General features: G+C 43.1%; 1 pseudogene; it reads left to right on the top strand.

Moving 5' to 3' along the window:
• The first annotated feature begins 24,999 nt into the window (after positions 1–24,999).
• LOC113271008 (BOS complex subunit NCLN-like) lies at positions 25,000–26,973 on the top strand (annotated as a pseudogene).
• The last annotated feature ends 36,927 nt before the right edge of the window (positions 26,974–63,900 follow it).

Raw genomic sequence — 63,900 nt, 5'->3', positions numbered from 1 at the left:
TAACCATTATGTTACACTGTCTTTCCAAACTGAGAAAACCCATCTGTACTCTGTATCAAATATGTGTGGTCCCCATGGCCAATGCCATATCAGTTCTTGTCATAGTCTAGCCCTGGATCGTGGTCCTCCTCCCCTAATAATCTATAATAATCTAAAAGATCCTTTCACAGGCACAAAAGGAAAGGGAAAGGCCCTTGTCAGTATAAGCCACAAACACTAAGGGGCCCATACTTTAAACAGCAGGCAGGGCTCCAGAATCAAGGATCAGATATGAGTCCAAGGAGCTAGATATTAAGCAGGACCAGACAGGTTAGTGTCCGAGCAGCGAGCTTTGCCCAATCAGCAGGAAAATAAACTGCCCTCCTCGGCTTTATGCAAAAGGGTTTAACTGAATGCAAACTTGGGAGAAGAAAAAGAGTCTTTGTGTGATAACAGTCCAGTTGGGACAAGTACCCAAAAGAGTCACTTCAGCTCTCAAGGGAGTTGATTCACTCACCTTTAGCAATACCTCAGATCGGGAGGACACTAAGATGTATTCTCTACTTTTCCTAGAAAGAAGTGTGAAGGCTAATGCACAAAACTACCTTCATAGGATCATAGGACATAAGGGCTGCCACGGGAGATGGCAGGGGACAGCCTCATCTCTATTTTCACTAATTCAGGAAAAGAGGAAATGAGGTGTAGTAGAAATAGAAAGGCATTGCTTGACAATATTATAAAGCACTGTAATATAAGCTGTCAAAGGAGGCTGTGGAATCTTCTTCCCTGGAACTCATTAAGAGCAAGAGAGATACCCACTTGGAATCCAGCCAGGAAGAGAGTCAGAGGAATGCCACTCGGAGGCACAGAGAGAGGAACGAAGCGTGGTCTGCAGCAAGGGCTGGCTGCAGTCAACCAACTGGATCGCAGCCAGCTGTACGGGCTAGCCAGCCCGAGAGTCTGCAGGGATCGCTTTCCTCCAGCATGGCCAGATAGTCCCAAGAAGTAGTTCCTAGAGAACTGGACTCTATGCTTCCACTTCATTTCATCTGCTTCTTTTTTCTGTAAGAGCATGGCCACACCAGCACCTCTACTACAACATTTGGAACCAGAATATGATTTAGTTTAAGCCTCCAGGACCTTTGGTTGGAAAATACATATTAGACACAGAAATAGCAAACGATGCTTCAAATAACAACCCTGAAACATGTGGACCCTGGTCACTACAGGCAGTATCCATAAATATTAGGTGTGGGGGGGCGGTGAATGGACTAGACACAGCTCAAAACAAATGACCCTTAATTCCTGACCACGGCTCTAAGGTCATCCATAAGGGTCTGACTCCAGTCTCTAGAGGCCTCCTCCACTCAGAGCTGGAACAGCAGTTTGACCCCAGCTATAGGCTCAGTGCTAGCTCCAGACACAGCTTCGTCAGCAGAGTTGTAAGAAGCTCCACTCCAACACCCTAAGGCTCAACGTCACCTTGCTGCAAGTCCTGTGCTTGTGGCCCAGTTTTCAAACATGGGATTCCTTCCCCACTGTCCCTTGCCTTTACTTCCTCCCTCTCTGCGCTCCCTCCTTCTTCCCCATCATCCAGCAATTCTATTCCCAGGTTGTTACCCAAGAGAAATGAAATCATATGTCTACAAAAAGATCTGACTCTCAATGTTCATAGCAACTTTATTTTTATTTTTTTAAAGATTTTCTATTTTTGTGGGGCTTTTAAAATTTTATTTATTTTTTGAAGTAAACTCTACACGCAATGTGGGGTTCGAACTCACAACCCTGACATCAAGAGTCCCATGCTCTACTGACTGAGCCAGCCACGTGTCCTTACAACTTCATTTTTAATTGCTAAAAAACCTAAAAACAGCCCAAGTGTCCATCAACAGAAGAACGGATAAACTTCGGTACATCCATACAGTGGACTACTACTCAGCAATGAAAAGGAAAGAAGAACCAATATATGCAACAACATGGATGAATTACAAAAACGTGCTGAGAGAAGCTAGACACAAAACAATATATACTACATTATTCCATTTCTATGAAATTCTAGAAGCAGCAAAATCCATGGTGGGAAAAAAAATCACAATAGCAGCTGCCATCTAGGGGCGTGTTATGGGTTGAAGTAGGTCTCCCCAAAAGATACGATGAAGTCCTAATCCTCAGTACCTGCGAATGTGATCTTATCTGGAAACGGGGTCTTTGCAAATAAAATGAAGCTTAAATAATGTTGTTAGAATGGGCCCTAATCCAACAGGACTGGGGTCCTTATAAGGAGAGAGACAAAACGGACACACACAAGGAGAATACCATGTGATGAGAGGAACCGAGATTAGAGTGATGTGTCTATAAGTCAAGTCACACCAAAGATTGCCAGTAACGCCCGAAGCTAAAAGAAACAAATGGAACAGATTCTTCCCCTAGAGCTTTCAGAGAGAGCGGGGGCGGGGGGGTGTGGGTGTGTGTGTGTGTGTGCTGCTAACACCTTGATTTCGGACTTCTAGCCTCCAGAACTGTAACAGAATAAGTTTCTGTTGTATCAAGCAATCCAGTTTGTAATAATTTGTTACAGTAGCCCTAGGAGACTAATACAGGGTGGGTGGAAGGGATTGGCTAGAAAGAAGCATTAGGGAACTCTTCGAGTGGTAAGAGAAATGTTCTATATTTTGTAGAGGTCTGGGTTACATGAATGTATACATTTGCCACAACTCATGGAATAGTATACTTGAGATTTGTGCATGTTACTGTACGTAAGGTTTACCTCAAAAACAAAAAGTACCATAAATAAACACTGAATTCTCGTTACTGGGATGCATGTGGAAGCATTTAGGGGTGAAGTGCACGGATGTCTGGTGGGTAGAAGGATGGGCAGACAGATGATAAGCAAAGACAGCAAAATGTTCACCGCTACAGAATCTGGGTGGTGGGCATTTGGTGTTTGCTCTGCCCTTATTTTCACTTTCTTATGTGTTTGAAAGTTTTCATAATAAAACAGTGGAGAGAAAACAAATTCCGCTGGCTCTGTGAAAGCATCTTTTGAACCAGTTCCTTAGCGACCACATGTCTGCTTCTTCCAACCAGACTGGAAATTCACAGGAGCCGCTGCAGCCTCAGAAACATTTTATAGTCGAGGAAATTGAATCAGAAGGTAGTTCTGTGACTTGCCCAAGGTCACACAGCTAGTAATAGATCTGAGACCATTTTGATTACCCAACTTTCCAAAGCTGGGATCACCCTGTCCCAGTCATCATTACATACGCAGCAACTAACACATCACCTGCGTCTAGCACATGGTGGGATCTCGAGATGAATGAAAGGCAGCACAGCTGTGCTTTTACTGCTCTGCACACAGCCTGTCCTGAGGTCCGGGCCCTCCTTGTGCCCCAGTTCTGGTCCCTGGAACTATGCCTCTTCCCTGGGCTTAAGCCCTCACTCTGGTGTCCTACGAAGTACCCTGATCCCATGATGCCAGCCTTGCTGGCTCCCCTTCTGGGGACCAAACTCTTAATCACCTCCAGGCTATGGGACCTGTTAAAGTTTCCTACTTTCCAAGGTAGGGAGTCAGCCTACCCTGACTTCTCACGTTATCTACCATATTCCTCCCTGCAACAGTAACCCAGCTGTCCAGTGGCACCTGCCACTGTTTTGGCACAGATATTGACCACTCCTTCGAGCAACACTGATCTCCTATTGTGGTCACACGTTGCCTGCTGGTCTGGCCTTTGCAATGGAAAGAAAAACAGAAAGAAAAAAAAAAAAGCCTTTACATCAAATACTTCCAAATGGGACCTGCTTCCTGGCTGTCTCTGGCCCTGTCTGATCCCAGTGTGATCAGGACCTCACAGCCCTGACAAAGTGCCAACTGCCGAAATCCAAGCCATGGCCTGTTGTTTGAGGGACTGAGACAACCTCCTGAGCTTGAAGAGAAGGGGAGGAAAGCAGAGAGGGAAGAAAAGGAGAAAACACAACAGAAGTGTCTCCTTTCTCTTCAAACTGCAGGGTAGTATGGAGTACTGCAGGCTTGGGGTTGAAGTGCATTTTTTCCAAAAGGGAACAAAACACCAAAATCACTCACCCAGCATTTGGGAGAGGGGGCAGAGGCAAGTAAAATGCAAAATGGGACATAAAATGGGAAGAGATCAACAAAGGTTGTCAGCACAAAGCCGCTGAGGCCCATGAAGGAGCTACAGAGAAACGTCCAGACTCCTCTACTTTTCATCAACTCATTGTATCCTTCTAAGCGGTACTGAGCCTCCATGGGTACCTTATACAGACAATTTCTCTGAAAATCCTTTGGTCCCCAGGCTCCTTCAAATGAATGCCTATATTCATAGACATGCTATAAACTATATATATATATAATTTATATACATTTTTGTATTATATTATATATATTACATATGCTATAAACTATATACTATATAAACTATAAAAGTATATGGTTTATAGCATATGTGTAATATATATTATTCATTCATAGACATGCTATATAACATATAATATCTATAATATATATATTATAGATATATATATTATAGACACAGTTTGCGTGTGGCCTGCATGTGACCAGCCTGACTGAGGTGGAGACAGGGCCCCAGGAAAGCCACACCTCCAGTCGGAACTGCCTCACCAATCAAAGATAATTCCACCAAAGAATTCTTTTCACTTCAGTTCACTTCAGATGAAATTAGCCAGTGACTAATACAAGATTGAGCATAATGAGTCCCTTTACCTTACATATGCATACAGCAGAATGAACAATGTCTCCCGCCCTCCATAGCCCCAGCTCTGTGAAGCTTCCAACCTAGCAGCAGCACTGGAGGGAAAGCACAGGGAACTAAGGGAGAGAGCAAACCAGGCTACAGGCTGAGAGAAGATGTAAAGAAAGTAACCTATCTCTGTCTGGTTGGCATGACACTGACTTATTTTCTTAGCGGTTGCTCTGGTGATTACAATTAGCATCTTAATTTACAACAATCTCGTTCATATTAATACCAACTTAATTGTAATAGTCTACAAAAACTTTGCTCTCATAAAGTGCATTTGCTCTCTCTTCCTTTTTGCTTTACGTCTTGATACATTAAGAGCCTATGAACACAGATTTATAATTACTGCTTTATGCAGCTGTCTTTTAAATCAGATAGGAGAAAAACAAGTTACAAAGAAAGATACACAGGTACTGCCTTTTATGTTTATCTGTGGAGTGAACTTGCTGAGGTTATTTCTTCATGTGGATTCAAGTTACAGTCTAGTGCCCTTCCAGGTCAACCTGAAGAATGCCCGTTAGTATTTCTTGGAAGGCAGGGCGGCTAGTGAAGAATTGTTTTTATTCATTTGGGAATGTCTTAATTGCTTCTTCTTTTATGGAGTACAGTTTTGATGTATTTAGAATTCTTGGTTGACAGACTCTTTCTTCCAGCACTTTGAATAGGTCATGCAGCTGCCTTCATACAAGTAATATGGCCTCCATGGTCTCTGATGATAAGTCATTGCTAATCTTATCGGGGATCCCTTGTTACGGTTGGGATCACTTTTCTCTTGCTGTCTGCAAGATTCTCACTTTGTCTTTATCTTTCAACAGTTTGACTCTGATGTGTCTAAGTGTGGATCTCTTTGAGTTTAATCAAATTAGGGTTTGTTGAGCTTGTTGGGTGTGCAAGTTAATGTTTTTCATGAAATTTTGCAGGGTTTTTGGCCATTATTTCTTCCAATATTCTTCCTGCCTTTTGCTCTCTTCTCTTCTTCTGGGACTCTCATTATGTACATGTTGGTACATTTGGTGGTGTCCCACAGGTCTCTGAGGCTCTGTTTATTTTTCATTCTTTTTTCTTTCTGTTCCTCAGACTTAGATCATTTCAATTGACCTATCTTCAAGTTGTCCGATCCAATCTGCTGTTGAGCTCCTCTAGCGAATTTTTCATCTCAGTTATTATCTTTCTCAACTCCAGAATTTCCATTTGGTTCTTTCTTTCTTTTTTTTACTTTATTTTTTTAGGTAATCTCTCTGCCCCATATGGGGCTTGAACTCATGACCCTGAGATCAAGAGTCACATGTTCTACAGACTGAGCCAGCCAGGTGTCCCCATTTGGTTCTTTTTTTATGAATCAAAGTATAGTTGACACACAACATTACACTAGTTTCAGGTGTACAACATAGTGACTCAACAACTCTGTATGTTATGCCGTGCTCCCCACAAGTGTAGCTACCACCCGTCACCATACAGCGCTATTACAACACCATAGAGTATATTCCCTATGCGGTACCTTTCATCCCCATGACTTACTCATTCTGTAAATAGAATAAATATCTCCCATGCGTCTTCCCCCGTTTTGCCCATCCCCCCATTCCCCTCCATCTGGCAACAATCAGTCTGTTCTCTATATTTATGGATCCATTTCTGCTATTTGTTCATTTTGTTTTTTAGATTCTTCATATAAGTGAAATCATTTGGTATTTGTCTCTGACTTATTTCACTTAACATAATATCCTCTGGGTTGTCACAAATGGCAAGATCTCATTCTCTTTTTCCATCTGGTTCTTTTTATCATTTCTATCTCTTACTATGCTCTATTTAATGAGACATCATTCTTACACTTTCTTTTAGATCTTCTGACATATTTTACTCTAGCTCTTTGAACACAGTGCAAGTGACTGAGTTAAAATCTTTGTCTAGTAAGTCTAATGTCTGGGCTTCCTCAGGGACAGTATCTGTTTATTGCTTTTTATCCTGTGTATGGACCATGGCTTCTCATTTCTTTGCTTATCTTGTAATATTTTGCTGAATACTGGGCATTTTAAGTAATATAATATAAAAACTTTGGAAATCAAATTCTCTCCCCTCCCCAGAGGAAGTTGTTTTTGCTGTCTTTTGTAATTGTTGTTGCTTGTTTAGTGATTTTCCTGAAGTGGTTCTTTTAAGTCTGTATTCTTTGTCATGCATGACCATTAAAAATCTCTCCTCAGTTGGCTTGGTGGTCAGTTATCCATTGAACAGGAATTTCTTTTTTTTTTTTTTTTTTTTTTTTTTTTTAAGATTTTATTTATTTATTCGACAGAGATAGAGACAGCCAGCGAGAGAGGGAACACAAGCAGGGGGAGTGGGAGAGGAAGAAGCAGGCTCATAGCAGAAGGGCCTGATGTGGGGCTCGATCCCAGATCGCCGGGATCACGCCCTGAGCCGAAGGCAGACGCTTAACCGCTGTGCCACCCAGGCGCCCCTGAACAGGAATTTCTTTAAACTACAGAAACCAACAAGTCTACTAGTCTTTGCTGAGGAGCTCTGTGTGTGTGTTAGGGCCCACATTCAATGCTCCAGCAAGCAATTTAAGATTCTGCCTTACTGCTCACTTTCTGCTTTTGCAGAGCCTCAAGTCAACCAGAGGTGAGAGCTTAGGGCCTTCTCGGGTCTTTCCTGAGTATGTAAATAACCCTGAGCATGCACATGGCCTTCTAGATTCCCAGGAATATATCAGAGAGCTTTTCAAAACCTCATTCCCTAGCTTGATTTTAAAAGTTTTTGGTTAGCTTGTTGTTTTCTACAACTGTTATCACCTTCCCAGACAGCCAGGAAGTTAAACAATTGCCTCACAAATTGCTTTTGACAAGTGCCTCATGGGGAAAAGTTTTTCACACAAAATAAGCTTTGAGTCAGGTCAAATACAGACATACTTGCAAGTGGGGTCTTCCAGGGAGCCACCAGATAGATCATTCATGGGGAATGAGTCTTTGAAAGAGCGCCATACTGGTTTTGCTCCCTCTATTGGCTGCCAAGATGAGAAGGTCAGCTGTTGTTTTTCAAGGCTCCCAGGGAGCTGGGGAGTTGGGGACACGACTAAAGCAAGTTAAGAGGCCACAAAGCTCACTGTTCTCACCTAGCCAGGCATTTTTTTTCTTATAGAAACACTCCCTGATTGCTGCAAATATTTGGTTAATTTCCAAAGTTCTGAAAAAATTCTGACATTTTTTCCAGCACTTTCTTTCATTTTATTATGTGTACCAGTCTCTCCTATACTCCTTTTTTTTTTCTACACAGATTTTTGAAATTTCCTTAATAATCACTTTTTCCCCCATCCCCCCACCCACCTCTCCCCTGGTAACCATCGGTTTGTTCTCCATAGTTAAGAGTCTGTTTCTTGGTTTGCCTCTCTCTCTTTTTTTTCCTTTGCGCATTTGTTTTGTTTCTTAAATTCCACATATGAGTGGGAAATTATATGGTATCAGTTTTTCTCTGACTGACTTATTTTACTTAGCATTATACTCTCTAGCTCTATCCATGTTGTTGCAAATGGCAAGATTTCATTCTTTTTTATGGCTGAGTAATATTTCTGTGTGTGTGTGTGTACCATAGCTGACATTTTTCGACAGTTGTCTTATTTTTTGATGCAGGAGGGACATTTCAGAGGTCCTCACTCTGCCATTTTCACTGGTATCACTCTCTCAAGGATCACGTTGGGACCTCTTTTCCCCCCACACGTTTTCTTGGGACATAAACTCGGTGACAGAAATTATCATGGCCTTTGTGAACTTGAGGCATCTAGTTTTATAAATAAGCTACCAGGAGTGTTCTCAAAACCAGAGTTACACATATACCTGAAGGATAGGATCAGAGGCAGAGAGCAGCAAGACCAGTGAGGAAAGATCTAGTGTGAACAGGGCAGGTTCTTTTTCACCAATGTTTCTCAAATATTGCAGACTGATAAGCAGAGGTGCCTGCTTGAGTATGACCTCTAAATTTATATGTAAGCAGCCTTCCATTGCCAAAAAGGAAAGGATCTGTCACGATCCATTTACCTTAAAACAACCACCCCATTTTTTTCCTTTTTAACACAGACAAACTTCTGAGAAAATGGAAAGGCTGATAGTAGTTCCTCCCCAACCTCTGTAAAGGCAGAAACACAGCTGTTCAGTCTCAACCTATCAAAAAAAGAGGAGAAGTGGTATTGTGAACTGAATTTGGTGCCCCCCAAATTCATGTGTTGAACCAGTATCCCCCCAATGTGACTTCTTTGGATATAAGTCCTTTAAAGAAGTAACTAGGGTTAAAGGAGGTCATGAGCGTGAGGCCCCAATCCAATAGGACTGGTGTCCTTATAAGAAGAGGAGGAGACACCAGGAGTACATGCCCACAAAGAAAAGGTCATGTCGAGGACACAGTGAGAAGATGGTCCATCTGCAGGCCAAGGAGAGAGGCCTCAGGAGAAACCAACCCTGCTGATACTTCGATCTTGGACTTCCAGCCTGCAGTATTGTGAGAAAATGCATTTCTGTTTTTTAAGCCACCCATCCATGGCATTTTGTTATGGCAGCCCTACTACCAGTGGTAGCCTTGATGGGATCCTGAAACAGAGAGCAGATTAGGGGAAAATCAATGAAATCCAAATAAAGTGTGGAGTTCAGCTAATTGTACTGTATCTATTTTGATTCATTATGACAAATGGACCAGAGCAATGTCAGATGTTTACAACAGTGGAAACTGGATGTGAGTTACAAAGGAGTTCCCTGTACTTCCTTTGTAACTTCTCTGTGTATCTGAAACGATTTTAAAATTAGAAGCTTATTTTACAAAAACAGAGAAAGGAGACCTCTCCAAAGCCCCCAGGTGCAGGGCATCAGAGGTTTCTCCACCACGATTCCTCTCCATAGACATATACCAGAGCTCCCCCTAATTCTCCTTTTGGGCTGCCTTCCAGCAGGGGAAGCAAGGTGTGGGTCACTCCTGATCTGGCCCCCTTGCAGCCACCGTGTGGTTGTTTCCATCAGAAATGGATTATGCTGTAGGAGGATGGAAAATCTGATGGTGTTTCCAGTCCCCAAGCTCTGTGAAAGCACTAAGGCAGCTGCTCTGTTTCAGTCTCTCACAAGGAGAGGAAGCAAGGTTGCCAAAACTCACAGGCCCAGGGCAGTAGAGGCTTATGAAGGAGATGCTGGTGTTAACAGAGAAAATGTTATAGACTAGCTTCTCTCTCTTGCTCCAAATCAACATAGATAGCATCACTCTTTGGGGACCCATCCCCCCAAAAATCTCCTTCTGTGAACTTTTCATTCTACCAATTAAGGCAAGATTCAGTCATGCCTAATTCCCCTCTCTATAGAGTTCCTTGCATGTGACCAGAGAACAGCAAGGGAAAGGGAGGCCATCAGGAACTCCAGGCCCCTCATGCTATAATCAAGCAATAGGATGGGATCTACCACGTGAGAAGCCCACAAGGGACCTGGTGTGAATGGGGCAGCTTAGATTTCACCCCTCATCTGCCCCACTGGGGACTAATGCCAGAGGCCCCCACCAGGGCCTCCCACTTTTTCTCCCTTTGGACTGACTCCCATCCCAATGAGCAAGTCTGGAGCCTTTGTTGATCTATTCCTTTTAAGAGCCACCCCCCACTTTCCCCCTGAAGAGCAAGATGGGGAGAAGACATTAGTCACCATGAGCTCCTTGCCTGTACAGAGGCACTAACACAGCAGTACTGGTAAAATGAGAAAGGAAATCGACAGCAGCCTGAGGCACAGAGCAGCATTGACCTGTAAAGCCGGAGCTGCTGTGAACAGGTCAGCAAAGTCACCTGTTCTCTGTCCCTGCTGCTTTTACTGTGGAGAAAGCTGTTAACTTGTATCTCAATTAGGTGCTACCAGACAGCCCCCCTCTGGTCCCCTTCCATTCCTGCAAGGCAAGCAAAGGTCATTCTTGACCTGTTCCTCATATAGTCTCTCCCTTGAGGGTAGGTAAAGCTGGAAGAGGAAAGACATTAAGGAACTGTGGTTCTTTATCTTTATAAAGCTCCATTACTCCAACAGCATAGAATAAACAAGATTTTAGGCATGGCAGGAGAGAAGCACGTGAAACTTCTAGCCTTTACAGGTCACTTTCTAAATAGCAGTAAAGAAAAGACCAGTAGCAGTGAGACTCAGATTGGCATCGAAGTCCACGCAGCCATCCTAAGCAGCCTGGAACACAGAACTGCCTCCCTAGGCCCACGCCGCTTCCAGAAGCAGGTTGGACCAACTTGAATCCTAACCAGGAAGGAAGAATACACGCTTGGGTTTGCCTAACAAAGCGCAATGGGAAGCCATCTCCTGGGTGAAGTGGGCTTTGGTGGAGGAAAGGCCAGTTGAGCGGTGACCCCCCACCCAAGCCAAAGCCGAGCCCTTCCTCACTGCCCCCTGCTGCTGCCGGGGCCCTGGGTTCTCCCCCCGGGGATGGACAGGGGCCGGGCCCCTTGCTTTTTACACACTCGAGGTGGTACAGAGAGGCATTTACCACAGCATTCTGCCGGAAAGAAAGCGGATGGTGTGAAACTGAAGGAATAACATCTTATAACTAACAAAGGAAAGAAAATGTGAATTGAAGCATAATTACCAATTCACAATGCCATAGCAGTTTCTAGATGCTATACTTAGCAGAAGCCCACAGTCTGCTCTTTGTAATTATTTGTATGCATCATCCAGACCTTCAAACTATCTGTATTATCCACAATTATTATCTCGGCTCATCTACACGTTCAGTTTCCCAGGAGGTGAAAAAACCTCTCCTGATACTTAGTTTATGAATTCTGGGGAATCTGACTGGGGGAGATGTGGAAAAGCAAACAATTGGTAAGGCATATAATTATCTCTTTCAAAGGAAACATTCACCTCCAGCTGGCCTACTTGTGTAGGTTCTAATGCCTGAAAAGAGAATTAATTAACCCAAGTAGGTCTCCAGTGCCTGCACGTCCTCCTTCAAGCCTATTTACAAACCTGCTTAGAAATGCTGGGCCTCTGCAAGCAGAGAGTTCACTGAGAAATAGAGCTGCGTATGGAAATCTTTGAAAATGGAAATGGAAAATTCGGAACAGGAATAACTTGACATTTGATTCTGGAACAATGGGAAATGTCAACATCTGCCATGAAAATATAGGACCATAAAATAATGAAAAGGGTCCTTCCAGTTTTTTAAATCTGTAGCACTGTTTGGGTCTGGTTGTTTTACAAAGCTCTACGTGGTTATCACTTGGCTTCGACAAACTTATATTAAAGTAATATTATTTAAGCGAATGATTAAACAGGCATACTGTAGACTTTTAATTTCATTGGAACATAGTGGTAGCCTCATTCTGTCAGAGCTGTGGTCCATCCAGGCCAGAAGTCTCTTTTTTCCATGCACCAAAAGCTAGGTTGTTAGACAGCCTATCATCCTCTATTTAGTGATCTTTTTAAAGATCTGGATTGTCAACATCCCAAATTCTGTTAAAAATCCATTTTAATGTTATCACTTATAATTATACTTAAACCTTTTTAAAACTTATTTACAATAGGAACCTCTACCAGCTCTTGAGTGACTAATTAATCCTTGAGTTTGCTGCCTGTTGTGTAAAGTAGCACCTCCAGCATTTCTTTCTGTTTTAAACTTTTTAATCGTGGTTTTAAAAAACACACACACAACAGGGGTGCCTGGGTTGCTCAGTCGGTTGAGCGCCCGACTCTTGATTTCGGCTCAGGTCATAATCTCAGGGTCCTGGGAATGAGTCCTGCCCCCTGCTCCCCTGCGTCAGGCTCCCCACTCAGCAGGAAGTCAGCTTAGTCTGCTTGTCTCCCTCTTCCTCACCCTCTCCCCTCCTTCCTTCCCTCTCCCTCTGTCCCCGCCATGCACACATGCACATGCACTCTCTCTCTAAAATAAATAAATCTTTTTTAAAAAACCCACAGCATAAAATTCACCCTCTCAACCCTTTCTAAGTGCACTGTTCAGTAGCATTAAGTATATTCACATTGTTGTGCAATCAATCTCTACAACTTTTTCATCTTGCAAAACTGAATTTCTATTCCCCATTTCCCCCCTCCACTCCACCCCTGGGAACCACCCTTCTACTTTGTTTCTATGAATTTGACTACTTTAGATACCTCATATAGACGGGATCATATTGCATATGGTGTGTCTTCTCGTGACTCGCTTATTTTCACTTAGCATAATGACCTCGAAGTTCACTCATGTGCAGCATGTGACAGAAGTTCCTTCCTTCTTTAAAAATTAAGCTTATTATTTTAATTCCAGTAGAGCTCACATACAGTGTTATATTAGTTTCAGGCATACAGTATAGTGATTCAAGGATTTCCTTCCTTTTTAAGGCTAAATAACAGTCCACTGTATGTATAGACCATATTTTTTTTATTGATGGACATCTGTTGCTTCTGCTTTTTGGCTATTGTGAATAATGCTGCTATGACCATAAGCGTGCAAATATTTCTACAAGATCCTGCTTTCAGTTTTTCTGGGTCTATACCCAGGCGTGGGATTGCTGGGTCATATAGTAATTCTATTTTTAATTTTTTGAGGAACAACCATATCATTTTCAATAGCAGCAGTACTATTTTGTGCTATCAACAGTGCACAAAGGTCCCAATTTCTCTGTATCTTTGTCAATGCATGTTAGTTTCTGTTTTTTTGATAGTGGCCATCCTGACAGATGTGAGGTGATACCTCATTGTGGTTTTCATTCATGTGTCCCTAATGACTAATGATGTTGAGCATCTTTTCATATGCCTCTTGGCTATTTGTATGTCATCTTTGAGACATGCTTATTCAAATTCTTTGTCCATTTTTAAACTGTGTTGTTTTTCTGCTGTTCAGTTGTAGGAGTTCTTTATATATTCTGGATAGGAGCCCCTTATTAGATATATGATTTGCAAATGTTTTCTACCTTCCTGTAGGTTACTTTTTCACTCTGTTGATTGTGTCCTTTGGTACACAGTAGTTTTTAATTTTGACAGCAAGATTTCTTTATTTTTACTTTCCCTTTTGTCCACATACTTGCCAACACTTATACTTTTTTTTTTATAATAGCCATCTTAACAGGTATGAGGTGATATCTCATTGTGGTTTTGATTTGCATTTCCCTCATAATGAGCGATCTTGAGCACCTTTTTATATACCTGTTGGCCATTTGTATGTTTTCTTTGGAAAAATGTCTCTTCAGGTCCTTTCCCCATTTTTTAACCAGGTTATTTGGGGTTTTTTGTTATTGACTTGTAGGAGTTCCTTATACATTTTGGATATTAATCCTTTATCAGAAGCATAGCCTGCAAATATTTTTCTCCCGATCCATAGGTTGTCTTTTATTTTGTTGATTGTTTCATTTGCTCTACAGAGCTTTTTAGTTTTACATAGTCCCACTTGTCTAGTCATGCTTTTGTTGGCAATGATTTTGGTGTCATATCTAAGAAATTATTGCCAAGACCAATGTCAAGAAGTTTTTCTCATTTTTTCTTCGAGGAGGTCTACAATTTCAGGTCTTATTTAAGTCTTTGACCTATTTTTAGGGGGGGTTGTGTATTGTGTAAGACAAGGGTCCAATTTCATTCTTTTGCATGTGGATATCCAGTTTTCCCAGCACTGTTTGTTGAAGAAACTGTCCTTTCCTCATTGAATGGTCTTGGCTGACTTGCTGAAGATCAGTTGACTATATATGCATGGGTTCCTGGGCTCTCTAGTCTCTTCCATTGTTCTACATGTCTGTTTTTATGCCAGTCCCATACTGTTTTGATTACTATCACTTCATAATATATTTTGAAATCAGGAAGTATGACGTCTCCAGCTTTGCTCTTCTTGCTGAGAATTGCTTTGGTTATTTAGAGTCTTTTGTGGATTTTAGGATTGTTTTTCTATTTTTGTGAAAAACGATAATGGCAGGGGTACCTGGGTGGCTCAGTCAGTTAAGCGTCTGACTTCGGCTCAGGTCATGATCTCAGGGTCCTGGGATCAAGCCCCGCATCAGACTCCATGCTCAGGGGAGAGTCTGCTTGTCTCTCTCTCTCTCCCTTGGCCCCTCCCCCTGTTTGTGCTCTCTCTCTCTCTGTCTCTCGAATAAAATTTTTAAAATCTTTTAAAAAATGATAATGGGATTGGATGCATTGAATCCACAGATCACTTTGGCTAGTATGGATGTTTTAACAACTAATACTTCTGATCCATGGACATGGGATAACTTTCCATTTATTTGTGTCTGTTTTAATTTATTTTTTTAAAAGATCTATTTAATTTATTTTGAGAGAGAGAGGGCACACAAGCAGGAGGGGGAAGGGCAGAGGGAGAGGGAGAGAGAATCTCCAGCAGACTCCTCACTGATCATGGAGCCCAACACAGGACTCTATCTCACGTACGACCCTGAGATCATGACCTGAGCTGAATCCAAGAGTCAGACACTCAACTGACTGAGCCACCTAGGTGCCCCTGCTTTAATTTCTTTCATCAGTGTTTATAGTTTTATTAATGAATGATATTCCATGGTATGGATATACCACATTTTGTTTATTAATTCACCAGTTGGTGGACATTTGAGTTGGTTCTGCTTTATGGCTATTATGAATAATTCTCCTATGAAAATCCATGTAAAAGTTTTGTTTGGATCTATGCTCTCAATTCAATTTTTTTAGGTATATTTACAAGGTTGTACAACTATCACCACTTCCTAATTCCAGAACAGTTTTACTCCCCAAAAAGAAATCTCACACCCATGCAGTCACTCCCCAATCTTTACTCCTTCCTCCAGCCTCTGGCAACCACTACTCTACTTTCTGTCTATTCTGGACATTTCATATAAGTGAAATCATACAATATTTGTCCTTTTGCATCTGGCTTCTTTTAATTAGCATAATGTTTTATGGGTTCCCCCATGTTGCAGCACATTTAAGAACTTTCATTCATTTTAATAGCTGAAAAATATTCCATTGAATAAATATATAACATTTTGTTTATCCATTCATCAGTTGATGGATCAGTTCCACTTTTTAGCTTTTATTAATAATGCTACTATGAACATGTGTATGCACTGTTTCGTGTGGACATATATAGTTTTTGATTCACTTGGGTATTTTTTTTTTTAAAGATTTTATTTATTTATTTATTTGAGAGAGAGAGACAGTGAGAGAGGGAACACAAGCAGGGGGAGTGGGAGAGGAATAAGCAGGCTCCTAGTAGAGGAGCCCGATGCGGGACTCGATCCCAGAATGCCGGGATCACACCCTGAGCCGAAGGCAGATGCTTAACAACTGAGTCACCCAGGCGCCCCTTCCTTTCTTTTCTTTTCCACTTGGGTATTTTCAATATATCTAAGAGTGGTATTGTTGGATCATATGGTCACTTTGTTTAACTGCCTGAGAAACTTCCAAACAGTTTTCCAATGAAGTTAAGCTTTTTATATTCCAACTAGTAATATATGAGGATTTCAATTTCTTCATGTCCTTACCAACACTGGTTATTGTCTTATTTTATTATAACCACACCGGTGGGTTGAAGTGGTATCTCATTGTGATTTTGATTTGCACTTCCCTACTAATGATGTTGAGCATGTTTTCATGTGCTTAATGACTATTTGTATGTCTTTTTTTGAAGAAATTTCTATTCAAATCCTTTTCCCGGTATGTCATTGGGTCATTTGGCTTTTTATTGTTGAGTTGTCTTTATTGTTTTTTTTTAAAGATTTTATTTACTTGAGAGAGAGAGAGATAGAACACGAACAGGGGGGAGGGGCAGAGGCAGAGGGAGAAGCAGACTCCCCGCTGAGCAGGGAGCCCAACATGGTGCTCTATCCCAGGACCTGGGATCATGACCTGAGCCGAAGGCAGATGCTGAACCGACTGAGCCACCCAAGAGCCCCGAGTTGTCATTGTTCTTTATATATTCTGGATACTATGCCCTTACTAGATATATTTGCAAACATTTTCCCATCTGTAGGTTGTCTTATTTTCTTGATGATACTGTTAATAGCACAAAAATTTTAAAAATTTTATGTAGTCCAATTTATCTCTTTTTTCTCTAAAGTCTAGTTCTTTCAAAATTGTGAAATTGGACCAAAAGTAAAGCAAGAGATGAGGGACACAATCTTGTTATGTTTATACTTTAAGTGAACATATGTATATGAAGTAGTAACTCAGTAAAGAGACCACAGGGAAAGAAAGGAAGCTGTGAAGAGTGGGGGTTTGGGTTAGGGAAATGAAATCAACTGCTGGGTTCCCTCTTGTCAGTGATAACTAACAATTTAAATCACCGGCCAAAAGATCAAGGTAGCCTGGATCTTAAATTATTCTAGCATCAGTGTCTAAGGGAGTCAGTCTGCAGAGTGAAGTTATGGCAGCAAGGGTCTCCAAACTAGAGTAAATAAACCTGTGAATGAAGTGAGAGTCAGCAACGTGGTTTGGAGTAGTCCATCCAGTTTAGAGTAGAACTGCCATCAGCCACTCAGAATACAGAAAATGGGGGAAAGAGTTGGTGAAAGGAACAGGAGAGAAAGTCCAGGAAATCAAGGCAGAATTCTAGGAGTGCAGACTAGCAAAAACCGTATAGGAAAGAGGAAAACATGAGGAATTAAGAGAATAAAGTATTTAGGGTTCATTTCCTATTTACCACCGGTGATGGTTAATTTTATGTATCAGTTTGGCTGAGCTGTGGAACAGCCAGCTATTTGGTCAAGCATTATTCTGGGTGTTTTTATGAGGGTGTTTTGGGCTGAGATTAATATTTAAATTAGTAGACTGAGTAAAGCAGATTGCCCTCCGTAATGTGAGTGGACCTCATCCAGTCAGCTGAAAACCTGGATAGAATTAAAAGGCTGACCTTCCCCTAAGTAAGAGAGAATTCCTCCTGTCTGACTACCTTTGAGCTGAGACATCAGCTTTTTCCTGCCTTTACTCTTGAACAGAAACATTAGCTCTTTCTGGATCCCAAGCCAATCTTCAGCGTGGAACTATACCATCAGCTTTCCCAAGTCTTCAGCTTGCCAACTCACCCTGCAGATCTTGGGACTTGTCAGCCTTCATAATCATATGAACCAATTCCTTATAATACATCTCTTTATATATATATATATTATTTATATTTAATAAATATTAAATCATTTAATTTTAATAACTTATATTAATAATTAGTGTTTTAATAATTTTAATGAATATTAGATCATTAAATAAATATAAATATTCAATATATAAATTAATTTGTAAATATTTATATTTATATAAATATATAAACAGCTGTATTGTAAGGCATTGGTTCATATGATTATAGAGGCTAAGTCCATACATATTATATTCATGTATATACATACACACTCTTGGTTCCATTTCTCTGGAGAACCCTGACCAATACTCCATGTTCAGGGAAAGTCAGATTCCACTGCTTACTAGGAGCTCCTAAATAGTGTGTTTGCTGTCAGAGTGGCTCACACATTGGATAGGACCGAGCTTCCAATTCACATTTCAAGTTTCAAAGCATTAATACATGTTACGATATGGCTGGAGAGGTAAGGAATGAAAAGCTCTAATACTGACAGATGACAAGCCTATGGTCACCATAGGGATTTCACAGTGTATAATCATATCACTTCTTGGCCTTCATTTGCTAGCCTGACAAGTACATGATGTTAGTTATTTAGCATGGCCTCACATAACAATCTCCTCTATTTGCCTGAGTTTCAAAAATGCTCTTCTCTGGACTTTCTGTAGCTCCATCCAGTCCTTTTTCAACTGAAGAAATCAGAACTTGCAATGGTGTTCAAGGTTCACAAATATCTGGGTTTTGTCAAAGAAGAGGAAACTATTTGGGTTTTCCTGCTAGTCACCTTCTGTTTCTCAGCACTTTGTTGGCCTCCCCTCACCATGGCTGTCTCAGATGGGGCTGTGCTTAAAAGTCTTCCTGCCATGCCTCTGTAGTGGGGTTAATTCAAGCGATAGATAAGAACACATGATCTGATTTAAGGTGTTTGATTTTTGTTTCCTGCTTTCTTTATAATGACTCGTCGTTCAGGTGCTCCCAAGGGAGTGGTCTTCCAGAATCCTTTCATTACACCTTTACTGTATCATAACACTTTAAAGGTGATAGCACACTTTTCACCAGAGGGATGCCCATATTTCTTCATAACGTCAATATGCCTTCTACCTCTTTTTCTACACTAATCAAAAATTGAAGGGAGAAAGACGGATGATGTATCATGCTGCCCTTCTTTTATGCCAATAGCCTAAGGTCCTGTAATGACTTTTGTGAAATCCAAATATGGTGCCTAGGAAATCACGACTCTACCAGGAAGCTCCTGCTCTCTTTCTTTCCTATGGCAGTCTTCTGTTTCCAGTTCTTCTGAATGAATCAATCTTTAACATGCAATGAGAATTCTCAAATATGTAGATGCTGTTTTTAAGCAATTGCAGCTCTATGTAAAGATTTTCCATTTTTACAAGCTGGTATTTTTAAACACATCTTAAACACAAATTGTTTTAAAGAGAGTCACACAGTTTTCTCACAGGAGAAGAGAAATGACAAATTTGTAAACAATGTTTAAGCATCGTCTTAAAAAACATCATCTACTACCCCCTTTCAATTTCATTTGTAGGCAAGAGTGTACTTTTAAGAGACACCAAGGCACACAGTCTTTCTGCCCCCTGCTGGAAATTCAAAGAAGTGAGTTGCATTTATAGCTCAGCGTTAAGTTTTTAAGTAGAACTCTAAAGCATTATAACATCTGCTTATATTTGTTTAGAAGGAAGTAGTAAGCAATTTTTCAGTGATTTTTAGTATATTTACAAGGTTGTGCAACCAACACCACTCCCAAATCCTAGAAAATTTTCATTACCCCGAAAGAAACTTCACACACATTATCAGTCATTCCCCATTTCTCTTTTCTATCAGCCACTGGCAACCACTAATGCATTTTGCGCCTCTGTGGATTTTCCCATACCGGACATTTCATACAGAAGGACATATACCATACGTGGTCTTTCTCACTGGCTCTTTTCATGCAGTATAGTGTTTTCCAGGTACATCAATATTGTAGAAGGTATCAGTGCTTCCTTACTTTTTATTACCCAATACTATTCCACTGTATGGATGTACCACATTTTATTTGCCCATTTATCAGTTGATGGACATTTGAGTTGTTTCCACCTTTGGCTATTATGAATAATGCTGCTATGCATTTGTGTACAGGCATTTGTGTGGATATTAGTTTTCATTTCTCTTGAATATAGACCTAGGAGTAGAATTACTGGATCTTGTGATCTCTATGTTTAACCATTTCAGGAATTGCCAGACTGTATTCCACAGTGGCTGCACCATATTACATTACCACTAACATGGGTAAGTGTTCCTATTTCATCAACACACGTGATTGTCTGTCTGTCTGCCTGCCTATCTATCAAATGTATATCTCCTAGCCATTATAGCCATTATAGTGGGTATCATTGTATTTTGATTTGCATTTCCCAAATGATTAATGATGCTGAACATCTTTTCATGTGTTTATTAGCCATTCATGTATCATCTTTTGGGCAGTGTACATTCAAATCTATTGCCCGTTTTCTAATTGGGGTATCCTTTTATTGTTGAGTTGTAGGAGTTCTTTACATATTCTGTATGCAAGACACTTACCATATATGTGATTTGCAAATATTTCCTTCTAATCCACAGGTTGTCTTGTCACTTTCTTTATAAGACTCTTTGAAGTATAATTTTTTTTTATTTTAGAGAGAGAGAGTATGCAAGCAGGGGGAGAAGCAGAGAGAGTGGGGAGAGAGAATCTTAAGCAGCCTCCACACTGAGCATGGAGCCCAATGCGGGACTTGATTCTATGACCACGATATCCTGACCTGAGCTGAAACCAAGAGTCAGATGCTTAACCAACTGAGCCACCCAGGCACCCCATACATTTTTTAACTTTAATGAAATCCAAATTATCTATTTTTTCTTTGGTTGTTCATGCTTTAGGTGTCATATCTAAGAAGTGCCTAAATTGGGGCACCTGGCTGGCTTAGTCAATGGAGCATGCGACTCTTGATCTCAGGGTTGTGAATTTGAGCTCCACATTGGATAGAGAGATTACTTAAAAATATTTTTAAAAAGAAGTACTTAAATTGCCTAATCTAGGTCATGAAGATTGATACCTATTTTCATTCTAAGAGTTTTATAGTTTCAGGTCTTTGAACCATTTTGAATTCATTTTTTGTATATGGTGTAAGGAAAGGGTTTAACTTCATTCTTTTGCATGCAGATATCCAATTGTTCCAGCATCTTTTTTTGAAAAGACTACTCTTTCCCCTTGAGTGGTTATGGCGCTCTTGTTGAAAATCAATTGACCATAGATGTGAAGGTTTATTTATGGACTTTCTATTCTACTCCATTGATCTATATAGGCCAGCATCACACTGTCTTGATTAATGTGGTTTAGCAGTAAGTTTTTAAATCAGGAAGTATAAAGTCTACATTCTCTGTCGTTCTGATCCCTCCCATGGCTGTTAAGTTGCTGGTTTTCACTGTGATTGTGGGCTGTTGATTTTCAAGGCTACCACAGAGCTGGGGAGAGAGTATGGGAATAGGGGAAGTTCTAATGACACAAAGCTTACTGTTCTTATCAAGATTAAACCATTTTTCTTGAGGAAATGCTCTCTCGATTTTTGCAAGCCTTTAATTTCCAGAGTTCTGGAAAAGTTGCTTTTACATTTTTTGGCTAGTATCCATTGCCTTTTCTTTTTGAGAGAGAGAGAGCACAAGAACGAGTTGGGGGGAGAGGGAGAGAGAGAATCTCAAGCAGTCTCCATGCCCAGCACAGAGCCTGACATGGGGCTTGATCTCATGACCCTGAGATCATGACCTGAGCCAAAATCAAGAGTCAAATATCAAACCCACTCAGTCAGACTGAGCCACACAGGTGCCCCCTCATTGCTTTTATGGAGGAGAGGTTTCTCAGAGTTCCTTACTCCACCATTCTTGACATCACCTAGATCTGAGCTTTTAGCCTCCACTGCTTTCTCCTCCTTTGCACTAAATGTTGTTGGACCAACTTGTGCTGTTTCCTAGGAATTAAGTACATAACAATATCACAAATTATTATGTGCACTATAAGCCAGCATAAAACTGTTGGGATTTCCAGAAGATTAGGCTATGTGAGTCAGGATCCTTGTCTTTTCATGTTTTAATGTATCTCTTATCCATGAAACACAGTGTTAAATGGGAATATCTGTCTCCAAACTGCTGCTGGGAAATATATGTGACAAATACCCATCGTTCCTGTGATGAACTAAATGTTTCTATTTCCTGAAAATGTATATGCTGAAACCCTAATCCCAATGTGATGGTACTTGGAGATGGAGCCTTTGAGAAGTAATTAGGTCATGAAGGTAGAGCCCTGATGAATGGGACTAACGTTCTTATAAGAGGAGACCAGAGAGCTAGATATTTCTCTTTCTACCAAGTGAGGACACAGCAAGAAGCTGGCCATCTACAACCAAGAAGAAGGCTCTCACCAGAACGTGACCATCCTGGCATCATGATATCCAATTTTCAGCCTTGAAAACTGTGAGATAGAAATTTATGTTGTTTAAGTTATCTTGTCTAGTATAATTTGTTATAGCCAACTAAGGCAATTCTTTTTTTTTAAGATTTTATTTATTTATTTGACAGAGAGAGAGACAGCCAGCGAGAGAGAGAGGGAACACAAGCAGGAGAAGTGGGAGAGGAAGAAGCAGGCTTCCCAGCGGAGCAGGGAGCCCGATGTGAGGCTTGAGCCCAGGACCCTGGGATCACACCCTGAGCCGAAGGCAGACGCTTAATGACTGAGCTACCCAGGCGCCCCAAATAAGTCAATTCTAAAAAGAAATATCAACTTATCCAATGAAGGACATGCTTAGTGCATTGTAAAACACCCCATTACTAGCCTCTGGTCTATTCAAGAGAAGAAGAGAGTGATCAGGAAGGGTAACCAATGAGTGAGGATTACTTAGAAGATTGTCATAATGCTGTGCATTTCCCTCCCCACTCTCATGATCTTCAAACGAAATTAAAGGGGCTTCAAGGGAACTACTGTGAGCTTGATATGTTTTCTCTAGAGTTTGAACAACAGTTGGTATGTGTCCTTTGAAGTTCAGAAGGCCCAAGCGGTGGTGATTGAGGTTTACCTAAAGTAATAAATTTAAAGACTGGTTGGAGTTGTCTATGACTGTCGAGCAAAGACAGTGGGTTGCAAAACTTGAACTTCAAGTACTGGTGGGGCAAAAGTATGGAGTGCTTACCATGGGACGGAAGGGATCTTAAGGAAGATACCCAGGCTTGAATTTTCTTGAAAGGCACCTGCTGAAGAGGTATGCATGCTAGGACAAGGTGATCCTAACCATCAGAATCTAGGTGGGGTGTGCAGCCAGCCAGAGTTGGATGGAAGCTGAGGGAAACAAGAGCAAGCGAAGAATAATGGTATCATTGGCAGAAACTGAGATGAGAGAGAAAGCTGGTAGGAAAGAGAGAAGTTTTGAGTTTGAGTTGAGACATCATTTTCAATATTTAGTATCCTAATGATTATTTCACATTGGTTAAAAACTATCTCTGCAAAATTCTTTGTATATATTTAGTATTTACAAAATATTTTAGGGGACTTGGCAATATTTTCATTGGGCCTCAGATGCCTCACTAAAATGAGGAGCAGAAAGCCTAAATTTTTTTTTTAAGATTTTATTTTTAGGGGCACCTGGGTGGCTCAGTTGTTTAAGTGTCTGCCTTTGGCTCAGGTCATGATCCCAGGGTCCTGGGGTTGAGTCCTGCTCAGCAGAGAGAGCCTGCTTCTCCCTCTCCCTCTGCCTGCTACTCCCTAAGCTTGTTCTCTCTCTCTCTCTCTCTCTCTCTAATAAATAAATAAATAAATAAATAAATAAATAAATAAAATCTTTTAAAAAAGATTTTATTTTTAAGTAATCTCTACACCCAACATGGGGCTCAAACTTACAATCCCAAGACGAAGAGTCGCATGCTCTACTGACTGAGCTGGCAGGCCCCCCCCCAGAAAGCCTAAATTCTAATACCAGTTCCATCATTATGTTGTATGGAACCTTAGCTACTTTGTGCCTCGGTTTCCTCACTATAAAATGCAGATAATAGCTTCTCTCCTCATCTCACATGGTTATATGATGACGAAAGAGAAAACAGGACAATTTATGTTAAATTTCTTTGACAGAATAAGTATAAGATTTATTCCAAATCTATTTCTCATAGTTAGTACATACCAGTAATCCAGCAGAGATAGGGCAGGAGGCAATGAAACTCCACTTTGTACCCCAAGACAGAAATCTAGCAGCCCCCAATAATTATAACAAAATGACCAATGTAAGTTATGACCAGTGCTCACCCGAAACAAAGTGCTCACTGAGGGTGGGGATCTGGGAACTGCGAAACTTTTGCTCTGGAACATTAAGAAATGACAGGACCTAAGGGGTAGAGATGTTACGTTTTATAACAATGGATAAGTTAAAACTAAAGTGTAACAATGTCCCTCATTTCTCACTTCAAAGTATAGACTGAAACTCTAGGGTTTATTTGACTCTGCTAAAAGAATCTCATCTCTAGCCAGAAGCAGCAGCTCCCCACCTCCCACCCACCCACCCTAAATGCAAAGTCACAGTAGAAGATCCCAGAAGACTTGCAGGAATTTGTTGGTTTATATGTTACCAGAAACTTCGGACGCTGTAGTGAGGATGATGGAGTTTGTCCATATGGAAAGACTTCCATTATCTTACTGATCTGATTAGCACAAATCTAGACTAAATGTTGAAACCTTAGAAATCCCCCAGCATGATGCAAAGGAAGGAATTCAAGGACTTAGCTAGAGAAATATACTTGTGTAAATGTTTCAAGAGCGACTTGCCTGCTCACTCCCTGGTTACATCCTCTGAAAGGCCAGATGACTATCTCTTCGCTAAAAACTTCAGACAAATTACTGAGTTAAACCCAAATATCTTTTTGTTTCGTTGGAAAGAATGTGAAACTTCTGGAAGGATTAGAATAACACAAAAAATACTCATATACCCTTTAACCAAATACATCTATTGTTAACATTTTACCTTATTTGCTTTAGCATTTGTGCCGGGCTCTTTATATATGTGTGTCTGTATATACATACACATAATATTTTCTTAATTTTTTCAAAATAAGTTGCATACATCGTGGCCCTTTCCCCTAAATACGTCATGGTGTATTTTCCTAGAACAGGAATATTCTCTTAGGTAACCACAGTACAGGTATGAACTTCACTGAGTTTACCATGAATACAGGGGCCCAGCCGGCTACCCACGCAGAGGTGAGGGTGCAGGAACCGCCCTGTGTGGCCCACTGTGGCCTAGGATGCTGGAAGAAGCGGGCAAGGTGCTGGAGAACATGCCGAAGGCGTCGTGCCTGCCACTCGGTTCCGCTGTCCGACACACAGCACAACTTCATCTACTGCTGCGTCAGTATGACCCACACAGGCAGCCTTACCGTCTGGTCCCATCCTGAGAACCACCCGCTTCTGTCCAAGGGTCCAGTGCCCACGCTCGTGGCGTCCGCCGAGCCTGACCGCTCCGCGCCCAGCTGCCGAGGCACCGGGACCACAGTGCTCAACGCGCAGGCGCACGCATCGGTGCGGACGTGTGGAGCCGAGCCGCAGCTGCGTGCTTCCGGCGGCTGCGCTTCTACAAGCAGTACCAGAAGGCCTTGCGGCAGGTGGCTCGTGCCCTGCTCACCGTCCTGCCACAGGCTGTGGCCTTTGTGTCCCGGGACGTAATCCGGCAATTCATGGAGATGGGGCCCAAGGTGCTGGCCATGCAGACCATCGTCCCCATGTCCTTTGCTGTGCACGGTGAGGCCCTGCTCTCCATCTACATGCAGATGCAGGCCAGCTCCGCTTCCCAGGGCTCTGCCTCTGTTGCCAAATTACTGCTCCACCCCGCCACTGCCAACAGCTTCCAGATGGTCATGAGCGGGGTCCACAGCAAGGCCGCGAGGGACTGCTGGCTGATGGGGCTAGGTAGAGAGGACCTTACCACCGTCATCATAGCGGCTCACTACGATGCCTTCAGAGCGGCCTCTTGGCTGTTGCATGGCGTGGACTGCAACAGGAGCGGCATCTCCCTACTGCTTGGGCTCACCTGCCCCTTCTCCAAGCTCTACACCAACAAAGGCACCCACTCAGTGTACAGTCTTCTGTCCTTTGCTCCTGGAGGGTCAAGTTCAAGGGAACCAAGCACTGATTGGAAGACAACCTGGACCACACGGATAACAGCATACTCCAATATAGTGTGGCCTTTGTCCTCTGACACCATGGGCCAGGCGGACAGCCTGTATCTTCACATATCCAAACTACCTTGCAAGGCGACACTGCAGTATGCTTTCCTGCTGGAGCTGGAGACGGTAGCCACCAGCTCCCAGAGCTACAGTTCTCCGTGGTGCACAAGATCAGCCCGGCTGAGGACATCCTGGCCTGGGAGCATGAGCACTTTGCCATTCTCTGGCTGTCTGCCTTCACCCTGGCCCACCTGGAGAGCCACCGTGACACCCAGTGCAGCAGCAGCATGGACATGAGGTCTCAGGTTATTCTAAAACTCTGACCTGCAACTTGAGACTCATCACAGAAGCCCTGACCCGAGTCATTTACAACCTGACCACGAAGGGATACCCTGCCGGTCTTCCTGGAGCAGATGATCCAGCAGGAACAGCTGGCCTTGGCAATGGGCTGGCCCATCAGCCAGCCCCAGGCCTCCCAGCTGGTGAACAAATACTGCACGTTCCTCGGCATGCTGGAGCACTACCTACCTGAAGGAAGGGAAGCAGCACCACATCAAAGCCGTTAAACGGGACCCCAGGTTTGTCTTCCGTGACCAGCTGAAGCAGGTGATGAGTGCCTACAGGGTCAAGCCAGCCGTTTTCTACATGCTCCTGGCCATCTGCATTGGTGTCTACCCCTGGATGGCCTACACGGCAGTCCAGGTAAGCAGGCGGGGGCTCAGGTGGGAGGTAGGACCTCTGTGGGAGGGTCAACCTGGCCAGGTGAGTCCTGAGTCCTTGGCACCCCCCTTTCCCCCGTCCTGCCTGGAAGAAGGTGACCCCACAGGTGGCCCTCAGGCCCTCCTTGAGGCAGGTTTTGTCCCTGACCTCACCCAAACCCTCCTGCTGCCCCCAGCACTTTGACCTTCTGTATAAAACAGTTCAGAGAGTGCTCCCGAAGGCCAAGATGCTGTGACGTGGCCATCCACCAGCGCGGGGAGCTTTCCACCTGCCACCGCTCCCTGCTTCACAGCTGGCAGGAAGGCAGGGCTTCACCCCTTGCTGAGAGGCCCCAACCCCGAATTACAGAGCTTTTCTGTGTTGCTCCTGAGGACTTGGGGGATTCTTTCTCCTTTTTGTCCTTTGAACTCCCTTGGAGGAGCATTTGGTGGAAGTCCTAGGGCCAGGCCATGGACTTGGGAACAAGCCTGCAAATGAGGCCTCAGCCCTGGAGGCGACCCTGTGGTGCTCGGGGCTTGTGAGCAGAAATGACAGAGGAAATGCGCAGCTTCAGCCTCCCTCCTCCTGCCCGCGATGCTGACCGGGGACTCCCAGCTCTGGGTCTGTCCACCCTGCCCCAGTCACCCTCTATCCTTGTCTGAAGGAGGGCAGGGCCAGCCTCTGCGTTCCCGGTTCTGGCCCCTTCCTCAGAAGCCTCGTGTCCCCTCCCCCCTTGGCCAGGGCTGAGGGGAGCCAGCTCAGGGTGCAGCCTTGGAGGCGTCTCCCCCAACCTCCCATGGACGGTTGGTCCCCTGCACAACCAGAGGCCTCCCTGTCAGGCTCCTAGCACCACTCGCCCTCCCCCGTGCTTCTCACTGACTCTGCCCTCCTGCCGCACCCCGGGGAGCTTGGGCCTGTCCCCCTGGGGTCCCAGGTGCCTTCAGAGTCCCTGGGGCAGGAGGCCACTCTAAAGGAGGCCCCCAGGTCCTCCGCCTCTTACCTCGAGCTCTCTGGGCCTCAGTTTCCTCACTTGCAGAAAAGAGGATGTGTTCTGGGGCAGCAAGTGTTTCTGTGTCCTAGGAGGGCATCCAGACTGGGGGTGGAGCGAAAGCGTTTTCTGGAGGCGATGCAGCTGACCATGGGGCTGGCAGCGCTGCCCTTCCGAGGACCTGGGACCTAGACAGGAGGGTCAGGGCCTGAACCCCATGAATCAGGTGCCTCATAAGGGAGGGGCATGGGGAGGAGAACTCAAGCCCCACTGAGATTGATCTCAGGGAGACCCAGGTGTTTCTTCCAGGTGTACCGATTCATTAGCAGTATAATCAATTAGGTGTTTTGTGCTGGGAGGAGCGTCAGGATGAGGGATGAGGCACTGAGGCACCTGCCTCCTCTGCCCCCAGGAAGGTCTTGCCATCTTCTGCTCTGCCACCCAGCCAGCCACTCCCCACTCAGAAGCCAGCTCTCCACTCGCTGGAAGGGTCAGGCACAGGAGGACTGTGTCTCTGCCTCCATCTCGGGCCTCCTGCCTTTGCCCAGCCAGACTCCCTGGCAGGGCTGCCGTCCCAGCCTTCCAAGCCCCAGATCTTGGTCAAGCGGGGGCCAGGGAGGGAAAGGCATGCAGGCCATAGGTTCTCTTTTGCCTGACCCCCCTTCTCTCTCCCGCTGGGTGGCTTGTCTCCCCCAGAGACTGTTTACTGAGTGCCCAGCTAGCCTGATCAACTCTGGGGTGCTGGACGCAGGGACCAGCATTAGCGCATCCTTCCCCCTTCATCTCTCCCCAAGGCTGGTTTTCAGGACCGTTGACTGTTGAGAGCTCAGGCTGGTTGTGGGACACAGTTGGATGATCAGAAAATAAAGCCATATCGAATAATCAAAAAACTGTAACATGAATACAGAGCTTTGATCTAATCTAACTTCCATAGTCCAATTTTGCCATTGACCAGTAATGCCCTGTCTAGCACATCTTTACCCTCGAGCACAGGATCCAGTCTAGGACCACCTATTGCACTTAGTTGTCACATCTCTCTAGTCTCCACTAGTCTGAAACATGCACAGTCTTTCTTCTCTGGCATTGAGATTTTTGATGAATACAGTCCTTCCTTTTGTTTTAACGCTCCTCGTTTGCAGTTTGTCTAATATTTCCTCATGTTTAGGTTCCTATTATGCATTCCTGGCTAGACAACTGCATAATTGATGCTGTGTCCTTCTCAGAGCATAATATTGGGAGGCACAGGATGTCTGTCTGCCCCCCATGGGTGATGTAAATTTTGATCAGCCAATCAAGTTGTTTTCTGAGTTTCCTACTTTACAATTACTGTTTTTTCTCTAGCAACTAATAAGCAGTCTGTAGAGAGACATTTTAAGAACAGTGCAAGTATTCTGATCCTCATCACAATTTCCCCCTTTGTTTTAGCATCAATAGATGATTTCCTGCCTAAACCAATCTTTACTATGATGGTTGGAAAATGATGATTTTTCCAACTCCAGCGCTCCCTCCACATTTGATACTCAAGCCCTCTTATCTTTCAAAACAGCCTTATTAGCTGTTTTCTCTAGGTGAGGATGCTAGTGTGACATATTGCGGTCAAAATGAGCTGGTTAATCTCAATGGGGATAATTAAGGGCCTGGGCTAGCAAAGACTAGATGGGGGCACTGACCCAACATAGACACAGTTGGGGTGACTACTAGAATCCATAGCAGGACCTGTATAGTAACTAGAAATTGTAATTCACAAGGATCTTTGGCATTATGTAATTGAGCAGGAGCCCTAGGACACAAATGGATGGGCAGCCTATGAGATCCTTCTATAACTGACAAAACTCCTTGTTTAGTGAATGGAAACCTGACTTGATCTACCACAATAGTGAATCATAACTTTTCACTCGATTACCAGATCTAAGTTGATTTACAAATTTAGGATCCCATAAATGAAAGGCCAGATACCCTTAAGGAAGAACACTCCAAGTATGTATGCATTTTTCTCCTAGCTTCCCCCATCCCAGTGAATCTGCAGCCATTTTCCTTGGTGAAAAGGAAATACCCCAAATTTTGAATAATAGTAAATCCTAGTTCTGAGTTAAACACTAATTTCTGATCAGCCAGGATACTATAGCTACCAGTTATAGACTTAGGATATAAGTGCGGTTTTTGACCCTTGTCAGTCTCACCATAGGCCCAATGAAACCATCAAACCCAGTCGAGCGGAAATACCGTCAGTTCCTGAGGATATAAATGACAAGCATATCCTCAGTAAATGACAGAATTCCCACCTGGGCTCCTTGAGCCACAGAGGCAGGGCTTTTAAGACTATTACAGAAGAGGGCGCCTGGGTGGCACAGCGGTTAAGCGTCTGCCTTTGGCTCAGGGCGTGATCCCGGCGTTCTGGGATCGAGCCCCACATCAGGCTCCTCCGCTATGAGCCTGCTTCTTCCTCTCCCACTCCCCCTGCTTGTGTTCCCTCTCTCGCTGGCTGTCTCTATCTATGTCGAATAAATAAATAAAATCTTTGGGGAAAAAAAAGACTATTACAGAAGAAAGGGCCAAGTGGAAACTCCTGGAGCTCCAGTTCCCTAATAAGAAAGCAACGCTGCCTCCGTGGTAGATAGAATTGCAGAGATAAATGTTACCATCAATGACTTGAAAGATGCAGGAGTGATAATTTAATTCATATTTGGCTACTTTAAAAGGCAGGTGGGTCTCAAAGTGACCTTAGATTATCATTAATTGTGTGTCAACTCTAATTGTGGATAGTGTTCCAACTATGATCTTATAAACACTTGGCTAGTAGCAATGATCTAATGGAAGCATTTTCTCTATATGTCAGTCAGGATGGGGCTGGGGTGAGATGAGTGAAGCACTCACCTCAGACACAAAATTTAAGGGAATGTCAAAGCGCTCAGTAACCAAGATAAATAATATTTTAATGCAATATTTTATAGAACTAAAACTGATGCAAAAAATCCATGATATACAAAACAGCAAAATTTTAAATAGAGACAAAACTAGCAATAAACAGAGAACACCAGAAGCAGAACACCACTGTCTCGCCACAACATATGTCAACTCTTCAGCCATGTGCTACTAATTTGCAGGGAATATTGATCATCTCATCATCCCATGAGACATCATTATGTTAGTCTACCATCGATGACATCGTGTTGACTGAATCTGGAGAGCAAAAATTGACAGGTACCCCAGATGCTAGAAAATGGTGAAAATTCTCCAGAAAATACAAGGGCCTGCTGATACCTCAGTAAAACTGGAAGCGGGGGCGGGTTGGCGAATATGTCCAGAGACTTTGGACATACTGGATATCCCATCCACTATGAATGGAAAGTTGTTACATCATGGAGCGCCTATTTAATGGATTTCAATGGATATTGGAGGTAACATATGTCACATTTGATTGGTTGCTTCTTTCCATGTACTGGCCTACAAAGCTGTAACCCTCCATCTTTGAGAAGGCCCAGAGCAAGAGATGGCGCTCCATCTAGACCACGCTGTAGTGGGAGTCGTTCTACCACCTGGCCCTTATCATCCAATAAACGCAGTGGTACCAAAAACATTTTTGCCAGGTTGGGATATTATGACAACGTGTGGAAAGTCCGTTCCAGTTAATCACTGCAAGATGTCCCTGGAGCTCTGGAACAAACCTATGTTCTTTTAAGGAAGTAACTTTTCTCCTTTAAAACCATTTCCTGTCTTGCTTCTAGTTTTTGATCGAGATTGAATTTCTAACATATATCTTCAAGCGACCATATAATCCAAACTGCCTATCATAAATTGCATGCAGAGAGCTGCCTAGCTATAAATTTAGGTGTGCCCTGAAGCATTTCATGTTCAGGGGAAGCTGTGTGTTTGGAATGTGGCTTGAATGGATCTTGCAGGTAAATGTCCTAGCACACCTATCCCTACCATATAGCTCTTGTTCCAGTGACTCAGACCTATGACCTCATAGAAGGTTCAAGGCTTGTTTACAACTGGCTCTGCATAATATGCCTGCAACAGGGAGAAGGGAACTGTTCCAGCATTATAGCCCTGAGGGGTATCTCTGAGGGACAGCGGAGAAGTAAAATCCTCCAGTGGGCAGAGCTTCAAGGAGACTTCTGGTCCGCTTTGCTTGCTTGGCCTTTAGGCCAGAATCTATACTGGGACTTGGCAAACTTTTTTTCTAAAGGTACAGATAGTAAGTCTTTTCAGCTTTGTAGGCCATATACGATCTCTGTGGCAACTGCTCAACACCACCCTTGCAGTGCAAAAATGACCATAAGTAGGATGTAAATATATGGATCTGGTTGTGTTCCAATAAAAGTTTATTCAGAAAACCAGGTAGCAGACTAGAGTTTGCCAACCTCTCATCTATACCAATTCATTGGCAGAGGTTAATGGTTTGGTCAGACGGTTATGGATCGGGAAGTGAAAGTAGAGGATTGGTAACAAGTTTAACCTCTTAATTTGGGGTCGCCAGAACCCTAAGTGGCCTGAAGATAGAACAATATAATATTATATAATACTGGTTTCCATAATAGTCTTACATGTTTTATATGTTGCACTTGAAAATATAACTCTGAGAAGGGGTATATAAACTTTACCGAAGACTTTGAAGATGAAAATGTGAAGAACTACTTAAAATGGACGTAGACAGTGAGAATTTGCATGTCTCAAGTAGAATGCATCCCAAAAGGCCCTAGCCTCCATTGCAGAAGAATGGTACCAGCAGTGTCAGGGAGAGCAAATCCAGAAATAGTTTCTTTTCTACTGAGGGAAATTGTTACCCCATCCATAATGGCAGGGGTTTAGTGCAATCAACCAGCCATAAGGTTATGGCTAGTCACCTCAAAGTACAGTACTTTATGAGGGGCTCAGAATTTGTCGCTTCTACTGATAAGTTGGGTTGAAGTCCACGAGATTCACTGGTTTTATGTACATCATCACAGAAGGAGCAGGTCTCATAGATTGTTGCAAAGGCTTACCGAAGATTCAGTTACAATACCACCTGGGAAATTGACACCTTGCTTGGTTGGGATGATGTGCTACAGGATGTGAAATCACTCTGAACCAACTAACAGCACATAGATAATGCTGTTTTTCTCATTGTCAGAGGACGTGAGCCCGGGGTCCAGGGCCTGGGAAAGGTTACTGGCACTTCTTGTGGGTCATTAAATCTAACTGACAAAACTTTTGTTTCCCATTCTTGAAACTTAAAAGTTGAAGACAGCAGTACCTATGGTAGACCCTGCCAGTAATGATAACTTCATCAGCATCAAAAGCCCTGGCATCAGGTCACCAGATAATGGAAGAGTATGGACAAGATCACTTGAGAGCCGAGTATGAATAAGATTACATTCTTGGGGATTTCGAGAAATAATAGGGAGGGGGTTGGTATAGAGGAGAACTGGAGATTCCACAAGACTTGATGGAAGCAAATCAAGAGAAATGCTGTGTGTGACTTATTCTGACCACATTGTGATTATCTAGACATAATAAGGGCGGTTTTCTCCATGAAATCTGTGAATTTTACTGTCATACCACTAAAAGAACCATGAATTAACCATGACTTATGTTTTACAATTTATATAGCTATTTCCATCTATTTTTGACAGTTTTATCTCTTTTAACTGTTAACATCTTTTGTGTCTCTGGGAAGGTAGATGTGTGCTCTTCTATCCATGTTGTACCCACCTTTACCTTTAAGATGAGAAGAAACAACTTCATTCTTCCTCCTGTGTATCTCTTTTACTCCACTCAACTCAGTTCTGACACTGTCTACCTGGAGATAGCATCACATCCCACAGGTTAAAGGCTCAGTCCCACAAGACTGCTCCTACCCTAATTCAGATGCCAACGGCAAGTCCACATTGTCGCCTGTGCGCTGATCCACCTACTATAAAAGATTTTCCCACGACCCCCTTCTCGGGTTCAATTAATTTGCTAGTGTGGCTCACAGAACTCAGGAACCCAGCTTACTTACTGTTTACCAGTTTATTATGAAAGGATATGATGAAGGATACAGATGAACAGCCAGATAAAAACATACATAATGCAATGTCTGGAAAGGTCCCAAACACAGGAGCTCCTGTCCTCACGTAGTTGGGGTGGGTCTCCCCCTCCTGGTAGGTGGATGTGTTTGTCAACCTGGAGGCTCTCGGAACCTCCTACTTTTGAGGTTTTAGGGAGGCTTCCTCATGTAGGTGTGACTGATCATCAACTCCATTTCCAGCCCCTCTCCCCTCTCTGGAGGTTGAAGTGTAGGGCTGAAAATTCCAAACTTTTAATCATGGCTTGGTGACCAGCTCCCATCCAAGAGCCCACCAAGAATCACCTCATTTGAACAAAAAGACACTCCTATCACTCAGGGAATCTCAAGAGATTTAAGAAGTCTGTGTCAGGAACTGGGGTCAAAGACCAAATATTAGAACAAAAGATGTTCCTAGTGTTCTTATCACTAAGGAAATTACAAGGGTTTTGGGAGCCCTGTGCCAGGAACTGGGGACAGAGACCAGTATATATTTTATCTGTTACCCTGCAGTGAGCAGGTTACTCCAGGCTCATGTGGTCTGGGGTAACACAGATTATAATACGGTTTTATGCTTAGTTATGAGTATTCTCATAGTGTTCACTATGAGAGAGTCTTAGCTCCCTGAGGACAGGATCTATCTCTTACATTGGTGCTACTCGAAGTGTAGTCTGTGGACTATTTGTTAGCAGTCCATACCTAGATGAATTCAGGAAGTAAGATTAAGCATTTAAAAATGTTGTAGAAATTTGACAAGGTAATTTTCATGTCTACAGAATCTCTTAAATTTTTTGGATTTTTATTCTCTATGCCTTGGTGTTTTTTAAAAATATTCTTCTAATAACTTTAATTTTATTGTATTTTATAAAAGTATTGGTCCACTATGAATTGGAAATTTTTAGAAAAGAGCTTCACAGTTTGAGAAGCACTATTTTTTTAAGAGAGAAAGAGAGAGACTGAGAGAGCAGGAATGGGGAGGAGAGGGATAAGCAGGCTCCCCGCAGAGCAGGGAGCCCGACACGGGGCTCAATCCCAGGACCCTGAGATCATGACCCAAGCCAAAGGCAGACACTTAACCCACTGAGCCATCCAGGTGCCCCAAGAAGCACTACTTTTTATACAACTTTTATATATATATATATATAATATTCGAGTTTCCTTTTGAGGCCAGTCTTTACATTTCAATTAGAAAGACTGAAATACAAGTGACAATATGGGCAAAATGTTACCGAGGAAACAAGAGGAAAGTTACGAAGTAGAAAAATAAATCATTGGTGTATATTACCAATATACACCTGTAACATTAGAGACACCATCAGATATTTCTTTTAGTTCAACTTATTTCAGACGATGGACAAATGATAAGTTGCAACATTTCTCGGTTCTAACATGAATTTTTTTTTTCTTTACAAAGGGAAAAAAGGGATTCCGTTGGGATTTTGTCCACAGAACAAATTTGTTTTTGTGAAACCGTAGTTTTTGATATACGTAAGTTTACTTTGAAAGATACTTTGTAAAACCTTTTTTCACTTAAGACTTCTAAAATATATTTTTAAAATGGTGGATCTTATACTGGTTCAACTTCCATTTTGCCTAGTAAGATGCTGGCTCTTAAATGTATGACGCATGTAGCCTCGGACAAAGAAAACCCTGAAAACTGACTTGTCTCACCAAAATAATGAATAAAAATCACGTCTAATTACTAAGCTATCAATTCATTCAACATGTATTAGACATCTGTGTGCCAGATGCCCAAAGACAGGTCATGGCACAGAAATGGAATTTTAACTTTTTTACAACCCAGGATCCTCTTATTTTGTGCCCCAATAATGGCCAGGTAGTATATCCTTAGAAAAGCTTTTATTTGTCTAATACCAGAAGCCTGGTTCTGAATTCATAATTATTGAGAATGAGCTATTCTAGTACGTTGTGGAGTAACCCATTTCCATATTATAATACATCGTAAGGTGAGAAAAGCAGAATATAAGATTATATGTACACCACAATTACAAAAGAGTAAAACATGCATATGAAAATAGCCTAGAAGGCAATAAAAATGATAATAGCTGTGTCGGAATAGTGGCATTAGAGGTGGTTTTTATTTTCTCTGTTTTTCAAATCTATTGTAATATATTACTTTCATAATTTAAAAAATAGAGGCAGCAGACACGAAAAGACATTTCACAAAAGAAGACATTCAGCTAGTAAGCAAACAGAAAACCATTCATAGTCTCTGAGAAAGGAGTATATATTAAAACACCACTATGGTGCAATTCTTCACCTATTTGGCAAAAAAAATTACTTTTTAAAATAAAACCTGATGTTATCGAGGATACAGGCAAACAGGCACTCTTATACATTGTAGATGGCACTGTAAATTGGTTTGAGCGTTGTTATGGGTTGAATTGTGTACCCCCAAAATTCATACATTGAAGTCCTCACCCCCAGTACCTCCTAACGTGACCTTATATGGGGATAAAATCATTGCAGATGTGATTCATTAAGTTAAGATGAGATCACGCTGGAGGGGGGGTGTGTCCCTAATTCTTTGTGCCTGTTGTCCTTACGAAAGGGGAATTTGGGAACAGACATGCACACAGGGAGAAGGCCATGGGACAATGAAGGCAGAGATTGGGATGTTGTAGCAGAAGCCAAGGAATGCCAAAGGCGGCCAGCAAACCTCCAGAACCTGGAGGAGAGGCCTGGATTCTTCCTCATAGCTCTCGGAAAGAACCAACCCTCCTTACACCTTGATTTCAGACTTCTGGCCTCCAGAACTGTGAGACAAATTTTTGCTGCTTAAACTACCCAGTGTGTAGTATTTTGTTACGACAACCCTAGCAAACTAGTACAACTCTTATACTCTGAAAAGAGCAAAAACCCTATATATAAATATAATAATTATATATATATATATATATTTAAAGATTTTATTTATTTATTTGAGAGAGTGAGCACGCTGGGGAAGGAGCAGAGGGAGAGAAAGAATCTCAAGCAGACTCCTTCCTGAGCACAGAGCCTTGATGTGGGGTTTGATTTCACAACCCCAAGACCACAACCCGAGCCGAAATCAAGAGTCAGACATCCAACTGACTGAGCCACGTAGGCGCCCCTATATATTTATAGTATATAACATATTTATATTTTGTATTGTATTTATATCGCATTTATTGTATTTATATATTTTATATATTGTATATTATGTTACTTTATATATATAGATACAATTATATATAATTATGTTGATACTTCCATATATATGAAATACAAGTCATATATTAAACACTGCATAAAAATGATGTAGAACTGATTTATCCTTCCTTTCTCTTTTACCATTTTATTTAATGTATTTATAGTACTTTTATAATGAAAGAAAAATTAATAAAATGAAAAATGAGTAATTTGCTTTCTAATTCTCTTTCCAATTCATAGACCAGTAATTGAGAAATACATCTATTTAGTCTCTAGAGGACATTTGAATTCTGAAATTTTTGACTCTGCAAAATGGACAATTGTTTCCCTGATGGTGCATTAATATTCCTTGTAGGTTAAAAAACTTTCCAAGGATACGTGGGTGAAAAAATTCAATCAGAGCCTTACTGCTAAAAGGAGCCCAAGTCAAATCTATAACTGCAGGACTCACTGAATTCCCCACATCCTCCCTGACAGATGCCCATCTGGCTTCTGCCCAAGTACTTACAATAATGACAGGGAGGTCACAGCTTTTCCAATTAGGCCATGCAATTATCGCATAACAATCATAGTTAAGGTCTTCAGTATATTGAGCTGAATTCTGCTTCTCCTTATTGTGTCCAGGGTTCCCTTGGAGCAACGCTAAATAAATGTATTACCTGATTCCTAGGGCTCCTTTTAAACATACGAAGTCTTTTCAGATCAAATGTTTAATGCCTGAAATGACTCCTCATGTGATATTATTTCCAGAGATCCTCTTCTCATGCTTGCCTGATCGTTCTCTAGTTTCTCAGTGTGCTTCAAAATATAGTATAAAAATAAAGTTCTCCGGGGGCGCCTGGGTGGTGCAGTGAGTTAAGCATCCAACTGTTGGTTTCAGCTCAGGTCATGATCTCAGGGTCATGAGATTGAGCCCAACATCAGGCTCCGTGCTCAGCTTCGAGTTTGCTTGAGATTCTCTCTCTCCCTCTCCCCCTGCCACCCCCCATTCATTCTCGCTCTCTCTCCAAAATAAATAAATAAATCTTTAAAAAACAAAGTTCTCCCAGTATAAAATGAACAAAGCAGATTATTGTGGGTAAATTACCACAGTTGATCTAATACAAGGCCAAGCACTAAAAAATATTGCTAATAAGTACTTTCATAGATTCTTATTTTGGTTCTCTCAGCCACTATGCATTGTTATCAGTCATATTTGACAGTTAAGAAAACTGAGACACAATTAAGTAACTTGCCTAAGATCACACCATCCAAGCTGAGAAAAGTTAAAGTCCAAAGCCCTTCCTCTTAACCAGCTGCCAATATGCATTTTTTTTTTTTTTTAAAGATTTTATTTATTTGACAGAGAGAGAGACAGCCAGCGAGAGAGGGAACACAAGCAGGGGGAGTGGGAGAGGAAGAAGCAGGCTCACAGCAGAGGAGCCTGATGTGGGGCTCGATCCCACAACGCCGGGATCACGCCCTGAGCCGAAGGCAGACGCTCAACCGCTGTGCCACCCAGGCGCCCCCCCCAATATGCATTTGTTGAATACATGCTTAATAAATACTTGTTGAATGAAGGCAGGATTTATATATTTACACTTTTAGTAATTTCTTTTGCCCCGTCCTAATCCTGGCACTTAGCGAATTAGCACTTAACTGAAACCCCAGATACTTTTCATATAAACAGCCTTTAACTCTCATCCTGAGCAGCCACAGCCCTCAGCTCTAACCTAAATGCAAAAATGTACATTTCTATTACATTTCACCTTGTTGGTTTGGGCTCATCATTATAGCTTGTTGAAATATTTCTGAATCTTGACTGTCATATGGTGCTCTCCTATCTCTCTGTCATTGCAAATGTAATGAGCACACCTCCAATAATTCTGCAGTTTTAAAAATATATATAAAGACTTTCTTCCTAATTTTCTATGATAAAACTATTGCTTTTGTAAGTACACATTCTTAATAAAGTAAAAGTAATGATAAAAGAAAGGAACACTGTATAAATCCGTTTTAATTATTTCGTGTTGACATTCAGCCCTAATGGGGCAGAATCTCTGAAATTTTAGTGTAGTGTCAGGAGACAGAGAATGATGCCACCTAATGCTATACAGGAACCATCAGCTCTATGTAGTATGTCAGGATGCCTGGAAACGAGTAATAGAAAACAATCCAAACTAGCTCCAACAGTTGTGAGTTTATTAAGTCCTATGACAAGGACAACAGAGACAAGGCTGTTTGGGTAATTCACTGGCCCAACAATACTATCAAGGATTCATCTTCTTTCCATTTTTCTACTCTGAGGTTCTGTTTGCCTGCTACTCTCCTCACAGCTGTGAATTGTTACAATAGCCCCAGGTATCACGTCCTCAAACACTGATTTCCAAAGGCCAAAGGAGAGGACATCCTTTTCTAGTGCCCCTTTCTGAGAAAAGCTTTCCCAAAAGCTCTCCAACAGACTTTTCCACATGTGTCATTACCAAAATTATATGTCTGTGCCTAAGCCAGTCATTCATAAGGATAATGAAATTACCATGGCTGCAGACGGAGAGAAAAGATTTGCAAAAGACACATCTGAAAAAGGACTATTACCCAAAATATACAAAGAACACATAATTCTACAGTAAGAAAACAAGCAACCTGATGAACAAATAAGACAAAGACCTTAACAGACACCTCACCAAAGAAGATACACAGATGGAAAATAAGCACATGGAAAGATGTTCCTCACCATATCATAAGGGAAATGCAAATTAAAACAACAATGAGATATCACTAGATACCAATTAGAATGGCCAAAATCTGGAACACTGACAACACCAAATGCTGGTGAGGAGGTGAGCCAACAGGAACTCTCATTCACTGCTAATGGGACTACAAAATGGTACAGCCACTTTGGAAGACATTATGATGGTTTCTCACAAAACTAAAGTACTCTTGTCATATGACCCAGTGATCAGACTTCTTGGTATTTACCCAAAGGAGTTGCAACTTAGGTCCACACAAAAACCCACACATGATGTTTATAACAGCTTTACTCATAATTGCCAAAATTTGGAAACAACCAGGATGCGCTTCGGTAGGCGAATAGATAAATTGTGGTTCATACAGATGATGGAATATTATGTAGCTCTAAAAAGAAATGATCTATCAATGATCTATCAAGCCGTGAAAAGACAGGAAAAACCTTAAATGCATCTTACTAAGTGAAAGAAGCAATCTGGAAAAGGATACGTACTATATGATTTCCATCCTGGAAAAGGCAAAACTATGGAGACAATATAACGATCAGGGGTGGCCAGGGGGACAGGGAGGGATAAATAGGCAGGGCATAGAGGATTTTTAGGGCAGTGAAAATACTCTGCATGATGCCATAATGATAAATACCTGTCATCATGCATTTGTCCAAACCCATAGAATGTCCAACACCAAGAGTGAATTCTAATGTAAACTCTGGACTTTGGGTGATAATGATGTGTCCATGTAGGTTCGTTGATTGCAACAGATGTCCCGCTCTGGAAGGGAATGTTGTTAATGGGGGAGGCTATGCATATGTGGTGAAGAGAGGTATATGGAAAATTTCTTACTTTCTCCTCAATTTTGCTATGAATTTAAATCTCTAAAAAAATAAAGCTTTAATTAAAAAAAATTACCAAGTCTGGCTTAGCCAGGTGAAGGACTGGGTCTGGGAAGGGACCCAGTCTCTCTTTTAACCCATGGTGCCTCATACCAGCACAAATTGGGGTTCTGTTATCATGGAAAAGGGGGTAGTGGTAGGCCATCAGTGGTGTCTACAACATGTAACAGGATATGTTCTGACATTTTAAAATGTCTGAGTAAATAACATCCAGATGTACTTACACAATCATATATTGAAGAGTTAGATACTACTTAGCAATGGAATAAACCTATTAAAATCCAAACCCACTGGAAAACCTAACATAGCACAGTACTCTACTCGATGGGCATTATCATGGATGAAAGGTGGGGCTGGGGGCGCCTGGGTGGCACAGCGGTTAAGCATCTGCCTTCGGCTCAGGGCGTGATCCCGGCGTTACGGGATCGAGCCTCACGTCAGGCCTCCACTATGAGCCTGCTTCTTCCTCTCCCACTCCCGCTGCTTGTGTTCCCTCTCTCGCTGGCTGTCTCTATCTCTGTCAAATAAAAAAAAAAAATCTTTAGAAAAGTGGGGCTGATCTCAAGATGCTAGAAACAAATTACCACATTTCATCCATTCAACAAGGATTGCATCAAAAAGGAAAGAGAACTTTCTTTCAGAAAACCCAAGTAGAATCCAGTAAATGCTCAATGAACTATCATGATTTTGCATTTGTTCCGTAGAAAAATAAGCAATATACTTCAGGCTTCCTTATGTTTATACAAGTACACTCCATAGTTTCTTTGATGTCTTCAGTATAAAGGCACACTAATACCAGTTTTTAATAAGGAGTAAGAGTGATATAGTGAATATTTCATTTTGAGGAGTTGGCGAAAAGATTATTTTTAAGTTTACTTCAAAGGAAAAGGATGAAATAATAAAAGATGAAAGACTGATTCATGTTCTCAGTGCTAGTTAATTCAGAAGACTCCATGGTCCCATTTTTATCTGCTGACTGCAGTCTTTCTAAGATAATTGATCTAGGTTTCTGTTTGATTGCATTTGCTGTCACTCATTGCATTGTTTGCCAGATTAGTAGTGTTCGATACAAGTTTATGTACCAGGTATAATTTCAGTATGTCCTCTAGTCTTTGTTCATCCTTCACTGTCAGTTGATGGCTTAAAATTGGCTCTCCAGGAAATCTTAATTCACTATAATCTAACTGCCACATTAAAAAATACCGAGGAAGGAACTTCATCACCTACAATTTCAACTGTAATTCCATAAACCCTACACACGCAAGATTAGTTCAGCTGAATTTTAAATTACTCAGTCCAGTTCATAACAACTTTATAATATTGCAAGTCCATGAACCAGATTCATTTCCTGGATTAAGAAGACAGGAAGTATTTCTAAAACAATTCTAAGGACATCAGTGGTTTTCACAGGATCAAATGGATAAGGAGTACAATATTATCAAATCCAATAGCGTATAGGAAAGTTTTCTTATTTGGCGGCATTGGTATGTTTTGTGTTTGTGATGAAGTAAAACAGACTGTAAATATGGGTTCATGTACCTATTAACGGAAAGGAGGTTTAGCCATGTGTACTGGAGAGTACATATGTCTCAACTGTAAATCAAGAGAAAATACTAGAGTAAGTGCAGAAAAGGAATTTTGTTCCCAGCTTTCTCGGTGACATTGTTTTTCATATAGTAAGGGAGGAAAACCTACAAAATCTACAAGAGGGGATGGCCCGTGGAATTCAAGGAACAGAGCAAAGATACCTCAGAAAGTACTAATTTGCTTCAGAAGTTTCTAAGAAGCTGTGGTGAGTAATACATTACTCAGAAGCCGTTAACCCACAATTCCCCCCTGAGGGCAAGGCTGCTTGGGAGCCCCCCCCAATCAAGTTACAGAGCAGGGAACTTCTGTGCTCAATTTCAAACAAGCTTATCAAGACCACGGTGGTTCAGGAAATGGGCAACAAAGGAAAGTACAATAAACAAAGCACTCTTTACAATGAAATTCGTCAAACTTTTCAAGAAAAGTAACTATCAAAAGAATTTTGCATAATACCTCACCCCAGGGGGTTGAAATCAAAGATTCACAAGGTCTTAATCTTATTGCAAAGTTGGAAAAGAGGGTATAGCACCTAAGCAGTACAAGAGAGCAGCCTTATTCATTCTTTCAATAAACACTGAAAACACCTACTATGTGTAAAATTCTGTGTAAAGCACAGATAAAAAATCAAGTAAGATACAGTGTTGATCACCAAGAGGTGTGTTGGAGGGGGACAAAGAAACTCATGATTCCAGTCAAGTATAAGGAGTCCTAGGGTAGAGATCTGCACGGGGTTTACTCCCCACCCCTTCATTCTGTACTTTTGGCATCCTTTCTGTCAACCCTCCAAAAAAAATGTACAGATGGAAATAGAAAATGGTGGGAAAAGGTAAAGGTAGAGAGGTTTGTGGAATGAGCAGAGGACAGCTGAAACAGCCAGAAATCCAGAATGCAGGAAATTGATCAGATCTGGTTTCTTCAGCAAATAAATTGCAAGGAAAAAAAGGGGGGAGACTTTAGATTCAAAGAAACTTAAAAAAACATAACCAACAGTGAGAAATTTGTTTAGATGGTGATTTAAACAAATCAAGAGCTATAGGAGGGCCATGTATGTGGCTCAGTCGGTTAACTGTCCGACCCTTGATTTCAGCTCAGGTCATGATCTCAGGGTCGTGAAATTCAGCCCCATGTCAGGCTCTGCGCTGGGCGTGGATCCTGCTTGGGATTTTCTTTCTCCCTCTGCTCCTCCCCCCAACTTGCATACTCAGGCACTTGTGCTCTCTTGCTCTCTCTCTCAAAAAAAAAAAAAAAGCTATAGGACACAGGGAAAATTGAACACTATCTGGATATTTGACATTAAGGAGTCTGTCAAATTTTTGAAGTGGATAATGGTATTGGGGTTGTGCCCTTTTTTAGAAGTCCTTATCTTTTAGAGACTTTTACCAAAGTAGTTACAGATGAAATAATAACATGGCTGAGATTTGTTTTCAAATGATCCAGTATGGGGAGGGAAACGTGTCAGAGTATAGAAGAAACATGATTGGCTATGTGTGGATAATTGTTGAAGCTCAGGGATGGTTACATGGTGGCTCATTATATTATTTTCCTTACTTTTGTGTACATTTGAAATTTTCCATATTAAATCAACCTGGGGAGTCAGAGGTGGCTTCCGAAAGGAGGTTGGAAGTGAGTTTTGAAGGTGGGCAAGAGCTATCTAGCTAAAGGAAGGGCCATCCTCTCATCTCAAAAAACTGGGAAATGATACTACATTTTGAAAAAGTAACTTTTAAAAATTTTAAAGTCTATTGTACATGTAATAGTGTATTTAATACAGATACACAGTTTAAAGAATAATAATGATATGAAAATCCGTGATGCCTTTAAAGCCTTCCAAGCCCCTTCTCAGCCTACCATCCTCCTCTCCACCTCCAAAATCTCCAAAAACTCTCCTGAATTTTGTGGTAATTATTCCTTGTTTAGGGGCACCTGGGTGGCTCAGTCGGTTAAACATCTGCCTTTGGCTCAGGTCATGATCCCAGGGTCCTGGATCGAGCCCCGTGTTGGGCTTTTTACTCAGCAGGGAGCCTGCTTCTCCCTCTCCCTCTGCCGCTCTGCCTGCTTGTGCTCTCTCTCTCTCTCTCTCTGTCAAATAAATAAATAAAATCTTTTAAAAAATTATTCCTTGATTATCTTTATAGTTTTTGTCACACATGCATTTATCTTCAACCAATATAGTATTACTTAGCTTTGAACTCTATATAAATGGAATTATACTGCATGTGTTTTCAGACTTACTTTATTCAACATTGTTTTCCAGATGTATCTGTGATTTTGTGTGTACTTGTAGATCATTCTTTTTGTTGTCAGTATTCCATTTTACAAATATGCCATAATTTATTCATCCGTTCTATTGATGGACATTTGGGTCCTTTTCAGTCTGGGGCGGTTATGCTACTATAAGTACTCATTTACATGTCTTTGGAGCACAGGTGCCAGTTTTCCCTAGGGTATAATGGCCTAAGAGTGGGATTGATGGGTAGGATTAAGATTGCTATTGTGAGATGTCAACTGATTAAATCAACTCATAATGGAAGGAGACTGTCAACTACACTGTCACTGAGCCAATGGTGTTAACACACTCAATAATGTGTTTTTTAAAAGATTTTATTTTTTTATTTTAGAGAGAGAGGAGAGAATGGGGGGAGCAGAGGAAGAGGGACAAGCAGACTCCATGCTGAGCACAGAGGTCAACACAGGGCTGGATCCCACGACCCTGGGATCATGACCTGAGCCGAAATCAAGAGTCAGACGATTAACTGAGCCATGCAGGCACCCCTCAATAAAGTTTCTTAGTAGAACTCAGCACCGAAGAAAAAAAGGGTGTCTAAGAGCATGCTTTGGCAATGTGTATCTGACACTACATGGGGAAGAGAAAAGTTGAATCTACGTACCATTTGCTGCAGAACAAGGACAGTTTCTTGGGCTTCACCATAGCTGGAATGAAATGTCCCTCAAGACTAGTCCCCTCCCTTTGTTTTAAATCCTTGCTCATCAAACAAATTTCTGAATTGTATTTCCCAGAAATTTTGGTATTAGGAAAAGGGAGTACTCTGGACAGGATAGTACTCAAAGAGCCTCTTCACTAGAAAGGTATTGCCTCTACTGGGCAGCAAGATGCTTAAGTATGAAATTGGTTGACATCAGTGAGAATGGACATGTGGGAATTGCATGACTGTTCCTTGGAACCGTAAGAAGTTGAGAGTTTAAACCTAGGGTCTGAGAAGATGGTGAGGCCATTAACACATAAACTCATCAGAAGAACAGGTTGGAGGCGGGGTGAGAAGGAGAACTAGAAGAGATGACGTTAGCATATACTAGATGTGCGAGGCCCTCAAAACACCCAGGTGAAGATGGTCCGTTGGGAGTCTGGAAATCAAGTCCAGAGCTCACATGAAAAGTCGAGATCAGATATACACATATAGAAGCCATTCACATAAGGGGCGCCTGGCTGGCCCGGTCAGTAGAGCACGTGACTCTTGATCTCAGGGTCATGAGTTCAAGCCCCACGTTGAGTGTAGAGCTCACTTAAAAAAAAAAAAAGAAGTCATTCACATAAGCCTGAAATGAAATTGCTAAGAGAGATAAGATAGAAAAAGAAGACTTTTGAGCACAGGATCTTGAGGACATACCTACACTTAGGAAATAAGGAAGAAGAGCCAGTAAAGGCAACACAAGAGACTGTCAAAGAAGCAAAAGGAGATCCCAGAACATAGAGGGCAAGGGAAGAAAATGAGAACTGAAGGCTGAAGAAAGTGAAAAAGTTTGGAGTAGGCCCTCTAAACAAAACCCTGGAGGTTCACCTAGTGATAAACAAAAAGGGGGTCGATAAGAAAGAAAGCTGCCGATTACTCAACACCTGTTATGTGGCACACTAGCAAGAACTTTGCAGAGGCACCTGGCCAGCTCAATAGATGGAGCGTGTGACTCTTGATCTCGGGGTTGTGAGTTCGAACACCACGTTGGGTGTAAAGATGACTTAAAATCTTTAAAAAAATAGAACTTTGAGAAAAAAAAGAACTCTGCTTATATTTTTTCTTTTTTTATTGTGGTAAAATACACATAACATAAATTTGACCATTTTTTTTAAAGACTTTATTTATTCATTCGACAGAGAGAGAGACAGCCAGCGAGAGAGGGAACACAAGCAGGGGGAGTGGGAGAGGAAGAAGCAGGCTCCCAGAGGAAGAGCCTGACATGGGGCTCAATCCCAGAATGCCAGGATTGTGCCCTGAGTTGAAGGCAGACGCTTAACGACTGAGCCACCCAGGCGCCCCAAATTTGACCATTTTAACCATTGTGAAGCATACAGTTCAGCGGGATTAAGTACACCCACATTGTTGTGCAGCCATCACCACCACCATCGCCACCACTCTTTTCATCTTGCAAAACTGAAACAATGCCCCCATTAAATAACAACTCCCCATTCTCCCCTCCCCCCAGCTCCTGGCAACCACCATTACACTTTCTGTCTCTGTGAATTTGACTACTCTAAGTACCTCGCATACGTGGAGTCATACAGTATATGGGTTTGTGTGAGTGGCTTATTTCACTTGGTTTAATGTCCTCAAGATGGGATTTCCCTCCTTTTTAAGGCTGAATAATATTCCATTGTATGTGTATGACATTGTGATTGAGTAGAAAATGTATGTATTAATCTCTGCCCCTGGTTCCTGGCACAGAGCTCATGAAACCCTTGTAAATTCCTAAGTGATAAGAGCTCTAAGAGCATCTTTTGTTCTGATATTTGGTCTTTGATGCAGGTTCCTGACACAGGGCTCCTAAATGCCCTGGAATTTCCTGGGGGATAGGAGTATCTTTTGTCCTAATGAGGCAACTTTGGGTGGGCTCCTGGATGGCATTTGGATGGGGGCTGCTCACCAAAAAGACCAAGCCATGTATAGAAGCTTGGAATTTCTAGCCGCAGCCCCCACTTCTCCAGAGAGGGGAAAGGGGCTGGAAATGTAGTTAATGATTGATCATGCCTACATGAAGCCTCCCTCAAAGTCCCAATACTAGGGGGTTTGGAGAGCTTCCAGGTTGGTGAACACATCCATGTATTGCGAGGGTGACGCCCCCCAGTCCCATGGGCACAGAAGCTCCTGTACTTGGAACCCTCCCAGAACTCACCCTGTGTATCTCTTCATCTGGCTGTTCATCTGTATCCCTTATCATATTCTTTAATAAATTGGTAAATGTAAGTATGTCCCTGAGTTCTGTGAGCTGCTCTAGCAAATTAATCAAACCCCAGGAGGGAGTCATGGGAACCTCCTATTTGTAGCCATGTTGGACAAAAGTGTGGGTAACCTGGGGACCTACTATTTACAATTGGCATCTGAAGTTGGGGGAAGGGGGGAACAGTCTTGTTGGAGTGAGCCCTTAAGCTGTGGGATCTGGTGCTATCTCCAGGTAGATAGTGCCAGAATTGAGTTAAATGGTAGGACACCCAGCCTGTGTTAGAGAATTGCCTTGGGGGAAAACCCCCACGCAACTGGTGTTAGAAGTGTTGTGAGTATGGTAGTTGCGTTAGACTAAAAAAGCGACACAGGAGGAGAGGACTCGCTTTTTCCCTTTACAACCACAATTTTTAAAAGATTTTATTTATTTATTTGAGAGAGCAGAGCAAGAGAGAGAGCTTATGTGGGGGGGGGGGCAGAGGGCGAGGGAGAAGCAGACTCCCTACTGAGCAGGGAGCCTGATATGGGGCTCCATATTAGGACCCTGAGATCATGACCTAAGCCGAAGGCAGACTTTTAACCAACTGAGCCACACAGGTGCCCACAGCCACATTTTGCTTATCCATTCAACCACTGATGGACAATTGGGTTGTTTTCATGGTTTAGCTATTGTGAATAATGTTACTATGAGCACATGGGTGTGCAAATATCTCTTTGAGACCCTGCTTTCAATTCTTTTGGATATATATACCCAGAAGTGGAATTGCTGGATCATAGGGTAGTTCTATTTTTAATTTTTTGAGGAACCGCCGTACTGTTTTCCACAGTGGCTGCATCAGTTTACATGCCCGCCGACAGTGCACAAGAGTTCCTTCTCTCCACATCCTCACCAACACTTGTTATTGTCTGTGTTTTTTATAGTAGCCATCCTAATGGGTGTGAAGTGGTCTCTCATTGTAGTTTTGATGTGCATTCCCCTAATGACTAATGATGTTGAACATCTTTTCATGTGTTTATTGGCCATTTGTTTATTTTCTTTGGAGAAATGTCTATTCAAGTCCTTTGCCCATTTTTGCATCAGGTTGCTTGTTTTTTCATTGTTGAGTTTTAGAAGTTCTCTATATATTCTGGATATCAGATATACGATCTTCACAGATTTTCTCCCATTCTATGGTTTCTCTTTTTATTCTGTGGATTAATTTACTCTGTGCCTTTTTACTCTCTTTTACTCTTTTGATGCACTAAGTTTTTAAATTTTCACGATGTCCAATTTGTCTGTCTTTTTTCTTTTGTTACCTGTGCCTTTGGTGTCATGTCCAAGAAATCATTGCCCATGAAGCTTTCATTCCATGTTTTCTTCTAAGAGTTTCATTGTTCGAGGTCTTACATTTAGGTCCTTGATCCATTTTGAGTTAAGTTTTGTATACCTATGTTATTTTTAATCTTCACAACCGCTCTTGGTGGTAGACAATACTGGCATTCCTATTTTACAGAAGAGGAAACAAATTTAAAATAGTGAACATCTTATGGAATGAATAAGTCACAGGAATAAAAGGCACAGCATATGGAATATAGTGAATGGCATTGTGATAGCATTGTGTGGTAACATATGGTAGCTATACTTGTGGTGAGCCATAACAGAACATATAGAGAAGTTGAACCACTATGTTGTACTCCTGAAACTAATGTAACAGTGTGTGTCAACTATACTCAACTTTTAAAAATTTTTGATTAAATAAAATGGTGAATACCTTGTCTAAGGCCACAGAGGTGGTGAGTAGAGGAGTTAGGATCGAACCTGTGTCTATATGACTCCAAAGCTCAGGGCCTTGTCATATCTCATACAGTCAAAGCTTGGCCAAAATTAGGAGGAAGTTATAACAAAATGAACCAGTGCCTGACTTTCACTTGAGAGTAGGAGGTGTGGGGTTTTCCCAGGGTCAGGGATTGGCCCAGGGGACTTCAGAGTTCTGTCCCGGTGTGACTGAATGTAAAGCCAGTTGGGACGTGAGTGTAGCTAAGAGAGTGGGAGACAGTGTGCATGCGTGAGGGGGGGGGCCATCAAAGCATAGAAAGAACTTGAAGGCCTAGAAAAGGTCAGGGCCAGTGTAGACGGTTGTGGTCCAGGTGTGAGTTTCAGAGTTTGTGGTGAAATCTTGGTAGATGGAGCAGTTCCCAGCGCTGGCCATACTCACACTCTCCCCACTGGATCTTTGCACATGATGTTTTCTCCACCTTAAATATGGTTTTCAATGCCCACTCCCGCTCCACTCACACACACACACCCTGATCTTGCCTAGCTACGTCCTACTCATCCTTCAGGTCTCAGCTTAGATGACCCCGGCTGAACTGGAAGCTTCTGTCTAAGCCCCCACACCCCCCCTATGCTTAATTGTAATCGCACTGACTACCCTTTATTATAACTGAAAGCTTGCTTCTCTCTCTCCAATAGTTTGGGAGCTTCCCGAGGGCCGGAACAGTTTCTTACTCATCTTCCTGTCCCCAGTACCTACTATAGGGCCTGACCCAGGGTACTTGCTAGATAGGTATTAAGAAGCAGTACGACTGGAGCATCTGGCTGGCTCAGTCAGTAAAGCATGCACCTCTTGATCTCAGGGTTGTGGGGTCAAGCCTCACATTGGGTATAGATACTACTTAAATTTTTTTTTAAAATCTTAAAAAAAAAATAAGCAGGGACACCTGGGTGGCTCAGTCAGTTAAGTGTCCGACTCTTGATTTCAGCTCAGGTAATGATCTCAGGGTCCTGGGATTGAGCTCCATGTTGGGCTCCCTGCTCAGTGGGGAATCTGCTTCTCTCCCTCTCCCTTTCCCTCTGCCCCTGCCCCTGCTTCCATGCTCTTGCTCTTTCTCTCTCTCTCTCTCCCTCTCTCTCTCAATAAATGAGTAAATAAATCTTTTAAAAAGAAACAGTTGGCTCTAAGAGTACACTTAACATGGGGGCACCTGGGTGGCTCAGATGGTTAAGCATCTGCCTTTGGCTCAGGTCATGATCCCAGGGTCCTGTTATTAAGCCCCGCATCGGGCTCCCTGCTCTTCGGGGAGCCTGCTTCTCCCTCTCCCTCTGCCGCTCCCCCAGCTTGTACTCTCTCTCTCTCTAATAAATAAATAAAATCTTTAAAGAAAAATAAGAGTACACTTATCATGAAGAGCACTGAGTAATGCATCCAGCTGTTGAATCACTATATTGTATGCCTGAAACTCATACAACACTATGTTAACTATGCTGGAAATAGAAAAAAGGAGCAAGCAGTAGGGCTAAACACAATGTGGCATCTTGAATTGGATTTTGGAACAGGATAAGGATATTAGTGGGGAAACTGGTGAAATCCAAATTAAATCTATAGTTTAGATAAGAGCTATTAATAGTTACCAGTCTATAGTTTAGTTAGTAATAGTAACATAGTAACAACATTAATTTATGTAAGATGTTAACATTAGGGGAAGCTGCGTATAAGGTATATGAGAACTCTCTGAACTGTCTTTGTAACTCTTCTGTAAGCTAAAATTATTTTTAAATTAAAAAGTTTATTTAGGGGGTACCCAGCTGGCTCAGTCCATAGAGCATGTAACTCTTGATCTCAGGGTTGTGAGTTCAAGCCCCACATTGGGCATGGAGCCTACTTTAAAAAAAAAAAAAAAGGGGCGCCTGGGTGGCACAGCGGTTAAGCGTCTGCCTTCGGCTCAGGGCGTGATCCCGGCGTTATGGGATCGAGCCCCACCTCAGGCTCTTCTGCTACGAGCCTGCTTCTTCCTCTTCCACTCCCCCTGCTTGTGTTCCCTCTCTCGCTGGCTGTCTCTATCTCTGTCAAATAAATAAATAAAATCTTTAAAAAAAATAAAAAATAAAAAAAAAATAAAAAAATAAAAAAAAATAAAAAAAAAAAAACAATCAGGGCACCTGGGTGGCTCAGTTGGTTGGGCAGCCAACTCTTGATTTTGGCTCGGGTCATGGTGATGGGGTCCTGGGATGAAGCCCTGTGTTGGGCTCCACACTCGGTGGGGAGTCTCCTTCAGGATTCTCTCTCTCCCTCTGCTCCTCCCCCTGCTAGCTCACTCACACATGTGTTCTCTCTATATATATATAAAATAAATAAATCTTTTAAAAATCGACCAATAAATCAATCAATAAAAGTTTATTTAAAACAAAACAAAAACAGAAGCAGTATTGTGGTTAGGAGGGCAGGCCGCGTGACCTTGAAAAACTACTTGCGCTTCCCGAACCTCCTTTTTTTATCTGTAAAATGAGTATAATAAGAGTATCTTCTTTTTTTTAAGATTTTATTTATTTATTAGAGAGAGGGAGAGAGCACACGAGCAGGGGGGAAGGGTAGAGGGAGAGGGAGAAGCAGACTCCCCACTGAACAGGGAGCCCGACAATGTAGGGCTTGATTCCAGGACCCTGAGATCATGACCTGAGCTTAGCACAGACGCTTTACTGACTGGGTCAATCAGGTGCCCCCAGAGTATCTTCTTGTTAAGTTTATCTATACATACAGATTTTATTATCTCTCTAGACGGAGAGAGATGTATGTATTACAAATCTCTATCTGTGCATATGTACATAGATAATATTCACTGGATGCCAGTCAGTATTCTAAGTATTTTACATATGTTAATTTATTTTAATCTTCTTCCAACCCCATAAAGTAGAAACCAGCAGCAACAGCAGCATCCCCCTTTTACAGATGGAGAATTTGAGGAACAGAGAACTTAATCAACTTGCCCAAGGTCAACAGGTAGGAAGTGGTACAGCTGAACTGTGAACTCAGATGGTCTGGCTCCAGAGCTGATACTTGCATTATGTTACCTCCTTTTAAGCTTAACTGAGTTAATACCTGTAAAGCACTTACAACAGTGCTCAGGACCGAGGAGGCATTGCATAGCATTAGCTATTATTTAATTACCCCTGAAAGGCGGGTCTATGGTGGGATTCTACTTGTGAGTTCCAGGATGGAATGGAGGCAAGTCCATTTTTTATTAACTTATTTTATTTAAATTCAATTAGTTAACATATAGTATATCATTAGTTTCAGGTGTAGAGGTCAGTAATTCATCAATTGCATATAATACCCAGTGCTCATTACATCACGTGCCATCCTTAAAGCCCATCACCCAGTTACCCCATCCCCACCCCTCCTCTCCAGCAACCCTCACTTTGTTTCTTAGAGTTAAGAGTCTCTTATGGTTTATCTCCCTCTCTGATTTTGTCTTATTTTATTTTTTCCCTCTTTTTCCCCTCTGTTTTGTTTCTTAAATTCCACATATGAGTGAAACTATATGATAATTGTCTTTCTCTGACTGACTTATTTTGCTCAGCATAATACCGTCCAGTTCCATCCATGTCAGTGTAAATGGTCAGATTCCATCCTTTTTGATGGCTGCGTAAATATTCCATTTTGTGTGTATACCACATCTTTATCCATTCATCTGTCAACAGATATCTGTCAATGGACATCCATAGTTTGGCTATTGTGGAGATTGCTGATATAAACATTGGGGTGCACGTGCCCCTTCAGATCCATTTTTATGAAGTGTTTTCTGGTTGATTTTAAGTCATTTTTTTAAATTGTGTAGATAATAAAGGGGAATATACAGATAAATTTTAGCACATACAGGGGCTCAAGGCTATTTTGTATAATCACCCTATTGTCTGGATAGAGAATGTGGTCAATTTAATAACATACAACAAGACAAAATGGGAAAAACAATCACCCTGAACCCCCCTTCCTGGTCAAGGTACTAATTCCACCCGGGCTTCTTGCTCGATCGTCCGGCTCTTACATACATATTCTTACACACTTCCAACGAATATTTATTATCAGTTAAGCCCTGATTCAGGATCCCAGGGTGGGGATCACCCTGTGTCTAGGTCCCACCCTGGGAGAAGGAGGGAGGACAGAGGAGAGGTGGGTGGAGCCAGTTCAGATCTTCCCAGGAAACCTGCCTTCTGCCCGGCGGTCGTGCAAGGCTGACACCCAGGATGTGGGGCAGCGGGACTTGTACACACACCTATGCCACTGCCCCACAGAGACATCACCTCCTTTGGCTGTCACTGCCTTCTTACAGCACTGGACGTCCAGGGAGTTCTGGGGCAGCTCTTGATAGAGGTCTTGACGTCTTCTGCCGCAGAGCTGACCCCTAAAGACACCACTGAGGCAGCCTGCAGCTCCACGTGACCCTCAGCCAAAGCACTTTAAAAAAAATTTTTTTGAAGTATAGTTAACACTTTGAGAGAGAGAGAGCACAAGCAGGGGGAGTAGCAGAGGGAGAGGGAGAAGCAGTCTCCCCGCAGAGAGCCGGAGGGGGGCTCGATCCCAGGACCCGGAGATCATGACCTGAGCCAAAGGCAGACGCTTCGCTGACTGAGCCACCCAGGCGCCCCTGAAGCACTTTTTAACCAGTGTTCCTCAACCAGCCTCTTGGAGCAATTTGTGGCAGCCAGTGACAGAAATGGGGTTACTGCCTGTGCTCTGCCAGCCTGCGACTTAACCTGGGACTCCTTCTGAATCCATAAAGGACACTAGAAGTCATCTAATCAGGACCCTTTCTTGTATATGGCTTATTCTGTGCCAGACACGGTGTCAGGCAATTGAGAAACAGAGATGAACAAAAAAAAAAAAAAAAAAAAAAACCTCTGACCTCTAGTTATGAACAGTCTGGTGCCTAAGACAAATGTAAAGCATATAGTGTGATAGGTGTTAACAGAGACATAAATTGAAAGCGTTGAGGTGACTGCTGTCCCTGGGGAGATCAGGGAAGGCTTCCCAGAGGAGACCCTGCAGCTGGCTGTTTCCAGTGGAAAGAATGGAACGGAAGTGGCAGCTTGGAAGGTAAGGTTGCTGAGGTAGTCTTCTCTGAGGGCACAGGCTGGGCCCCAGCCCCCAGCCTCTAGCACCGTACTGCTCAGGATTTTAGGCAGGCCTCTGCCAGGAGACCCCGAGCTCTTTATCCAGCCGGCTTCCAGCACCGCTCTTGGCCCAGGGTTGGGATCACCAGATTTAGCAAGTAAAACTGCAGGCCACCCAATTAAATTTGAATTTTGGCTAAGCAGTCAATATTCCGTAGTATAAGTATGTCCCCAGAATATGAATAGGACATACTTATACTACAAAATATTTGTCGTTTATCTGCTGTTCGAATTTAACTGGGCGTCCTGCATTTTATCCGGCTGCTCCACGTAGAGTAAATACAGATTTGTGGGAGTAAGCAAGTGGGAGAAGAAGGGAGGAAAGAAGAAAGGAAGGGCCGAAGAGAGCTAGTTCGTTGGTGCAGGATGAACAGGAAGACTTGCAGATTTGAGGAAAGCAGATTTGTCAAGACCTAAAAACCACACAAAATCTGGCCTTCACATAACTTCTCACTATTTCCTTTCTGTTTTCATTCTTCCAGTTCTGTTGAAACATAATTGGTATATAGCACTGTATAAGTTTGAGGTATACAATACGATTTGATACATGTATCTCTTGCAAAATGATCATCGCAATAAGTTCATTTAAAATCTATCACCTCACATAGCTACATTTTTTTTCCTGTGATGAGAATTTTTCCGGTCTACTCTCTAAGCAGCTTCCAAATACACAATGCAGCACTGCTTGCCATAGTCTTCACGTTGTGCGTTACAGCCCCATCTCTGTTTGCAGTTCCATATAGTGCAAGATAAAGTTGTTTCCCCCTTTTTCGTTAAAAAGTCTGCCCCCGTGTGGTAGGAAAAAAGAATCAGGCCAGAAGCCTTAATTCTGGTCTTTCACCTCTTTGGGGCAAAAGGCCCCCACAAAGGCCAGCGATGTGGAAAGCAGAATGTGATGCCAGGAGTTTGTGTGTTAGTTTCTCTGTTTACGTGGGGGGACAGGGGAGGAATGAGCAAGCAATGAACAGACGATATGAAGAGTATTGTTAAAATAGCTTTAAAATTTTGCTCAAAACACACTTGCAACTTTGTACAAACCAGCATAATCTGTTTCCAAGCTGTTTGGGTCAGAAAGCAAGTTAAGAGACTTGCCTAAAATTCACGCAAGAGAATATTTAAATTGACACCCACGTTACAAACAGTCAAGTACCATTTGAACGTTGTCAATTAAAAAGCCACCGTGGGGATCTTGGATGTGAAGAAAGCCTGGTTTGCGTGCCCTCTTCTAGTCATTAACCTTACAGGCTGGTAGCCCGATGCCCAGGCTGAATCCGCCACTTCCCAGGTAGGGGGTCGTCCTCCCCAGTGGAGGCTGCTCACTCTCCCCAGCCATGAGAGGAAGAGACCAGGCTGCCATTTGCCTCAGCTCCAAACTTTCCACGCTGCCATCATCCTGAGTAACTCCCGTGCCTCTGCGGACCCTCCTCCGAAAACCAGGCCTCAGGGTTCCCGCCTCTCCTTTCCTCTGGGGTCTCACTCACAACCTCACAGCCCTCGCCCATGGACGCCCCTTCGGCTTTGCCGCCTCTGGGCACACCTCCTCTTTTGAAATCTCCGCCTCCAAAATGTCACTCTCAGACCGGGCCAGGACTTTTCGGCCTTCCTACTTTCTCACTTTCCCATTAAGCCCCTTCCTTGAACTTCCAGTAGACTTCCAGAATCCTGAGCCGTCCCCATTTTCCCAGCCTCTCCACCCCCTGGTGACTTCACATCCTTCTCTCAGCCTGGACTCCACACAGGATCCCTCGAAGTGCTTTCTCAGCAGCACCTGAACCCCTCAGCCTCTGTCAGCCAGGCCGACCACCCGTCTCCCCCTCCTTCGCGGGGGACGCCCGGCGCCGCCGAAGCAAGGGGCCCAGTGGGGCCGACAGGTGCCCTGGGAGCTCTCCTTCAGTTCCTGCAGCTGTCCTTCACCAGCCAGCTCTCCCTGCCCTTCTGCTCTTCCAAACCGCCGAGGCCTCTAGGACCTCAGCTTCCTCCTCGAGAACTGGGGCGACGACACCCCTGCTGAGGGAGGTCGTGAGGAGCAGCTGCGGGGTGTCTGGAAGCGGCCGGCCCCCACGCGCACCGCTGCTGTCCTGACCTGACGGCCGCTCGCCCCCAGAACCCACCGCGATCTGCAGCTCCCTCACTCCGAACAAATGCCCTTCTGTCGCGGAGGGAAGAGAGGCGCGGGGTATCGGGGAGCTGGGGAGCTGGGCCCCGCTCCACCTACACACTTGACCCATCCCCACGCCCCTGGACTAACTCGCCTCTAGTATCAGAGAGTGAGGGGCCCCTCCTCCCGGGCTCCGTCCATCACCTCTCTCCCCTGTGTGCTCACCCCAGCTCCTCAGCTCCGCTGCCCGCTCAGCCCTCTCCCCTTGTCCGCGCTTCCTCACCTCCCTGACCGCCCCCCACGTGCAGCTCGGTCCCTGCGCTCACAGCCCCACCGCGAGGTCACCAGTGCTGCTTAGAGCCGCTGCGTGCTCCTCCGCTGTCCCCCTGCTCGCCCCTGTCTGACACTATGGGCCACTCCCGTGTTGAAGTCTCCGAGGGCTCAGTGCTGGCCTCTCTCCACCCCTCTGTCCACACTCTCGGCCAGTGAGACCTCCTTCTGGACCGGCTAAGGCTGACTGTCCCCAGATACTGATGTCCAGCCTCGCCCTCTGGCGTGGGCTGTGGAGCCCTTAGCACAGCTGAGGCGAAGGGCTCTTTAAGACAATTACAAGAAACATTCGTTTATTTTCACATCTATCTGCCGGACAAGGGCAGTCGGCTACTAGCTCTCCTCACCCCTCTGCTGAGTCCTAAAGCGGCCTCCACCACTTCTTAGCTCTGTGAGCTGGATTAAGTTGCTTGACCTCATTAGCAAAACGAGATTACTCAAGTGTCAACCTCAATGGGCTGCAGCAAGGATGAAATGAGATAATCCACGTAAAGCGCTTAGTGCCCTGCCTGGCACGTGTGTGGTGAACACTCCCTGTGTTTTATACTCCGTGGGTCAGTCGGCCTGGGTCTGAAGTCCGGCCCTGTCGCTTCCCCTCGGTGTGTCCCCAGAGCAAGGGATGTCACCTCTCTGCGCCTCGGTTGTCTCCTCTGTAAAATGGGGAGAGCGGTATCGTCCACCACATCGGGCTGGGCTCGACATTCAATCAGTGGACCCCGTATAGCACGGAGAAGAGTTCTCATAAAGGATTAACTATTAATGTTACAAAGTTATCCCCGGAGAGGCAAGGAATGCATTTGAGAGCCTGTCAGAGCACAGCCATCTGGATCTCGTTCCTGGTTCCCCTTGCAGTATACTAGACACATGCACACGTGCTCCTCGAGGCCAGCCAGGAAATGCGAAGTGACAACAGGCCAGCAGCTATCACCTGGCACAGCCCAGCGTCAGGCCGCTTCGGGGGCAGCTCTCGTGCGGGGACAAGAGCCCGCGCAGCAGTCTCCGGCTCCAGGATTTCTTACAGCTGGACACCGCTACGTGACACTCCCCTGAGGTCCAAGTGGCCTCTCCTGGACTGTCAGCGGCCTGTTCTTTCTTATCTTGAAACTGTCTCCGAGGCCCTAAACAAGGATCTGCTGTTCTTATTTTTAAAGAAATGTAAAAAAGTTATTAACCCTTAGCAGCCCTGTCCCCTGCTGCGGCTGGGAACCCAAGTGCTTGCAGAACACCTCCAACAGGCCCTCCGTGCTGCCCGACGACCCTGCACCTTCTCCCGGGTCAGCTTGTGCTTTTGCTTTCTCCAAACTTCCCTCGCTCTCCTTACGCCTCGCGTCTTGCCATCTCCCTGACTCTCCCGGCCCCAGCCCCTCTCTCAACGGATGACGGTGCCCCCTACTTCACAGAGAAAATTGAAGCTCGCAGATGTAAAACAATCACTCCATGTTGGTAAATCTAACAGTATGTTCTGTCCCCATCCTTCTGGATCTATCGGCAGCATTTGACACGGTTACTCTGTTCTCCTTGACACACTTCCATCCCTTGGTTTCAAAGATGCTACAATCTCTTGGTTTCTCTTTCCCCTTACTGCTGGTTCCTCAGCATCAAGTGAACTTTGAATGTTAGAGAGTGCCATGGCTCTGCCCCTGGACCTCCTCTCTTTACCTGCCTTCACTTCCTTGATGACTGCATCCAGCCTCATGACATCACCTGCTGTCCTACTGTCTATACGTTGATGACTCCCAAAATTGTATCTTCAGCCAGACCTCTCTCCTGAACTCCAGACTCATTCTGCTGCCCACACACTGGGTGGCTGAAACAATAGACATTAACTTTCTCATAGTTCTGGAGGCCTGAAGTCCAAACCCGAGGAGTGTCAGGGTTAGTGTCTGGTGAGACCTCTCTTCCTGGCTTGTAGATGGCCACCTTCTCATTGTGTCCTCACATGGCCTTTCTTGTGTGTGTGTGCGTGGAGAGAAAGAGAGCTCTCTGGTGTCTCTCTTCTTATGAAGATACCAATTCTACCATTTTGGGTCCCTACGCTTTTGATTTCATTTAACCTTAATTACCTCCCTAACGGCCCTATATCCAAAGTATCATCTTCAGGGTTAGGGTTTCACCATATGATTTGGGGAAGGACTTAATTCAGTCTGTAACAGATTATCTAACAGACATCTCAACCTTAATATGTCCAAAATGGAACTTCTGATCAGGGGCACATCCAAATGTCTGGGTCCTGAAACTTATACAATTGGGGGCCCTTTCTTTAGGAAAAAGAACTTGAAAATAACCTACTGGGGTGCCTGGGTGGCTCAGTCGGTTAAGCATCTGCCTTTGGCTCGGGTCGTGATCCCATGGTCCTAGGATCAAGCCCCACGTGGGGTTCCCTGCTCAGTGGGGAGTCTGCTTCTCCCTCTCCCTCTGCCTGCTGCTTCCCCTGCTTGTGCTCTCTCTCTCTGTCAAATAAATAAATAAAATCTTTAAAAAAAAAGGAAAAAGAAAATAACTTACTAACAAATTGCTAGAGCCTGAGCAAATGAGAGACCTAAGCATCATTAGCTTTACAGTAAATGGGCCTCTGCTGCTGATCTCTTCTCCCTGCCTCCCCCCACACACCTGATACTCACATAGCCCTTCCTCCTCTAGTCTGTGGTAGCTCCGGCCTTCAAGCTGCTCAGGCCTACACGCTTCGAGTCATAGTTGACTCTCCTCTTTTTCTCTCCCCCTGCATCTAGTACATCAAAAAAAAAAAAAATCCTGCTGCTTCTACTTTCAAAACATGCTCAGAATCTGATCACTTCTCACCATTGCTACCACTACTGCCCTGTACTAAGCCATGATCAGCTCTTGCTTGGAATATGGCAATGGCCTCTAACTGGTGTCATTGCTCCCACCGTTGACCTCAAATGTCTATTTTCAACACAGTGAGACTTTTAAAAATCTAAACCAAATCATGTTAGCCCAAAGCCCTCCAGTTTTCTTGTTCAACAGACATAATCAAGGCACCATTCTAGGCTACGGGGGCACAGAAGTGAAAAAAACGGGTAAAAAGGTCTGCCTTTATGAAGCTTACTTTCTAGTAATGCATTCCTCACTCGTTCAGAGTAAAATCCAAGGTCCTTATGATAGATTTTCCTTGTTTACTTGTTTATTGTGTCTCCCCTGACTAAAATGTAAATTGCGTAAGGTCAGGAATTTGTTGGTCGGTATCCTTAGTGCCTGGCACGTGTTAGATATTTAATAAATATTAGTTGAATGAGTGAATTTTCCCATACCAAACTGATCCGTCTATCCACATCTGTACTTTTCTGATCCACTTTTCTCTCTTATAGTAAAGGAGATATCCTTCCTTTTATCTATGGTACAGTGGCTCTCGAACCTGAGTTTGAGAACATCAGAACATCAGAATCCCCTGGAAGGCTTGTTAAAACACAGCGCTCTAGGGGGCGCCTGGGTGGCTCAGTCGTTGGGCGTCTGCCTTCGGCTCAGGGTGTGATCCCGGCGTTTTGGGATCGAGCCCCACATCGGGCTCCTCCGATGGGAGCCTGCTTCTTCCTCTCCCACTCCCCCTGCTTGTGTTCCCTCTCTCGCTCGCTATCTCTCTCTCGCTGTCAAATAAATAAATAAAATCTTAAAACACACACACACACACAGCGCTCTAGGCCTCAGCCCCCAAAGTTTCTTTCTTTTTTTTTTTTAAATTTATTTATTCGACAGAGAAGAGACAGCCAGCGAGAGAGGGAACACAAGCAGGGGGAGTGGGAGAGGAAGAAGCAGGCTCATAGCGGAGGAGCCTGATGTGGGGCTCGATCCCACAACGCCAGGACCACGCCCTGAGCTGAAGGCAGACGCTTAACTGCTGTGCCACCCAGGTGCCCCTCAGCCCCCAAAGTTTCTGATTCAGTCAGCCTCAAGTGAGGTCTGAGAATCTGCATCTCTAACCAGTTCCAGGTGATGGTGATGCTATGGTACAGGGACCACATCTGAGAATCAGGGATCTCACCCCACCCACTTTCTCAGGAACCTTACGCTATTAATGATCTTTTCTTTCTAAATATCTTCAGTGGCTGTCTTTCAGCTGAGTCCTTCCATTTCCTTCCCACTGCTACTATATAGCTCTGTCCTCTTTTTTTTTTTTTTAAGATTTTTTATTTATTTATTCGACAGAGATAGAGACAGCCAGCGAGAGAGGGAACAGAAGCAGGGGGAGTGGAAGAGGAAGAAGCAGGCTCATAGCAGAGGAGCCTGATGTGGGGCTCGATCCCAGAACGCCGGGATCACGCCCTGAGCCGAAGGCAGACGCTTAACCGCTGTGCCACCCAGGCGCCCCATGTCCTCTTCTTTTTAAGGATTTATTTATTTATCTTAGAGAGAGAGAAAGAGAGAGAGCAGGAGGGGACGGAGAGAGAGTGAGAGAGTCCCAAGCAGATTCCCCGCTGAGCACAGAGCCCAGCATGGGACTCAATCCCACAACCCTGAGATCATGACTGAGCTGAAACCAAGGGGCGGATATTCAACCGACTGAGTCCCCCAGGCGCCCCTAGCTCTGTCCTCTTGATTATCAGTCAAATTTCTTAAAAGTGTTATCTATACTGGAAGTCTCCATTTTTCACCCTCACTCACTTCTCCATCCACTCCAATCAAGCTTCTGTCCCCATAACCCCACCAGAACTTTCCTCACTAGGGTCACAAATGATCTGCATGTCTTCAAATCTAACGGACATGTTTTTAGTCATCACCTTACATGCATTCAACATGCTGAAAACTCTTTCCTCCTTCAAACAGTGACTTCCCTTGGCCTCTTCCTCTTGGCCTCCATGAAACTATGGTCTCATTGTTTTTCTCGTACTTCTCTGGCTGATCTCTCTCAGGCTTATCTTCTTCTACTGAACCATTAAACATTGAAAATCCTAAAGATTCGATCCTACATCATTTTCCGTTGTTACTCTGTATTCTTCTAAGGAGATCTAATATGAGCAAGGCTTTAATTTCAAGGTGCCAATACTGCCCAAATTTATATCTCTAGCCATATATGTAGATGTTACTAATTCTAGATTTGTATAATGATTACCTATAAATTGACTTCTTTGCTTACTTGTCTAATAAGAATTTCACACTTAACATGACCAAATTGGAATTATTAATTGTCCCACAACCCAAACTGTTCTTCATCTTCCCCCAATAGCATTGCGACCACCATCAACCTACCTGCCCAAGCCAAAAATCATTCTTTTTTTAAAAAAGTTTTTATTTAAATTCCAGTTAGTTAAAATACAGTGTAATATTAGTTTCAGGTGTACAATATAGCAATTCAACACTTCCAAACCACACCCGGTGCTCATCACAGCATGTGACCTCCTTAACCCCCATCACCTGTTTCACCCCTCCCCCAACCCAACTTCCTCCTGGTAACCACCTGTTTGTTCTCTGTAGTTAAGCAAAAATCATTCTTGACTCTTCCTTTACTCATGCAGCTACCTAGTCACCAAATCCTACCCTTCTCCCTTGTAAATATCTTCTAAACTCATCACATTCTCTCTCTCTTAGCCCAGGCCACCATCATCTCTCACTTGGACTACAGTTGTAGACTCTTAATGATCTTGCTACTTCTACTCTTGCCCCACTCTCCACCCTCTACCAGCAGCCAGTGATGTATCCCAACACAAATCTGAGCAGCCCCTTCCTCTGCTTACCACTTTCCCATGTTGCTCCTTACACCAGGATAAAAAAGATGTGCACAGCCTGTGCACAAAGCCCATGGAGCTTGGTGGTAATACATATATGTCAAGGCCTTTGTCATCACTTCCCTGCCTCTGTCTTCTTCACTCTGCCTCCTATGAAACCCTCATTCTAGCAATTTCAGCCTACCACAATTTCCAGAGTGCTGGGTACCCTTGCCCAGGATGCTCTCTCTTCCAAGAAACCCTTCGCTTCCTCATCCGCTTGCCTTACTACTGCTATCTATAGAGAGAACGCTCAAGAGTCACATTCTGAGATTTCCTTCACTTACACCTCCCCTCCTGCCTCTGTGCTTCCAGATAGTCTCCTGCCTTCTCTGTCATGTCACTTGCAGCTCTGTATTTTATTTTTATTTCTTTAAGATTTATGTATTTATTTGAGAGAGAGAGAGAGAGCAGGGGAGAGGGGCAGAGAGAGAAGGAGAGAGAGAATCTCAAGCAGACTCCTCACTGAGCACAGAGCATGACGCAGGGCTCGATCCCACGACCCCAAGATCACGTCCCAAGCCAAAACAAGAGTCAGATGCTTAACCAACTAAGCCACCCAGTTGCCCCTGCTACTCTGTATTTTAATCATTCGTTTTATTTTCTGTTTCTCTCATAAAATGATTAGAGCCCTGTAGAGCAAGGACAACCATGATTTATTTATCTCTATATCACCAATATTTAGCCCAGTGCCTATCACATACTAGGAACTCAATACATGTGTGTTGAACGAGTTGTTAATTAATTAACTTGTGAACAAATGGTGACCTTGGAAAAGCAAGTTTAAGAGTAAGTCTCTTTCCAATGGGCTAAAAAAAAATAACTGAAAGAGAAATGGAGAACGATGAGTGTAGACCATGCTTTTGAGAAGCATAGCCATGAAGAAAAAGAGAAGGGAGAAAATTTGAGGGAAGGTGTCACAGAGATTGCTAATTGCTTAATCCAATATTCATTCTCCCCCTTCTAGAAGATCAGTTTTTTAGCTGGGCACTTGATCATCTAGATTAGAATGAAGTCTGCATTTCCTCGCTCTCTTGCAGCTATGTATGGCCAGTGGGATATAAGCAAAAATGTTGTGTGATAGCATGGAGCATATTTCCTTAAAAGATGGTTCATATCCCTTCCTTCATTTTGCTGCTTGGAATGTGGGTATAGTGGTTTGTACTTCATCTTGGAAACTGAGGAAGAGGGCCACACTCTGGGAATGGCAGAGCAGAAAGCTGGACGAAGCCCAAGTCCCTGATAACTGTACAAAGGCCACATCAACCTTGGATGGCCCACCTCAAAACCTTCACATGAGACAGAAACATTGATTTCGTGAAAGCTATTGTTAGGTTGGGTTTCTCTGTTACTCACAGCAGAACCCAATCCTAGGAAATACGAAGGGTGGTTTTATTTAGAATGGGGGAGATAAGATCATGTTTATAGCTCAAGAAAGGGGTCAGTAGAAAGGGAGATAGAGGACCCAGTTGATAGATCAAGGTTAGCGAGGGCATGGGAGGGATGGAGACATGGTACACAGATG

This window comes from Ursus arctos, chromosome X, assembly GCF_023065955.2.
Source record: "Ursus arctos isolate Adak ecotype North America chromosome X, UrsArc2.0, whole genome shotgun sequence".
In the NCBI taxonomy this organism is placed as follows: domain Eukaryota; kingdom Metazoa; phylum Chordata; class Mammalia; order Carnivora; family Ursidae; genus Ursus; species Ursus arctos.
The sequence above is the reverse complement of the archived record's forward strand: the minus strand, read 5'-3'. Positions and strand labels throughout refer to the sequence as shown.